Source organism: Zalophus californianus, chromosome 5, assembly GCF_009762305.2.
Source record: "Zalophus californianus isolate mZalCal1 chromosome 5, mZalCal1.pri.v2, whole genome shotgun sequence".
Classification (NCBI taxonomy): Eukaryota; Metazoa; Chordata; class Mammalia; order Carnivora; family Otariidae; genus Zalophus; species Zalophus californianus.
The window spans coordinates 106,339,102-106,391,236 of NC_045599.1; the positions used below are offsets into that span (position 1 = coordinate 106,339,102).

The 52,135-nt window shown below is 39.2% G+C and overlaps 1 protein-coding gene across 4 annotated transcripts; it reads left to right on the forward strand.

Moving 5' to 3' along the window:
* Nucleotides 1-4,929: 4,929 nt before the first annotated feature.
* Nucleotides 4,930-24,879, forward strand: HAVCR1 (hepatitis A virus cellular receptor 1). 4 transcript variants are annotated; one of them, XM_027607098.1, is made up of 9 exons: nucleotides 4,930-5,063; nucleotides 5,413-5,470; nucleotides 7,827-8,165; nucleotides 11,317-11,400; nucleotides 14,411-14,521; nucleotides 17,057-17,112; nucleotides 20,444-20,555; nucleotides 21,522-21,558; nucleotides 23,745-24,879. In XM_027607098.1, exons 2-9 carry the CDS (start codon nucleotides 5,416-5,418, stop codon nucleotides 23,857-23,859), a joined length of 909 nt encoding a protein of 302 aa, XP_027462899.1. In that variant the 5' UTR covers nucleotides 4,930-5,063; nucleotides 5,413-5,415; the 3' UTR covers nucleotides 23,860-24,879. The 4 variants fall into 4 exon arrangements, with proteins under 4 accessions (XP_027462899.1, XP_027462900.1, XP_027462901.1 ...); XM_027607099.1 differs by having other exon boundaries at nucleotides 14,414-14,521; XM_027607100.1 differs by lacking the exon at nucleotides 11,317-11,400.
* Nucleotides 24,880-52,135: the final 27,256 nt, after the last annotated feature.

Consider the following 52,135-nt stretch of genomic DNA (forward strand, 5'->3'; position numbering starts at 1 on the left):
AGACTGGAGAAGCTTAACTTTCAAAGATACAGGTGTGGCAAAGAGATAAAGAATGGAATGCTGGGAGAAGGTTGTCTTTCTCCATAAAATCTTTTGAGGGAGGATCAGTGACAGACCACCAGAGGAGCAGGAAAACTACCTCCTAGCTTGGCTGTACGTAAGTCCTCCGGAAACCAGAAGCTTTGCCGCTTGACCTTTTTCAGTATTATGTGGGATCTTAGGACAGTGATGATGGAGCCAAGAACTAGGGGAAATTTGCATAAAATTGGATAAATCTTTGCATTTCTTGGGAGGTAGATGTCTCAAATAGATAGAATCATGGACTTACACAGTTGGAGTTATTTATGCTTTTCCTGGGCAACATCAGTGAGAGGAATAGTGTCACTTTGGAGGCAGCCATATTCATTTAGGCTTACTTGAGGGCTGTGTGGCCTTAGAGTCAACACATACCTTTGTTGAGCCTCTCCTCATCTGTGAAGTGGGTATTATATAATATTATGGAAATGGGAATATGTGCGTCTACAGCATAGCTACATTAGCAGTTTGGCTTATTGACTTTTGTGATTTGTAAAGTAAAAATATTTGTGATTTGTAAAAGATAATTAGTTGTATAAAGTGTAATGATCAGTCAAGGAGGAGGCTCGTATTGGCTTCTGACTTTCACAGGTTTCATCGTAGTCTCTTCTGTGTCAGAAACTACTGGGCTTACAAAACTTAGCAGATACTGATGGTTTAGTTTGGTGGGAGTTTTGTGAGGCTCTGGGTGGACCGGTGTGGTCAGCTTGGGAAGGTAGGCTGCTTTCAGAGTTTGGACTTTGGCATTGGGAAATCATTGAATGCTTTTAAGGTGGGGGCACTGGATTAGATTAGAGAGAGAGAGAGAGAGACTGGAGAAGATTAAAAAAAAAAAAGCTGTACTCCGATGTGGAGTCTCCCACCCCTCTGCCATCGCATGTGCCTACGGGTAGCTGGAGAGCACCGCCAGCCTCTTGGGCTGCTCTCATGTTCACGCCCCTACCTCCAGGGGCACTTTCCTGCTGCCAGATGGTCCTACATTAGTTCCTCGTCCATTTGTTCTTATGAGGTGCTGCCCTGGTCATGTCCAAGTGAAATCCTATACTCGGACACTGGATCTCATCCCTTCATTACTCCACACATTTTTCCTCTCCTAGGTCAATTTTTCTTCCTCCTCTTGATCATCACCAGATCATAAAAACTGCTGCTATTTTTTATCATTTTCAAAATTTTTCTCAACCCTTCTCCCCAACTCCCTTTTCCATTTTTTTTCCCTGTAAAACTCCTTGAAAGAGTTCCCTGTCACCAATTCTCTCTCATTTTCCCTTTCCTTGTGAACGTCTTTCTCCAAGGGGTAACATCCATGGGGAAAGTGAATGGTCACTCAGCTGTTTTCACCACAGCTGCTTTTGTCAAGGTCATTGGTGATTCCCAGGTGGCACCGCCCGTGGAAAAATCTCATCCCTTTCCTTTGTAACATGTGCTGCATGATAATTGCCTCTTCATTGGATGCATTTGTTTCACTTGACTTCCAGGATCCCATTTACCTTTTGCTTTTCTTCCTACCTCCTTGCTCTGCTTCTCTGTGTGTGCTGGTGCCTCTCCCACTCCAGCCTTCTGGGGGAATGCCCCCGGGCCTAGTCCTTGGCCTCAAGCATTCCCTTGAGTGTCTCGTCCAGGTTCATGACTTTGAAATACCATTTCTGTACCCATGACTCCCAGATATGTATCTTTGTCCAAGACCTGTCTCCTGAACTCCCAACAGCCTCCCCCTGAAACTCAGCACTTTCAAAATCCAGACTGTTCCTTCCCAAACCCAGGTCACATGCAGCTTTCCCTGTGTCAGTTGGTGGCACTTCCAGTTCGTCCAGTTGCTCAGGCCAAAATCCCTTGGAGACATGTTTAAGCTCTTACACCTCATATCCTGTAAGAAATTCTGTTTGCTCTACTTTGTAAACATCTAGAGCCTGCACTATCCACTCTCATCCTTTCCTCTCTCCTGACATGCTGCAAAAGTCTCCTGACAGGTCTTCATGCTTCTCAACTTAGCAGCTACAGAGCCCTTCTCAAAGGTAAGCCTGATGTTGTCACTTCTGTGCTCCTTCTCAGGTAGAGTAAATCCCCCGGAAATTCGTGTTTGGTGCCTGAGCATTGCCACCCACTGAGCCTTACCCCTTAACTCGGGATGTAACCTTCAAGAGTAAAGAGTAGTGATTCATGGAGGTTGTTTAGTTCAAATTAAAAACAAAACAGAACCACACTATGCTGTTGGGGAGACTTTGGGACACAATAGAGGTTGTCATGGATGATGGACTTGCCAGAAAATTCAGTCCTACAAAATTGTACAGTCAATGGACATCTTGGAGCCCTGGTTCTGTGTCCCTGTTGTGGCTTTTGCTCGTTATTACTTCCACTTAAAACACCTTCTGCCCTTCCCCTATTTTCTGATGATGAACCTCACAGGTCACTTTTTTAAGGGATTTTTCTGCCACTCCCTCCCTTCCCCCCCGACCCAGTCAATGAATGATCTCCCCCCATGCCTTCATGCTTCTATTAGTTTATTTAATCAATACTAATTGGATCCCTTACAATGTTTCAGGAATACAGCAGGAATACTGTCTTAGAGGAGACTATGGTCTAGAATTGAGTACTTTCTAAGACTGTTGGCATGCATGGCTATTTAAGTTAATTAAAATTAAATTAATTTTTTTTAACTTCTCAGTTGTGCTAGTTACATATCCAGTGCTCAATAATCAGATGTGCCTAGCAGCTACTATGTTACACAATACCCATGTGCTGGATTAACCCCATCTTCATGGAAAGTTCTAACAGTACAAGAGAGGGGGGATGAACAACACACACACACACACACACACACACACACACACACACACAGAGTCAAGGGAATAAATGCTGCGTAGAGAACTGAAATAGTGTCGTAGAGTGACTGGTTGGCTATTTTAGACAGAGGGACCCAAGGGATGTCTGAGAAGGTGGCATTTAAGCAGGGGTTGAGAAGAAAAGGAGCAATCTGAAATTGGTGGGGTGAAGGAATGGAGATCAAGGCAGAGGGCACCACTAGGGGAGAAGTCCTAATGTGGGGACACATTTGAAAGAACCCCAAATGGCTGGAGCCCTGTGGGAGGGGAGAGAGACACAGAAGAAATCTGAGAGGTGGGCCGGGGCCAGATCACTGTGAGGGACTTTGTGAATTTGGGTAGGAAGTGAGTGCTTTTTTTTGTTTGTTTGTTTGTTTGTTTTCTGAGACAGCCATGGGAGTGTTCTAAGGGGAAGAGTAACACAGTCTGATTATATATTTACCATTTACATCATTCTACCCAATTTTATTAGTTGCTTACTTACCAGTCTCTCCACCTGATTGCACAATCCTGGGTTTTTTTCATTCTTAGTTTGTTGAGTCATGTCCTGTTAGCCTCCATATATGGATAATAACTGTGGTAGGATTGAATTAAATTAGAAAAGTCCTTATCACTGACCTGCTGGGCTATGGCTGAGTCTCAGAGTATAACAAAACTAGTCATGACATATTTTGCTTCCCAAATAAATATAAGGTATGACCTACTTCCTTGTGAGGCATTTCAGAATTTGTCCCCTCACTTTTGGTGGTGGTCAAGGTGGGGGTAAATATTTTTCCCTTCAAGTATATAAAGGTGGAGAATAAGAGCAAAATGGGTGTCCAGAAATGAGCGTTTCCCTTGTGAGAACTCATCTTGTTGCCTAATTGAATTCAAGTGTGTGGCATTGAAAAGCCAGGAGGGCTATTACAGATCATACAGTACAACTGTTTTATAGAAGAGGTGAATTTCAGCAACTAGGCCAGGGGATATCTTGTGTGAAGTCCCAGTGTCAGGAAGGAACTTGTGTTCATGGAGGTGGAGCAGAGTCTAAAGCAAGGGCTTCCTCTAGTCAAGGCCTTCTTCGGACATGGCTGGACCAGTGTAGTGGCAGGCTTGAGAGGGCACACTCTAAGGGCACTGGGTGGTACGGGCCATGTATGGCCGTCTAATTATATCTCATAACAAAGCTGAAAAGCTGAGTTCTCACACGGGCTCTCTAGATTTCTAAATCTTGGCCATTAATTAAGAAATGAATTTGTAAACACTGTGGTACAAAGTACTTCTGTGGGCCAAGTATAGTCTTCGGGCCACCAGTTTGTAGCATCAGGCTCTAGGTCTTTCTCCAAGTGCGGAGACTGCTGGAGTCCAGGGTTTGTGTTCCCGGGCAGCACAGGACCTAGTGCCAGAGTATATCCAGCCCATCATCCACGTCTCCATGAAGCCTGTGATGGGCTGCAAGCAGCCTAGAAATGGAGCATCAGTGCTTCCTTGGGAGGAAATTACTGAATCTTTAGACCAGAAGGGCAGTTAATGAAGTACTAGGCAGGCTTACACATACTTGTATGGCTTAATAATTAAGAGCAAAAGTCAGAAGACCTGGGCTGGAACCTTAGCTCACTTAACCTCCCTAAGCCTCAGTTTCCTCCTCCATGAATGAGGTTAGTAGCAACACCTGCCTAAGGGGGTCTGTGAGGATTTAGTGCATGTGGGTGCTTGGCATAGAACCTGCTACACAGTTCTCCAAAAATCTTGCTTAGCATTAATGCGCATTTAGGTTTCATTTTCAAACGTCTCCCACATCACTTTTGCTCACTATAACAATCCCTTGAGGGAGACAGAGCAAGTATTTTTAATGCTATTTTTACAAATGAGGAAATCAAGGCTTGAAGGCACTCAGTAACTGGCAGGTCTACCCAGCTTCGCAGGTGGCAGAGCTGGGATCTGAACCCAAGTGTGATCCAGAATCTGCTTCCTGAAACATTCTCCTGTCATCACTCAGTAAGATGTGGTCTGAGTCATCACTTCCGTAACACGAATGGTTGGGCACAGTGATTCATGTTCTTGATTAATTCTTGCTACCGGCAGACTTGACAGTATGACAAAGACTAGGGACTGATCATTGTAGCCACAGAGCCCAGGGTACCCTGCACTCACCAACGGGCCAGTTGATGCTCCTCTCAGAGGCCAAGGGTAGGTGAAGACTAGCTTTTGCTGTGATGTTCCCCTCATCGAACCTGCCTCTGGTTTCTTTCCCGTTTGCTCCCTTATTCCTTGTGTCGACATCAGGCGTCAGTTTGGACTCTGTGGGGAAGGAGCTGAACCTGAGGGGCTGCTCTATGTTGCAAGGTGCAGATCCGTCAGCCACCCCGGAGCTAACTGCGACCTGCAGCTGTTGTGCTTGGTTTCTCATCGCTAACGGGACAGGCTTATGTGATTCACCCAATTAGGGAGAAAGGAGAAGTTGTGAACAGAATTGAGAAATGTTCTAAGACCATCTGGTAAGAGGAACACTTACCCGTCTGCTTTCTTTTTCTTTCAGGCCATGACCATCATGCAACCTTGGGTAGCCATCTCCAGCTTCATACTACTTCTGACAGGTAAGCAAATAGGTGGGCTGGGGTCTGGAAGTCCTGAGGATGGGAGACTGTAGGAGATGTGTGAGTGTACTATAGGAAGATGGACGTGCTTGGGCTTTGGTGGAAGCTAGTGGGTCAGCTAGTGAGCAAAGAACCAGGCTAAATCTTACTCAAATAAATTGCTTAAATGCTATGAATTGCAAAATCCATGGGTAAATGAACGAGGCACAATGCAGAACAGTGTATCATATCTTGCCATTTGTGTTTGAACGAACAAACAAAAAGGGGTGGGTAGATAGTCCTGTGAGCATGGACTACTCAAGTCTATATAAAACATAGTAACAGTGTTAGCATAGGTGGGAGGGGATGGGGAGAAGAAACTGGACTAAGATGGAAAGAAGATCAGTCCTTCACCGTCCTTTGATTTTTAAAAAATGATGTGCAACTATCTCTTTTAAAAATATTTTAGTTCAAGCATTCCATGAGATAGAGGGGAAAGTTAGGAATAGATGTAATCTGAAATTTTAAAAACAATAATCTCTAGAAGTCAGATTATGGGGGAAAGTTCATTTCTTATTATAACTCTTATATTGATTTTTATGATTAGCATATATTATATTTGTAATCCAAAAATGATGTTAGGCAAAATGAAATATTATAAGAATCCAGTGAAAAAGTTATTTTCTTATTTTATGTAACAATGAGCATTTTTATTCCCAAAGCATTTCCCAAAGTCATAGCATTATTAAATATGGGTGATTGGTGAATTTCCAACTTCTTTTAAGGGCTACCTTGACTGCATTTGGCACTATAGGGTTTTCATGCCACTGTTCCAGAAGAGACTTCTTTTTTTATTTTTTAAGTGGCATAATTTAATACATGATTGAGTATTTTCCAATTCTCTCTTTTCACGGGGAAAGTGGGCCTCACTCAATTGTGGGGCTGTTATCAACTTATGAGAAGCGGTCCCTATTGGATTTTTTTGGACTGATCCTAAAGCCCCTGGTAAACCTCAGCTCCTCCTAGAAGTATTAGAAACACATTTTCTTTTCTTTTTTAAAAAAGATGTTATTTATTTATTTATTTTAGAGAGAGAGAGAGTGTGAGCAGGGGGAGGGGCAGAGGGAGAGGGAGAGAGAGAATCTCAAGCCAACTCCTCACTGAGTGCAGAGCCTGATGCAGGGCTCGATCTCATGACCCTGAGATGATGACTGGAGCAGAAACCAAGAGTCGGACACTTAACCTATTGAGCCACCCAGGTGCCCCTATTGAGCTTGTCTTTCCATCTTCCTTTGATCACTTCATATGGGTGAACTGAGATGTTTCCTGTTTGGAAACCCATTTTCTAAAAGTTGATTTCTGAAGAGTTTACTGGACTTCTGCCTTTAAACCAATAATACTTTTTTAAATTAAGTTTTTTATTTTAATTCCAGTATAGTTAACATAGTGTTTATATTAGTTTTGGGTGTACAATATAGTGATTCAGCAATTCTATACATTACACAGTGCTCATCACGATAAGTGTACTCTTAATCCCCATCACATATTTCATCCATCCCTTCACTCACCTTCCCTCTGGTAGCCATCAGCTTGTTCTCTGTAGTTAAGAGTCTGTTTCTTGGTTCATCTCTCTTGCTCTCTCACTCTCTCTTTTTTTCCTTTGTTCATGTATTTTGTTTCTTAAATTCCATATATGAGTAAAATCGTATGGTATTTATCTTCCTCTGTCTTATTTTGCTTAGCATTATATATACTCTCTAGCTCCATCCATGTTCTTGCAAATGAAAGCCAATAATACTTTAAACAAAGCATTAGCTCTGCTTTTCTGATAAGAGAGGTGTGAGGTGACTTCACTTGCAATAGCAGTTTAAAAAGTTGCAATAAAAATTAAAACTTTAAATGCAATAGAATTTTTCAAACATATTTTAATTGAGACAGTGACTGAATCTGGGGGGGGGAAAGCCACATGTGTGTATTACCTATTTAATAAGCATATATATAACTGTCAGACACAGAATGAAATACACACTCATGTATTATTGGAGTGTCATTTGGTTCAAACCTTTTAGAAAGAAATTTGGCCATGTTCATCAAGAGACTGAAAATATTGCTGCCCTTTGTCTTGGTAATTTCTCTCTTAGATGTCTGTGCTATTCCTAAATACAGAAAAAAAGTTTAAATTATATTTTATCTACAAATATCAAATAAATAATGCTTTTAAAGAACATGTTAATGTAAAAATGCTTATAATTTTTTAAATTGAAGATATAAAGTCCTATCATTACAAATGAAATAAACTATGTAAAAAGAAAAAAGTGAAAATACATGTAAAATTAAAAGACTGAGGCCTCATGCTCTGTTTTCTCTTTATTTATAGATGCTGTAGTTTCTTACACTCAAGTGATTGGAGTGGTGGGTCATTCCGCCATGCTACCCTGCACCTACTCAACAGCTAATGGAGTCACAACCATGTGCTGGGGCCGGGGGCCGTGTCCCATGTCCCATTGCTCAGATGAACTGGTCTGGACTGACGGATCCCATGTTACTGTTCAGAAGCACCCGCGTTATAAGCTAAAGGGAAACATTTTAGGAGGGAACGTGTCTTTGACCATAGAGAACGTGGCCCAGACTGATAGAGGTCTGTACTGTTGCCGTGTTGAGCACAAGGGGTGGTTCAATGATATGAAACTCACCATCTCATTGGAGATAATGCCAGGTGAGCTTGTCTTTCCATCTTCCTTTGATCACTTCATATGGGTGAACTGAGATGTTTCCTGTTTGGTAGTAACTTTCTCTTCCTTTAATAGGGAAAGGGGAGGTTCCTCCAGTCTTGTTTTTCAGTAAGTGTTGGAAAATAGAATAATTTCTATTGGTATAAAATGAAGTGATCAGACCAATCTTGAGCAAGACTATAGGTGAGAGGATCTTCCCAGTCAGCAAACTATCTCCTAAAGCAGGGCTTCAAAAGTGCTAGTTGGTTCAGGGGCACCTGGATGGCTCAGTTGGTTGGGCGTCTGCCTTTGGCTCAGGTCATGATCCCAGGGTCCTGGGATCGAGCCCCAAGTCAGGCTCCCTGCTCAGCCAGGAGCCTGCTTTTCCCTCTCCTCCCACTTGTACTATCTCTGTTGCTATCTCTGTTTTTCTGTCTCAAATAAATAAATTAAAAAAAATGCTAGTTGGTTCATGAAAAAGCATTCAGTGTTCCATTGTGAAATAGAGTGAACATTCCTATCAAGCTGAATTTGCTCAACTTAAAGAACTGCCCTTTTTTTTCTCTGAGATTATGTTTTAGAATTTTTAAATGTCCTTAACATTTTAAAACTGTTTTGGAGAATTTCAAACATATAAAGTAGGTAATATAATATAAGTTCTTATCAAGTAGGGATATCACCCAGCTCTAACAGTTGTCAACTCGATCTAGTTGCATATACATCGTAAAGGGATATATAGTTTCATCCTTCCCTCTGCCCTGCCTGAGATTTTTTGAAGCATATTTCATATCATATCACAAAATTGCTTGTTTAAAAATTAAAGTGACCTATTGCAATATGAAAACATTTATATCCCAACAACTATTCAACAGTTGCTTTTAAGAATTTGATGAAATTGAAAAATCTGTCTTGATGTGAACATCCTTATTTTTGTTACCTTGGATGAATGGAGTGGATTCTTCAGGATTTCCTGGTTTCTGGTGTTCCTTCCTAATGAATTTCCTTCCACTAAGCTCTGATATTGATCACAGAACCCAATACCTGTGGCCTTAATAAACTGTGTCTCTCTCTCTCTTTCTTTCCTTCTTTCTTTTCTTTCTTTCTTTCTTCTTTCTTTCTTTTCTTTTCTTTTCTTTCTTTCTTTTTCTTTCTTTTTTCTTTTTTCTTCTTTCTATTTCTTTTTTCTTCTTTCTCTTTCTTTCTTTCTTTCTTTCTTTCTTTCTTTCTTTCTTTCTTTCTTTCTTAATTAAGAGGAACTTGGTTTTGCAATTGGTTTTGCAATTGGTTTTGCAGTCTCCCAACTTTTGGACTTGGTTTGTTTCTTTTGTGAAGACTAGTGACATAAGGTCAGTTCTGATGGAGAAAATAGCTGACCGTGGGGAAAATCATCTGTGGGAAGCAATTTAGGGAAGCCAAAAGAGGCTGGTGATAATTGTGTGCTCTGGACAGATGCAAGGAAGCAGCATGTGGAGAAAAGATTATGATTGCAACTTTTTTGGATTTGTGAAATTTATTATTGTTTTGGCTGAATGTTAAGAATTGACATAGCCGGGAAATTAGTAGGACACTTGTGAAGTGCTCCGAAATTTTTTAATAGGTGGGCACTTCCAAGGGCGGTGCTCTTGTCAAGTGGGAAGAGGGTCCTTAACTGAGCCAAGGAGACTGCCTCCGATAACCAATTCTTTGCTTAAGTTTGCTTGCATTTTTCACCAGCTGAGCTTACTCTTCAAGCTTCTGTTCAGGCTTTTTTTCACCAGCATCTACAGTTACAGTTTCCTTGCTTCCGCCGGGGAAAATATTTGCCACTGAAGATACCAAGTTCATTAGACAATTTGATTAGGTTACCTCCTCTATTGTTTCCCTTACTCTCCTTTGATCAGATTTTCTGCATATGTGCTTTTTCCCCTGTAGATTAGATTTTTTAAACTGGAAGGAGGGAATTGGATTGTACTCTTTTTGAAAGTAGCTAACTACACCTTAGATCAGGGTCAGCAGACCGAAGCCCCAGGGCTAGATCAGATTACAAAACAGGCCTGCTGTTTTATATGTTTTTATCTGAGCAGCCATACCCATTTGATATATACATTGTCCACCGTGGCTTCCCCATAGGCAGAGTGGAGCAAGTGCCCCGGAAGCTTAAAGCATTTACTGTCTGGACCTTTCCAGAAACTTTGCTGATTTCTGCTTTGGACTAATGCTTTGCATATAATAGACAAATATTTGTTGAAAACAAATTTTTCCTCTTCTGATTCTAAATTAAATTGGATCTTTCAGAAAGAAAAGTTTTCAAAGCAACTGTCCCCTATTTACGTGACATGGGTTTTCTTTTGTAGTAAGTCAAGTCGAAATTTAAGGAAACTTCTTACAGAGAAAAAAGGTGCCTAGTGAGATCAAGAGTATACATTCTTGATTCAGTCCTTCATTGGTTTGCTTTTGTTTGGGCTAACTTCTGGTTTTAGCTCCGTCTGGGTAGCCCTGACACATTCACTAAGTGATTTGGAATCCCGCTGCCGAATTGGAAAGAGCGAGTCAACGTTACTAGCTGTTGTTACCTCTTAGGTGGGAAGGAACGCAAAAGGTCTAGTTTACCTTCTAACCAAATGTATAAATCATCTGTGTGATTTATCTAGCATATGCTAATGGGTGTGAGTTAGTCCTCATTTAGGATGCAGGTCCTTCTTTCGGTATGCCTCCCTCAGGCCTGACTGGACTGAATGCTATTTATTTGGTAAGCATTCTAGGCCTGGGAACTACTGTTGAAGTCTTAGTCATTCACCACGGAGAGGATAAAGGCAGCTCCAGGCTCTAGACATTTTCCTTATCTCACAAATGTTTATGAAGATACAGAAATCTGATATGCATGACCGGTCTTTCAAAGTGCTTCAGTGCAAATCCCAGGTGACATTTTTCACCTCTGAACCTCCCCAAATATATCCTTTTAATGCAGCTGTTTCCTTTTTGCAAGTATGTCTTCAGAGCCCTCTGTCACAGATTCTAGTTGACCAGTGACAAGAACTCTGCTTTCAGGGAAGATCAGTGCCTAATTCTGTCTGGGGACAGTCTCTCATTGGTTGCATTAGTACATGGGTCCAGCACAAGGCTCTTGTTTCTTGCTGCTTGATTAATCCTTGCTTTCATGTTGGTTTCTAACTCCAGCTGAGGTCACCAGTGTTCCAACGTCACCTAGGGTCTTTACCTCTACTTCTTCAACGCCAGCACCCATGCAGAACCTCAAGTCAGGTAAACAAATGTGTTTCTTGAGCCCGGAGATCATCTAATGAGATGTCGACCATCCAAGGCATTGTATTAAGGCAGAAGTACAGTCTAGGCTAAGAGTTCTTACCTGGGTTCCAAACATGGGCTTCACAGGGTCTGTCCCAGATTATATGCACCCTTCTACATATAATCATTTTTAGAGCAAGGGAACTCATAGCTTTTGGTCAGATTCTCCAAGGCATTCATTATTAACAACACCCCCCAAAAAGCCAGACCATTGATCTTAGACATCTAACGAGGGTGGAGTGGATTTAGCCCAATTGAGCACAGGTTTTTGAGACAAAAATAGGAATACCAGAGAATAGGGGTCAGGTTAATGAGATTCTGTCCTTACAAGGAGCTCTGAGTAGAGATCAGTTAGTCCATTTTCAAGTGAGACCTCCACTTGAGGATGAGATTTCAGTGAAGTTAACATTTACTATTTCCTGTGTGACGGGACCCATGCTAAGTGCTTTACAAGTATTATATTGCTTAATTCTTATGACAACCCCTATGCACTATAGGTGTGATTCAGTTCCATTTTATAGTTGTGAGAACTAAGGCACAGAGTCTGAGTTCATGGTGGAAAGTTATATGGATAGAAACTACTCGAAATAGGATTCCTTCTCCATGTGTTTGAATTTTGGGCCTGTGCTTTTAACGACTTGACTGTGCCTTCTGCCATGAGCACTGAGCTTATGTTCCGGTGAATTTGTCTCGATCTGACATCCTCACTGAAAAATACTTTATACAATTACCCTGTCTTCTCTGGGCAGTTAATCTACTTACACAGTTTTGCTTCCAGCCTCCTTTAATTTATTTATGTAGCATGGAAATAGCAAAAGATGCTATTTATACTGATGAAAAAGTAAACATCAGATTAAAGACTTCAGGGATTTAGAATTTACACATCTTTTTTTTTTTTATTCAGGCCACATGGTTCATACTTCAAACTTCTGATAAATAAGAGCTTAGATTTAATACGAGTGGAGAATAATTTGACCTAAAGGTATAGAAATAGCTTGCCATTCTGAGGACAAGGTTAGGTTCAAACCTTCTATCTCTAGGGTTAAAAAGATAACTTTTAGTGAAGATTCTTAAAGCCTCCGAAACTCTTTGACCCCTTGGGGTAACGCTGGATTCTGAGGAATAATAGAGATGTCACAACCTCTTAGCCAGAAAAATATGATGAAACATACTGATTTCCCCTGACTCCTATTGAACCATGTGTATACTTAATCAGGAGGCATCTGAAGGATTGGGCTTTGAGCTGAGTTTGGAAGAGAGGGCTTTAGGTTAAAACTGGGATTTTAGAGCCATAAAAGTTTGTAAGAAAAACAGCTCTGTTCATTCTAGGCAGCTGAACACACTAGAGAATCTGTTGACTTTCTCAATATTGATTTAGCTTTGTAATACTTAGTTTGTGCCTGCAAATGTGGGTGGATTAGTAGACTTGGTTTGGTGAATATGCATGTTTAAAGCAAAGATTCAGAAGAAAGGTGTTGGCTTATATGTCCGTGTGACCTCCTCAGGGATAGTATTAATTGAGCCTTATCCTTGTCTTGATGGTTTTCTCATGAGTTTGAGTTGAGTTGAACAGGAAGGAGGTGCACGCTGGAGCAGATCCAATGTAGGGACATTTATCTTTACATCCACGCTCTTCCTGTGCTCAGTGCCTCTTGTGTATACTAGTTGCCTAAAATATTCATGGAATGGTTGGATGTAAGGTTGTAGAAATAGGGAGAAAAGAAAGATGCCTGCTAAGACCCAAACTTGGAAAAAAAAGTTAAGCCCAAGAGGTCTTTTGCACAGATCCAAGTTGAATAAAGTTTCTAATCACCTAACTTCATTGTATTGTCCTGTTCTTAGTTCTTAAACAGAGCTACATCCTGTTACGGATTTGAGCATTAGAGAGAAGCAGGAAAATAGTTCAGAACATGAAAAAGGGTGATGTTGAAATGTGGAGGCCACTGTGGGGAAGGGAAAACAGACCAATGAAAGGCAAGAAAAGCGCAGGTTTGGGAATTCTTGTCCAGCCGCACCACTAACTTGCTCTAAAACTTGTGGTGCTCTAGGAGTAAAGTGTATAAAAATAAAATATTTAAAATGTTAATAAAATACACAGAGGCAAGTGATCAGTGCTGCATGTAAGGTGAGATATCTGACAAAAAATACAGGAGTGATTTTAGAAAGGAAAGGGAAACCTAGCCCTGTACTGGAAGATTCTTAGTGAAGCTTTTTGGTGCAAAACTGAAGATAAGTCAGGTAACAGAGTAAATCAGTCTTACAAAAGGAGTGACCAGAATGCCAGTGCTAAAGGAACCAGGTTAAGGTCCACCGAGAACGAGGCTTTGAGAGTTATTAATTATCACCAAGGTTCAGACATTGGACAATGTTGTCACCTCAAAAGAGACCTCAGGGAATTAAATATTGTTGGGTATATGTTCTGCGCTGATCCATATGTGCGTCTCCCTGGAAAGATGTGTGGATGGATAATGGGGAACTTGAATAAGGCCAGGAAATCTAGATTGGGCTGTTGTGAAGGGGGACGGGCAAATTAGCACAAACTCCCATGCCCTGTTTCTTGCAAGTGAAATGTCACTTGTATGAATAAAAGCTTAATTGGATGTCCTATGTAAGGTGTGCTATTGTAGGCTTTGGACATTTAGAGGGATCCTAGGAGTAGAAAAAGTGTGAAATAACCCTAGATATTGAAACTCTGCAGATCGCTATCTAGATCAGATTTCTTCATGATAATGGTATGCCTAGATAGCAGTGTAGTTCCTCAAGGCCATCTTTCAATACACTTCTAAGATGAAGTTGGAAGGAGTAGAAGTGGGTGGGTGCAAGGCATGCCTTCAGGGGATGGTTGGGTGTGGGCACTGCGGGGGAAGTTGATGGTGATTCCTGATTTTAGTTTTTTTTTTTCTTTTTGTTGGGGGTGGGAATTTTCCTCTACAAAGAGAGCACAGTTCTTTCATTCTTTTCATTTCAGTAGCTACCTCGTCTTCTACAGTGCAGACAGCAGGAACCCAGCCCACTGTGCCACCACAGGAAACGAGCACAAGGCAATCCACCAATTTACCACTGTACTCCTGTCCAACAGGTAACTTCATTTTCTTTCCTGGATGCCTGGGCATACTCACTTTCGATAATCGTTGATGCATTGTTAAAAGACCACATTCTGAAAAAGGCAAATCTGACATGAATGCTCATACTGGCCACTCGAATCAGCCATGTGACTTGAGCAAGTGTCTTATTTAGAATCTGTTTTTATCATTTGTGAAATGGGTGGAATAACAATGATCTTGCTTTTGAGGATTAAATAAGGTGAAAAACCTAAGACATAGTTAAAAGGTGGTAAGTAATAGATAAAATAGCAACTGCGACTCTTACTTCCAAAGTCCAGAATCCATATACCTGACTGGCCCAGGGAGCTTGTATGATTTGGGAACATCCACGTGCATAATACCCACATGCAAAGCACTCTTTTTCTTATTCAAATGAGCTGCTCTTGACTCCAGACTTCTTAGTGGGCTTGCTCTCTTGGGCCAGAGCCATAAAATAGTTGAATCCAGCCCTCTATTATCCAGGCCCAACTGGTCAACTATATTCATGCTTCATTGAAGACCCAGACCCTAAGTACATCTAGGAAGTTCCCCTGCTGCCCTGTGAGGCTTGCACATGGACATTTTGAGATGGGCTGAGGACATCAGCACCAGCACCAAGAGGCATATCCGCTGAGAATGTTTATTGCTTTCTCCAATTTTTTCCCACTGTCCCCATTCTGGGCAGGTTTCATATAATCTTTGCTTTTTTGAAACCTAAGATTCACCTGTCTTTCCTGTGGTAGAGAAAGGTGATGCTAAATCCTCTCATTTGCCCCAGATAATTCTGTTACCCATAGTGGTTATTTTGGGGAGTGCCACAGACTGAACCCCTTTGTAATGTGGAGCTGGTTTATATGTGCTTGTGTCTGTGCTGAATCCAGACAAGGTCCAGCCTTGCAAGACTCCTCCTTGATGTCTATGACTCACTGTGCTCAGGAGTTGCCAATCTGTAGGGGGCCCCCCTGTATGGCTTACCTTTCGCCAATCATTCCTGGAAGCTGGTTAATTTAAAATGGACCTGCAGTGAGATTCACAGAGGGGCCTATTCAGCTGGAATGAGATAATGGTGACATTTGGTTTTGAAAGTGGAATCCTTAGTGTCAACTGTTTCTGGGCACAAAAACAGAGTGAAAATAAATAGAAACACAAGGTAGCAGCAGCAGTAGGAAGCAGACGTATTGCACACTTCTTGGGTTTGAGTGGGAAGCGCATCAGAGTAGGGAATCATAGGACTAAAACCTGGTCAAGGTAGAGCTTTCCAGAGTGGAACAGACATGGGAGCAGCTGTGTCCCCTATGACTTATGTGATCATTGCCACCTTGGCTGTGTACCTGAGGGTCTCAAGCCAAATCCTCACTGTGCCTGCATCAGCCTTCAGTGAACTGAAGACTCACAGGAGCAAAGAATGTTAGTTGGATCTGGAAGGGATTTTGGTGCTCATATGGCCCGCCACCCACATTGGATAGATGTATGTGCCAGGCGACTGTCATACGTTATCTCACTTAATTCTTTGAAGGCAGGTCTCATTGATTGCCATTGCTAGATTAGGGAGGCCCTATAGTTCTGCTTTAGAGACAGGCAGCTCCCAATTCAATGGCCAGCTACTAGCTGCATGCCCATGGGCAAGATGTGGCATTCGTCCCCGATGTTAACGATTATAGAAGGATATGATGTTTGGGAGGTGCATTACACAGTGTCTCTCTCCCCACTGCTCCCTCCAATGTAACATAATAATTAATAACAGCTAATATTTATCAAATATGATGTTCAGTCCTTTACTTACATGATCTAATTCGACAGCTTTATGAGAGGGGTACTGTTATAGCTTGTAGTTCTAGCTATATTTACAAAATCGATATTTCAAAACTCTAGTAAAGCTTGAACAATTGAAGCTTTAAGGTATAATATCCTTTTATATTAGGATTTTTGGCAGTATAAGATATATTAGTTTCACAGCTGATATAACAGATATTTTATAAAATACTTCTGGATCAAAGTCTGGGCATATTGGCATATAATGTAGGAGTTATATACCACTTGTTTTAGATCTCTTAGTACATTTTACTCATGTTCTGAATAAAGCCAATGTAATGTCCATTCGGAATAGAGTGGTCCTGATCTTTGGATGTACATGTGGCCTTTGGGGAACTCATTGACAGGTTCTTAGCTGGCATGAAAATATTGATTACCTATCATTAAGTGGCATTCTTAACCCAGTTCCAAAAATGGGCCTCTGTAATTCCCCTAAAACTGTAGGTAAAACTTTGTGTATACATGCATTTTTTTTCCATAAGGAAGACAGTGTCCATTTTTGAAGGGTCCAAGACAAAATGGTCAAGAAACACAACCTTACAGGATAAATTAATACAGCTTAGTAACTTGGTATGACTTTTGCAATGTCTGCAGCATTTGGCCATATTATTATTCAACTTTTTATTTACCACCAGAAGGCAATGTGAATATATTTAGTATCTACAGTGAAAATTCAATATTTTTTGTAATTATAACTAATTTTCTTTCTTGTTGAGCAGATGGGAATGGCACTGTGACACAGTCTTCAGATGGCCTTTGGCATAGCAATCAAACTGTAAGCATTTTTCTTCCTACTTTACTAGCCAGATTCACTTGTATATCTCCCTGGAAGCAAGTTACATTTAGAGATTATTTCTGTAAGACTAACCCAAAGATTGATTCTTTCTAGTTAAAATAAAAAAAGAGGAAAATAATTTGACTCAAATAGGGATACTTTAATTAATTTGAAAAGTTCATACGCGTAGACTGGTTTGTTAGAGTTTGCCTGATAAACAAGATATACACACAAAACATACTACAGACTTTCTCCTGGCCAAAAATTAGGAAGAAAGAGTGAACTAATTCAAGGAGAATGAGTTAACTAACCAAGGAAGACTTCAGTTATCATTAGGGAAATAACACACTTCGAGTCAGTGGAGTGGAGGCCACCCAGAACAAAAATACTATGTCAGTGAATGTGAGTTTGCTTAAGCAGATCCTGCCTCATATTCTTTTCTAACCCAATTGCCATCCTTTATAGAAATTTTGAGGCCACTGTTGAGTTTTTCTATACATAAACCTCCCCATATGATGACTTATTAAGGTATTAACATCTTAAATAAATTTGTGATTTTTTTAAAAAAAAGATTTTATTTGAGAGAAAGAGAAAGTGAGAGAGAGCATGAGCGGGGGGAGGGGCAGAGGGAGAAGCAGACTCCCCACTGAGCAGGGAGCCAAGCAGGGAGCCAAGCAGGGAGCCAGACATGGAGCTCAATTCCAGGACTCTGGGACCATGACCTGAGCCGAAGGCAGATGCTTAACCGACTGAGCCACCCGGGCACCCCATATAAATTTATGACTTTGAAAGATGTTCTTATACTTTTTCCACAGTGAGCTTGAGAAAAATCTTAGGGGTCTTAGTCTCATGATGCTCATCAAAGTCTCATCTTTGCAAATAAGTTAGACAAATTTATCAATAGGACTTTTTCTTTTGGTTCCTCTGGGAGAAATAAGTTTCCTTTTAGTATGTGCAAATAACTCTTAGAAACAGCAAACTAAAAGAGTTTGATGTATGAGAATAATCTTACTGGTCTCAAGTAGTGAGAAATGACAACACAGCCATGATAAGAGAAATTCAAGCTCAGGCATGGTGGGGTTATTTAGCATGGGGTCAAATGGCTTTATGTTGTATACATCAGTGACAATAAGAACACTACATAGGAGTGATATAAAAATTTTGAACAACTTATGTGGCATGGGCACTGACTGATCTAATGGATATGGGTTGAATTACTGAATGTTGGAACTGCCACTGTGTGAATGATTCTTCTGTTGCTATGTGGCCAGACCTATGCTGGATTAAAAAAAAAAAAAACAAAAAACCCTTCTGAGTGGGGAGATTGTTCTTGACCTCAGTTACCTGTAGATAGGTATGTTTAGCAGCAAGTAGAAACGATTTAGAAGCAAGTTCACAACAGGCAGCAGTGAAATCATGGGCCTTTTGTGTCTTGACTCTGAGGATGTGGAGAGGTAGCCCATGTATCTTGAAAACATGCTGCATATATTTTGACCCAATAGGTCAGCTTTCTGGACTCTATTTTAAGGAGAGAATTGAACAAGTACATGAAGATGTAGGAGAAAAGATGTTCATTGTTGCTATTTATAATCATGAAAATGTTAAAAACAACTTAAATGTTTAATAGTAAGGGATTAATTACTTAGTCAATTAAGTGTGCCCGCATACTGCCATTAAGAATGGAGTCACTGCAGTGCATTTACTGACATGGGAAGACAGTTACTACTGATTGTTAAGGGAAAAAAAAAAACTGTTAAAATAGTGTGTGTGTGTGTGTGTGTGTGTGTGTGTGTGTGTGTGTGTGTGTACATGTGTAGTAGCATATATTGAATATAGTAATTGTTTATGTTAAGAAAAACACTAGGAAGATAAAATTCTAGAAGAGTATATAATAAAAATGGTAATAGTGTTTGTTCTGGATGTTAGGATTATGGTTGTTTTTAGTTTTCCTTTTTTCATGCTTAGCTGCACATTCTAAAATGAACATGTAGTGTTTATATCATATTTTTAAAAACGAAAGCAAAGCCTCCCTCCTGCAGCTCCATGTTCCATCTAACCACTTTACCGCCCATTAGTAAGGTAATGACAGCACAAGCTCTTCTGTCCCAGACCCTGGCTGTTTCCCCTTTAAGCCCAAACACTAAGTATTTTCCCTTATCCCTATCTTCCTCATAGTATTATCAGGGGGTACCTAAAAGTACCTTTCCCAAGAACCCTGTTTAATCCATAGTTGATAGACACAAACACAGAGGTTCAGAGAGGCTGAATAACTTGTCCAGGGTCACACAGCAACTAAGTTGAAGAGAGGAGATCCTGACTCCAGAGATTAAACTTTTATACAGAAGAGACTTGATCCTTCTCTCTGATCTTTTCTCTTAAATACTTATCCTCTGGGATCTCTTTAGGATTAGAACTAAGCTATGTAAAAGGGCTGAGTGTGATGCTTGGCATATTTCAGGCTTATTCCAGAAGGTAGTGATCCTTTACAAACTGCACTAAGATGTTTAAACAAATTTCTGCATCTCCACCCAATTGACAGCATTTCAGGTTGGTTGTTAAAGAGGGCCATGTCTGTGAGCACCTACTTTCAAGTCCATTTATGTAGACAAAGAATCTTAAATTATAGCTTAAAAAAAAAAAAAGGACTATAATCAAGGACAAATTTCAATAACTGAGCATATTCAGGTAACATCACTAGGTCAACTTATATATGAACAAAAATTATGTTTTCTTTTTTAATATCAGGATATATTTATGGAACTAGCTTATTGATTTTTAAAAATATGTATAATTTACATACAATAAAGTGCACACATTTGAAGCATACAGTTTGAGTTTTGAGAAATGCATACACCTTTGTAAATACCACCCACTCAAGATACAAAACATTTTTACCATCCCCAAATACATTTTGAATTTTAAATGGTCTTTGAATTTCACCATATGGTTATAACCTCGGATCACTTGGTCTTAGCTTTCTTGAGCCAGAAATAGCCAAGGGCCAACAAAGATAAATGGGTCCAAGTACATTATTTTAGGGAATGTCTTTTTTTTTTTTTTTTTAGAGAGGGAGAGAGAGAGCATGGGGTGGCTGTGTGGAGTGGGGGAAGTGAAGGGGCAGAGGGAAAGGGAGAGAGAAAGAATCTTAAGCAGGCTCCAAGCCAAGCTCGGAGCCCAATGTGGGCTCAATCTCATAACCCTGAGATCATGACCTGAGCTGAAATCAAGAGTCACACACTTAACTGACTGAGCCACCCAGGTGCCCCTTAGGGAATATCTTCTATCCATAACTCTAACATGATGCTTTTCTGATCCACCAATGTTTCCTTAGCATGTGTTGCTGGCACAAAATCCATGGATGACCACCAGTAAGGGACTCTACATTGGCATCTGCATTACTGCTGCGGTATTGCTCTCTGTGCTGGTTGTCGTGATTACCAAAAGTAAGTTATTTCAGGATTGTACCTAAGGGAACAGAGCAAGGGGTCCTTGAGGCAAACTGCCATGTGATTGAGATTTCACCTAAATTTCTGTTTCCTAAACTATTTTCTTTTTTTAAATTATTGACCTACAAAGAGAAAGATGCAATATAAATTCTCCAGATGTGGAATTAAATATTAAAAAATGAGAATGTTTTGGGTAGACTGGGGATTTGGAAGACAACAAACCATATATGATTTGTTCACTCCTTTTCTACTCCCCTCAAGAACCAGTTTTTGTCCCCATGAGGGATGATGTTGTTGAGTTTTATAAGACCCATTTAACAGGAGAGGCAAATGAAACATTGGAAGGGAAACTGACTTCAGGGCTAGGGCTAGAAGCAGGACTTCAAGAGGTAGCCATCCAGCTGTTGTGTTTGGGTATATTGTGTGCGTACGTGTGTATGTGCACGTGATGTGTGTGGCATGTGTGGTGTGTGTATGGGTGTGTGTGTGTGTAATGTGTGTGTGGTGTGTGTGCTTGGTGTATGGTGTGTGTGATGTGTGTGTGTGTGTGTGTGTGTGTGTGCATATGTGGTGTGGTATGTGTGTGTGTAGCCTGTCTCCTATGAAAGAGCCACATTCATTTTTTTAAAAATGATATTAAATTATTAATAATTGCATTAAAAGTAAGCCTGGGCATATGGGTGAATACACTAAACCATTCATGAAAATGAAATACTTTATACTCAGAAATTTGTTTGGATCTTACTGATTCAAAAGGAGTTACCTGAGTAACTTGGGAATCGTCCAGTCTGGGTTTTTTTTTTTTTAAACATACTTTCTTCTAAATTTATTTTTTTAGGCTCTAGCTCTGTACAGATTTTGTTCATAGGAAAGTAATAAAAATAATATACTTGTTTGAAAAAAGATTTCATAAACTCTTTGGCCAATGTGTTTAATTTTCTCTTCAACTCCTCTCCAATTTAGAATACTTATGCATAAGAAACAAGCTGGAACAACTAAAGTAAGTTTGAAAGAGTTTTTGTCAGTACCTTTTGATATTTCTACTCTACCAAAAATAAAGAAAAATTTCTCTCTGTCCTCTTTTTCTCCTAAACTCTTCATTTTATACCCTAGATCCTGAAAAATCTAGCTTAATGAGCACCTCTATTGTTATCTACAACCTCTAGTGATATTTTTAGCTATCTATATTTCTCTGGAATTGTCCCCTAATGCTACAGAAGGAGCATCTCAGTCTTAACCTCTTAGAGCAAGAGATCACAAATTTTGTTTGATGGAACATTTGAATGAGTTGTTTGGTTTGTTCTTTAATTTCATTCAGTGCTTTGTTTATTGAATGTCTACTATATTTCAAAGAGATGAACAAAACAGAAAACACATAAGCAAATAAACAGAGTCCTTTTAATGCTTCTAGACAAATACCATGGGGGAAAACAGAGCAAGGTAATGGGCTATTTGAGGGAGTCTCAAAGGAACAGAAGGCAGCTCTGCAAAGATCTGGAAGAAGACAACTCCAGGCTGAAGAAGTGCAAAGGCACTGTGGTGGGGCAAATGCCTTCAGCTCTCCACAGTTCCTGTCTTCCCCTGCTGTTCCATTCCCAGCCTGTTCTGCTCATTGCATTGGTTTTCTGGGCTCATAGGCATTGGAATTTACAATTTTTGTAAATCCATCCTACTGCCCAATTAAAACTTAAATCCCCTTTACTTGCATATGGCCTGTGGTCATCTGCTAGAATAGTTACAATAGTAGGAAGCCACTACTTCCAAATCCAAGTAGCTTGCTTCATTTGGTACAGCTTGGGCTTTAAGCAAGGTCTTTGATTCAAAATCCATCCCTCTTAGATTGCCACACATTATTTCTAGTGCTCTTTCATTGGATGTTTGCACACAGTCTTGCCTAGATCTGTGTTAATTACATGAGCCAATCTGCTGAATGCACCTTGAAGAATGCCCACCACATTGTAAATGCTCCATAAATCCTGGTTTTCTCTTATTGCAGTTATGCCTGTTGCGGCAATACACCCAAGAGATAGGCGCTATTATTCTCAGCGTACAGACTGGAAAACAGGTTTAGAAGTGTTAAATGACATCCAAAGTCACACCATACAGCAGTTAAAAGACTCAGTCTTAGGTCTTTTAAAGTCCCATACCCATACTTATAGAAGTTTTTGACTATGTGCTTCCAAGAATGGAAGAAAGAAATTGCTCCGAACAGGCAGAAAAGCATGGAACGTAGCATCTGTTTAGCTGATCTCTGTTCTTTCACTGCTAACTTTTTCTAGAGGCTTTTTATCACCTAATCATAAAAGAAAATAGTTACTGTAGAAAATCTTATAAAATATATAAAAAAAACAAGAACAAAAAACCCTGAGCATTTCATCATAACTTTTTTTCGTTTTTTTTTTTTCATTTTTGCAGTTCACACTGACTCATTTCAAGCTACTGACACCTAACCTATTCTCACACATGCGTGAGTGGTCACTTAAAGATCAAAGCTGAGTGAAGCCTCAGCATGTTCCATTATCATTTCTGGGCAGGCTTAAGTAATAAAAACAGGCACTCTCTACCAATTAGAAAACAGCAGCTGTATCAAAATGGCACACATGCCCTTTCTGTACACTTACATATGAGTGTATGTGTTATGAACGTTGTCTAACCCGTGGCTTTCAAATTCGGATCCTTAAGACACTATGTTTTCTGTAAGATTTCTGACACCATGATCCAGTACACACTTATGTGAAGCAATACTATTTTGCTGTATCCAGTATGTTCTGATATATTTTGTATTCTGTATATATCCTAAATGCAGGTTGTAGACTGCTAAATAGACTTAATGACCCTCTCTGGAAGAGTACAATCCACAGTTAGAAAAACAGCAACCAAACCATTTCTTAGTTACCCTTGAGAATAGGCATCTTGATTTAGGACTTCAATTCGATGTCTGACACCAGTCTTCTTAGATTTTCAATTTTTGTATTCTATTGCATGAGTTTTCTCAAGGAGAATACTTAGGTTTTCTACCTGCTTATTAAACAGACTCCAGCAACTTAATATGGATCTCCTATTCACTATTTCATAGGGCTCTGGGAGTTGCAAATACTCAGCCTTGCCTGCATGTACATAAATGTGCTCATCATACTTTAGAAGTGGTCTGCTTTTCCTTAAAGACTCATATTATTCTTTCTGTAGCATGGTTTCGTTGAATGACCCTCGGACTGGAGCTTTGCAAAGTGCAGCTGAAGTGGGTGTCCGAGCAGAAGACAATATCTACATTATCGAGGACAATCTTTATGTCATGGATTAAGACCCAGTGGCCCTCTGAGGATTTATGTCCTTGACTGCAGAAGACAGTGACAAGATATCACCATGTCAGAGTTCTTTTAAGCTCTAGAATGCTTTTTCTGTCAATTTCCAATGATATTCTAACATGTCAGTTATGTTGGGTAGAGTGACTTGGTTTTATCTGTGTACAGTCAACCTCATTGGTCATAGAGTTTTAATTTTTTGTGCTAAAACTTGTTCAATCTTTCTCCCAAACATGAACACTGTAGAATTACATATTCTCACTGGTGAGACAGGAGAAGAACTACCACCTTGGTCACCAAAGCTGTCAAGAAGAGCAGAGTAGGAGTTAAAATCAGTAAATCTGATTTGGGACTTAAAGGACTTCACTTGGAAGCATTTCATGATAATCTCTTGTTTTTTACCTTGTAACTCCAAATGTTATATTTCTTAGGTTCCCCAAGGCTTTCAAATCACGGGGTTACACAGGTCTTTATTTCCCCATGGGGAAATAGAAGTGAATGTGATTTTGCCATTATAGGTCAATCTGATTTCTCATGGCTCTGGAAATATACCATATTAAGGCTTTCCCTGGACCCAAAGTGGGTATTTTAGCAGTTAGAAGAAACTAGGGTAGTAAGTGGACCAAGTAGATACCAGGGAAAGATAATCAGTTGCCATATGATTTATTGCATGCTATTTCTCCTACATCTGTTCCACAGTTTCAAGCACTTGTATAGACAATTGCCATGCTCTCTGAACTAATTTTTAGAATGAGGCAGGGCAGAAATAAATAGAAGAAAAAAAGGGAGAAGGCTAAAAGGCTTCCTGCTTTAGAAAAGTTTCTTTGCAAATATAATAGTGTTGTTTGAGAGTGTTACTAGTTTGAATCAAAATTCTAAGTTGTCCTCATACCACTGCAGTTTTTAAAATTGTTTTGGAAAGATGAAGGGTGGGTTTTTTTTTTTAAATCTTCTCTTTAAATTTTTATTATGTTAGTCACCATACATTACATCATTAGTTTGTGATGTAGTGTTCCATGATTCATTGTTTGTGCATAACACCCAGTGCTCCACGAAGAACGTGCCCTCTTTAATACCCATCACCAGGCTAGCCCATCCCCCCACCCTCCTTCCCTCTAGAACCCTCAGTTTGTTTTTCAGAGTCCATCGTCTCTCATGGTTTGTCTCCCCCTCCAATTTACCCCCCTTCATTCTTCCCCTCCTGCTATCTTCTTCTTTTTTTTTTCCTTAACATATATTGCATTATTTGTTTCAGAGGTACAGATCTGTGATTCATCAGTCTTGCACAATTCACAACACTCACCATAGCACATACCCTCCCCAATGTCTATCACCCAGGCACCCCATCCCTCCCACCCCCACCACTCCAGCAACCCTCAGTTTGTTTCCTGAGATTAAGAATTCCTCATATCAGTGAGGTCATATGATACATGTCTTTCTCTGATGGTTTTTTTTTTAATAGCAAACCAATTCCAATGCTATTCCTTTTTTCACAGTTCAATTAAATTTTTGGTTTTTCCAAGAGTTAAACAAAGGCTAATGGCGAGGATATCTGTGGTCACCAGAAGATTTGCTACGTGAACAGTTAAGGAGGCTGGGTATTAATTTCAGTCTGAGTACACACTGAAATAACTCCTGCTTAGGAGTAACTCCTCCATAGTGGTCTAAGAGGGCAGGATGTTAGTTTATTTCTGAAGACAACATCTTTGACATTGTTCTGCAGAGTCCTAGGAAATGGACAGGACCTCTGAATAAAGGTTATATGGGGCAAATAAGATTGTTAAACATGCTATACTGGGTTTCCTAATTGGGGCCAAGACCTGATCTGGCCCAGGACATTTTGTTTAAACTGTAGTGTTTTTCTTTTAAATTCAAGACAACATGCATAAACATGGAGATCTTGGGTTAAAGCCTGGATTTGTAGCTTCTCTGGAAAGACCTGGCAACATTCCTACATTGTCAGGGCCCCATTAAATGGTGCTACATCCCTTCTGCCCCTAGTCCTCACCTTGCCTGCACACACACACACACACACACACACACACACACACACACACACACACACACACACACACACACACACACACATTTGTTCCCTGCTTTGTGACTGGGACTTTGAATTTATGACAGCCCTATTCTCCATTCCCTTCCTGGAGATTTATGATGCCACATTAAAATTCTGGGAGTCTGGTTAATTCTGTTAATCCAGCATTTTCAAAATTTGCTTGAAACCCATGAACACGGTGACTACTGGCCTATCCAGGAGCATTCTGTGAAACAATATATAAGGACATGTGGAAAGGAGGTGGTACACAGAATCAGGACTAGGACCTGAGTTCTAGTCTTAACTCTTAACGGAAACACTGGATGACATTAGGGTAAATCTTTCTTGTTGCCTACATTTTCTAATCTATCAGGCATAATTATTTCCATAATTATATTGGTGTGTAGCAGTAATTCCAATGACATGTTACTTCAACTCTTTGGAAAGTAGAAAACACTACAGAAATACAAAGAGCTTTTTTGTTTTGTTTTTGGTTTTTGGTTGAGTTTGCAGTAATAGCAGATTTAGCCTTAGCACTGAGTAAATAATTTCAATGGTGTTGCATTCATATGTCTTTTGCTATATGGTACTTTTTTGGGGGTGGGTGGGTGGGAGTAATGTATCTTTTTTGGAAAAGTTGATATTGGGTAATTTGGCTAATTTTATACTGTAGAAAAATGTGTACTGTAGAGGATGAACAGGTGGGAAGAGAGGAAGGGGAGGTATTTAGTTAATACTTAATTCTTTTCTGTGACTATATCCATCTTGTAGAATGTATTGACATTTGTTTTCAATCCTTTGAGACAATTGAGGTTCCATTTTCTATAATCTATCTTGAGACATTGGGACCCTGGTGTAAGTAGGATATTTAAACCTGGGAAATTTTGCACGTCTTTAAGAAGTAGCAGAACCAAGCTTTCACTAATGGCTAATCACTAATCACTAAGATAATTTTGTGAGTACATGAAAGTATGAGGGACTCTTTGTGACTAGTTTCATTTATAGGTACACTCATTAATAAAAGAAATTTTTTTCATTTTGAAAAATTGACTTGTTGCTTTCTCAGTTTCATCTGTTAGTTGGAGCCTGGCATCTTCAACTTGCTGTGGGCTCCCAGGAAAAGGGCAAGTGGGGCAAGATTTAACTCCAGTTCCTGAGGAGCTCCAATTTAGTAGGGGAGAAACCCCCAAACTATCAATTCTGGTACTAATTAATATGGAGGGGAAAAAGAAGATAGTGGTAGCTGGGCTTCTCAACTATGGCATTGGGGCCAGATAACCCTTTGTTATGGAGGTGGTCCTGTGCATTGTAGGATATTTGGCAGCATCCCTGTCCTCTACCCACTGGAGGAGACAGTTGGGCCCCTCCAGTTGCAACAACTACAAATGTCTCCTGAGAGGTACTATCATCTCTGGTTGAAAGCCACTGTGAGAGAGAGACCTGGAGGATGTGGGTGTTGTGGGGACTGGTGTCACTTTACCTGGGTTGGTTGGTCAGGAGCTGCCTCTGAATAAGACGTGACATTTAAGTTGAAACCAAATGAATGCGTAGGCAGCAGTCTCTTCAGGGAGTCCACCAAATGCAAAGGCCCTACGTCAGGAGGAAGCTTGCATATTGAGAGAGTGAAAGCAGGGTGTGTTCTGAGGACTGAAAACCAGTATGGCTGCAGCAGTCACCCCCCAGAGGACTGGCAACAAACGGCGCTGGAGAAGTGGGCACAGTAACTGGCAAGATGCTGGGTGGAAAGGGCTCTACGAACACAACTATGGGAGGAGTCCCACTCTTGGAAAACAATTGCATATTTGGGATTAAACCTGCTATCCATCACCAAATTATATTGTAATGTGCCTTAATGTGCTTCAGTGACACTGTTCTCAGATTGGTCCTTACGAGTTAGTTTGGTTGGGGTAACAGAAGAAGGGGAAGGAGAAGGGAAGGGGGATGCATCCTGGAAGTGAGGGGCTTCCTACAGGGCTGTGTGAGGGCACTCAGGCCTAGCAAGAGGCGTCCCGGAGGAACGGGGATAGGGTGCCAGTTTGGCTCCTATCACCCTGGGCCCGGCAGCAGCTGGACCCACTCCTCCCAAACTTGCTGCTTTCAGTGGTAGGGTGGTGCAGGGGTGCCTTCAGCTGGCCCATAAGAAAATTTTAAAATAGTTAGGTTTTGATGTGTATTTTTAGAAAACAGTGCATTAAAATTGTGATGTAATGGATATTGTTTAGGATGACTACAATTTTACAGTTCATCTAAAACAACTTGAGTCAAACAGCCAAAGGGGCAATGTGAGGATAGCAAAGGTCCTGTGGATGCATGAAGTCAGGGAGGCAATAGGTTAGATCGGCTGGGAGGTTATTAAAATACGGACTCCTGGGCCCCATTCCTAGAGATTCAGTTTGTAAGACAGGTGGGACCTAGGTATTTATTTATTTTTAAAAGCTATATTTATTGATTTGAGGGAAGGTGGGGAGGGGCAGGGGGAGAGGGAGAGAGAATCTCAAACAGACTCTCCACTGAGCACAGAGCCCGATGTGGGGCTTGATTGCAGGACCCTGAGGTCATGACCTGAGCCAAAATCAAAAGTCGGAAGCTTAATCGACTGAGCCATTCAGGTGTGCCTAAGTATTTATTTTTTTGTTTATTTAAATTACAGAAGGCAAGCTACTACAAAGTATTTCACATTTCAACCAAAATACTCAGATTTCATGAAAGAGTATGTAGAAATAAGAGCATGTAATTGTCCTTCTTTTCTACCTATTTCAAAGGTGACTCTCAGGAAATGAATGCAGCAACTTGATAATTAGAATGGGTGGGTATTTTGATGCCAGTTTTGAGGATAAATAAAATTCCTCAGAGTCCCCCACATATAGGAAAACCATAAGAAATGTAGGGGAGGCATATCTACACTGCATTTCATAGCCTAGTTTGTGCAGAACTGTTTCTTCTGGGTTCATAGTGCTCTCTAGAAGGAAAGAAATAACTATTTGTCATTTGTTCTTCCTCTGATCAAGGTCTTTTGTCGGTTGATTGTGGGCTGCTTTAGATACACATCCTCCCAAGACCTGGTTTCTTCTTTGGCTCTTGATGGCATAACAGAAGGGCAGTCCTCCACCCACAGCAAAGGCAATGACAGACGACTACACCGAGTTGCTTTGATGTGACCTGTGAGCATGGTGTACAATGGGCTGTGGGAGAGTCTCATCATTAGGACTCCAGGGAATCTAACTGTAAAGTTCCCTTGGGCCTCTCGAGGGCCCTTCCAACTCTGACTTCTGAGTCTTTGGTTGCCATTAGTGTCTTTCCCCACTCCTTCCCGTCCTACCCCCACAGGGCCATCAGTATAGTCTAAAACACCGAGATCTGATTGTGCAGCATGTTAGCCGAAAAGCTCCCACTGCTCACCAGCGGGTAAAAGTTCCACTGTGTCATAAGCCCTTCCCAGCTTCCTTGTCTGCCTCGCGCAGCCCCTCTCTGCTGTGCTCCGGTGGATAGAAATGCCTCGGATACCCACTCTGTACTCTGTAGGTCAACTCATCTTCTGGGGACACTTGTCTCCTCCCTCTCCACTGGCTGTGTCATCCTTTAAGGCTCAGCTCAAGGGTTACCTCTTCAGCTTGTCTGGACCTCATCCTCCTCGACAGTTTTATGAATACTTCTGTTCGGCTCTTTTGCTCACTCGGGGAATATAGTGGAGTGCCTCGCCAATGCCAACCATGGTGCTGACGCCTAGCCCAGCACCTTATTCTGCATGATGCCAGGACCCTCCCTAGCATGTGTGGCATCTTTGAGTGAATTAGAAACAGGCTCCCTCCTCCTTCTGGCTGACACGGCTCTGAGCTAGGGCAGACACCTGTCAAATGGAGCCTGTACAAACTACAACCAAAAATAGTAACCCTATAACTCAGCCCTTTGTATTAAAGGTGTTTGGTTGATAATGCTTTTTATACTGAGTTCTTTGAGGGAAGTATTTAGTTTCTTAGCGCCTAGCATTCACATGTAGGTGCTTAATACATATCTGTGAACAGGAATGAATAAATTGTCTGAAAGAACATTTCCTAGAACCTTCCTGTATGTGCTGGGATGGGGTGGGGAAGGGAAGAGTGTTTTTAAAACTCGTTTATGAGATAGAAACAACTCTTTTCTTTCTTTTCTTTTTTTAAAGATTTTATTTTACTTATTTGACAGAGAGAGACAGCGAGAGAGGGAACACAAGCAGGGGGAGTGGAAGAGGGAGAAGCAAGGCTTCCCGCTGAGCAGGGAGCCTGACGCGGGGCTCGACCCCAGGACCCCGGGATCATGACCCGAGCCGAAGGCAGACGCTTAACGACTGAGCCACCCAGGTGCCCCACATCTCTTCATATGACTGGCTGGAACGTAGGAGTCTCTGTGAATCTCAAGGACTCTCTGAGACCAGTAATTTGCAATCTTGGCAATAAATTACAATCACCTGCGAAGCTTGGCCAACCTACCTGTGCCCCGACCAATTGAATCAGAATTTCAGGAGGCGGGGGCCCAGATGTTACAGGTCTTCAATTTCGCCAGGTGATTTCAATTTACAGCTGAGGTTGCAAACCACTGACCTAGAGAGAGGGGGAGGGAAAATGACAGCATGTTTTCTTGTTCTGTGTGACCAGTGCTCTGGCAAACATGACACAGTACAAACTGAAACAAGAAAATATCAACAATGGGCCGAGGCAGGTGAACAGCCAAGTGGGAAAGGGCATGCCACTGGGTTAACAGTAGACCTGTCCTACCTGGCTTCCATGGTAACAGCATTATATTGGCAGCCCTGGGAATGAGAAGTCTGGATGCTGCCATGCTTTTGTAAAGCTTCTCAGGAAGTTGGCCCATGGCTGTCTAGCTGACTGTCCCTGGGCCTCCTAAGAACTAAATGTTTTCTTTCACAAGTTGTAAAAATAAGCAAAGAAGAAAATCCCCTTTGGCCTGTGAGGAAATGCTCTAAGGTAACCTCCTTTGTTTTGTACTATGGATTGCTGAGATGGGGTTTGTTCTATCTGGCAGTTCCTGCACCTTGGATGATCGCCGATTCACACATTTCTCAATAGACTCTTTTTTTTTTTTTTTTTTAGAGCAGTTTTAGGCTCACAGCAAAATTGAGTGGAAAGTACAGAGTTTCCATATAAGCACCCTCCTCTCTCCTAAACATGCATTCTCCACCATCAACAGCTCTTCCCAGTGTGGGACATTTGGTACAACTGGTGAACCGACACCTCATTATCAACCGAAGCCCATAGTTTACATGAGGGTTCATGTTTTGCTTTGTACATTCTGTGGGTTTGGGAAAAGTTATAAGGATGTGTATCACTATCATAGTATCATAGAGAATAGTTGTACTGCCCTAAAAAGGCGCTTTATGTCCCACCTCTTCATCCCTCACTCCCTCCAAATCTGGAACAACCACTAACCTTTTTTTTGGTCTCACCTTTTCCAGTACGTTATGTGGTTGGAATTATATCGTATGTGGTCTTTTCAGATTCACTTCTTTCACTAAGCAGTATGCATTTAAGGTCCCTCTATTTCTTTTTGTGCCTTCACAGCTAATTTCTTTTATCGTGGAATAATAATTCATTGTTTTGATGTACCACAGCTTGTTTATTCATGGACCTGTTGAAGGACATCTTGGTTACTTTCAAGTTTGGGCAGCTATGAATAAAGCTGCTATTAACATTCACATGCAGGTTAAGGAACATATTTGATGGATTGCATGGGAAGAGTAGGTTTAGTTTTGTAGGAAACTATTAAACTGTCTTCCAAAGTGGCCATTTTGCAGTCCCATCAGCAGTGAATGAGAGTTCCTGAGGCTCCACATCCTTGCCAGCAGTTGGTGCTGAACTTTAGCCGTTCTAGTAGGTATGTAGTAACATCATTGTTTTAGTTAGCATTTCTAATAACATATGATGTTGAACATGTTTTTATATGTTTATTTGCCATCTATGTATCTTCTTTGGTGAGGTGTCTATTCAGATATTTTGACCATTTTTTAATCAGGTTGTTGATTTTCTTACTGTTGAGTTTTAAGAGTTATTTGCATATTTTGCATTTTGCATTGGGTCATATCAGATATGTCTTTTGCAAAAATTTTCTCCCAATATGTGGCTCGTTTTCCCATTCTCTTGACAGGGTCTTTTGCAGAGCAGAAGTTTTTAATTTTAATGTAGTCCAGCTTATCATTGTTTTCCTTACATGGATCATAACTTTGGTCTTGTATCTAAAAAGTCATTGCCATGCCTAAGGTCATCCAGATTTTTCCCTACATTATCTTCTAGGAGTTTTATAGTTTGCACTTTATATTTCAGGCTATGAGCCATTTTGAGGATTTTTTTGAGGGTGTAAGGTCTGTATCTAGATTTGCTTTTTTTGCCCACGAATATCCAGTTGTTTCAGCACCACTCGTTGAAAAAACATTCCTTTCTCCATTGAATTGCCTTTGCTCCTTTGTCAAAGAGCAGATGACTGTTATCTGTGTGGTTCTCTTTCTTGGCTCTCTATTTTGTCCATGTATTTCTTTTTCTAACCTCTGGTTAATAGAACACTGTCTTGATTGCTGCAGATTTATAATAAAGTTGAAATTGGGTAGTATCAATCCTCTGACTTTGTTCTTCAATGTTATGTTGACTACTCTGGGTCTTTTGCCTCTCTCTATACAGAGAGAATCAGTTTGTCAATATCCACAAAATACCTTTCTGGGATTTTGATGGGATTGTATTGAGTGTCTAGATCAAGTTGGGAGGGACTGACCTCTTGACAATACTGAGTCTTCTGATCCAGGAACATGGAATATCTGTACATTTATTTAATTCTTTGATTTCTTTCATCAATTTTGTAGCTTTCCTCATATATATCTTATACAAATTTTATTAGATTTATACCTAAGTATTTCATTTTTTTGGTACTAATATAGATGGTTTTATGTTTCTAATTTCAAGTTCCAATTTTTCATTGCTGATATAGAGGAAAGCAATAGACTTTGGATATTAATCTTGTATCTTTCAATCTTGCTGTGATGGCTTATTCCAGGAATTTTTTTGGGGGGGGGCAATTCTTTGGGATTTCCTATGTGGACGATTATGTCACATGTGAACAAAAGAGTTTTATTTCTTCCTTCACCATCTATATACCTTTTATTTCTTTTTCTTGTCTTTTTGCATTGGTTAAGACTGCCAGTATGATGTCAAAAAGGAGAGAGCATACCTTGCTTTGTTCCTGATCTTAGTGGAAAAGCATTTAGTTTGGGCTTTGAACAAGGACCATGACTATGAGAACTTTATAAGAGGTCTTGATATATGCACATTCCATTCTTATCTATATCTCTGGTCTTTTGCTTTCTTTTGGAGCCTTCCCCTCTGCCTGTGAGCATAACAAACAAAAGCCCCTAACAACTTTCCGTTGACCCCTTAGCAACCTCTGGCTACTCTTCTTTCTCTTTCCTTTACTTCTGAGCTAAACTTTTCTGTTCCAAATATCCATTTCTCTGCCTCCTATTTACTCCTTAAACTAATGCAATCTGGCTTCTGGCTCTGGTCCTCCAATGAAGCCATTAAGCAAAGGTTCAGTATAAGTGCAGTAGCTATTTCTTAATCTTTATCACACTTGACCTTTTGGTAGCATTTGACCCCACTATCTAAACCATACTTCTTAAAACTTTCTCTTCCTTTTGCTATCAGGGAGCAATACCATTTATACTGATTTTCTTCCTATTGTTCTGTGTTTGTTCTTAGTATCTGTGGCTGGATCCTCTTTTTCTATGTCCCTAAGTGTTAATGTGCCCCAGGACTCAACCTACCACTTGCTTCTTTTTTGACATCTATTCCCCATTTACTGGAGAGCCCCAAATCTCTATTACAGTCAGATTCTCTTTAGCTTCAGACCCAGTTGTGATCATTATATTATCAATGTTTTTTGAAGTGGAGTGTTGAGCAGATTACACACAATTTAGTAGCAGAAAATCCCTTTCCACAGATGAAGAAACTGAGTTCAGAGACTGACACTTAGAAAGTTCTAGAAACAGGATGTGATTCCATCCGTTTTGATTCTAGAATTGTGCTGTCCAATAAGTTAGCTGCTAGCCATATATGGTTGTTTAAAATTTAAATTAATTAAAATTAAATAAAAAATTCAGTTTCTTGGGGTGCCTGGCTGGCTCAGTCGGAAGAGTATCTGATTCTTGGGCTTGTGAGTTCATGCCCCACATTGGGTGTAGAGCCTACTTAAAAAAAAAAAATCAGTTTCTTAGTCACACTAGCCACATTTCAGCTGCTCAATTGCCACATGTGGCTAGCGGCTTCCCTACTGGAAAGCACAGTATAAAACATTTCCATCATCACTGAATGTTCTATTGAATATTGCTGCTCTAGAGACTTCCTCTCATCACATCTGGAAAAAGTACTTTCCTCGGTCTTTCTCATTCTGCAATGAAGAGGTAACCCTTATTCACAGTTTCCAGTATATCCCTCCAGACTTTCTCCAAACAAATGCAAATATAAATACCCATATAATACACATTTTGTTCTGTGTTGTGTGTTTTTTAAAACAGGATCAAATTATACATATTGTTCTATAACTTGCTTTGTTACTTAAAATAGATCTTGGACCTACTTCCTTGTCAGATATTTTAAAACTGCCAAACTGTTTTCCAGAGCAGATGTGCCATTTACATTTTCACCAGCAATTATAGGTTATCCAGTGTCTCTGGATACTTGTCAGCATTTGGTGTTGTCACCATGTTAAATTTTAGCCAATCTGATGGTTATGGTGGTATCTCATTATGGTCTTAATTTGTATTTCACTATTGACTAATCAGGTTGAACATCTTATCATGTGCTTCTTTGTCATCTGTATCTCCTCTTAAGTAAAATTTCAATTCATGTCTTTTGTTTATCTTGTGACTGGAATTTTTTGTTTTGTTTACTGTTGAGTTTTGAGAATTTTTCATACATTCTAGATACTAGTCTTTTGTTGGATATGTGGTTTGCAAATATATTCTCCTAGTCTGTAACTTATCTTATTTCCTCTTAACAGGATCTTTCACAGAGAAAATGTTTACAATTTTGATATAGTCCAATTTATCAACTCTTCCTTATGTGAAGCATGTTTTTAGTGTCTAGTCTGAAAAGCCTTTGCTGAGCCTTAGATCCAGAAGATTTTTCTCCTATAATTTTTCCTAAACACTTAATAGTTTTATGTTTTATATTTAAATTCATGACCCATTTTAAAGATTAATTTTTGTATAAGGTTTGAAGTTAGGTTGAGGTTCATTTTTTTTTTTGCCTATGGATTTCAGTTGTTCTAGCACCATTTGTTGAAAGGGTATCTTTTCTCCATTGAGTTGCATTCGTACCTTTGTCAAAAAATTTATTGGTCATATATATATATGGGTTTATTTCTGGGTTCTCTTTTTTGTATTGAGGTATAATTGACATTATATTATATTAATAATGACATTAATTTCAGGTACGCAATGTAATGGTTTGATATATGCATATATTGCAAAATGATCACCACAATAAATCTAGTTAACATCTGTCATCATACATAGTTACAAAATTTTCAAGGTTCTTTTAGCAGCTTTCAGGTTTGCCATACAGTATCATGAGCCACACCATCAATTGATGTGGTCGTATGATTTTTCAGTGGATTATATTGGTTGATTTTTTTGTTGTTGTTGAATCAGTCCTGTACCCTTGAAATAAATCCCATTTGGTCATAGTGTGTAATTCCATTTATATATTGCTGAATTCTACTTTCTAATATTTTGTTAAATATTTTTGTGTCTATATTCTTGAGGGATATTGGTACATAGTCTTCTTTTTTGTATGTCTTTGTCTGGTTTTGGTATCAGGGTAATACCAGCTTTATGAAATGAATTGGGAGTTTTCTCCTCTTCCATTTTCTTGAGAATATTGTGTAGAATTGATATTAATTCTTCTTTAAATGTTTGGCGAAATTCTCCAATGAATTGGAGATTTCTTCTCTTTTTTTTAAGATTTTTTTTTTTTTTTTAAGATTTACCTGTGTATGAGAGAGAGAGAGAGAGAGCACAGAGGAAGGGGCAGAGGGAGAGGGAAAGAGAGAATCCCGAGCTGATGCCCCACTGAGCATGGAGCCTGATGTGGGGCTTGATCCCAGGACCCTGAAATCATGACCTGAGCTGAAACCAAGAGTCAGACACTTAGCGGACTGAGCCACACAGGTGCCCTGAGATTTCTTTTGGGGAAAGTTTTAAGTTATGAATTCAGTTTGCTTTAATACTTAGAGAGCTATTCAAATTATCTATTTCATATTGGGTGACTTGTGAAATTTGTGTTTCCCAAGAAATTGGTCCATTTTAAATAAGTTGTCAAATTTATCTGGGTAGAGTTGCTCTTAGTATTTCCTTATTATGTTTTTGATATTGGCAGGGCCTTCAGTGGTTTCCTGTTTCTTTTGTGATATTGGTAGTTTGTGTTTTCTGTTTTTCTTTCCTTTTACATTTTTTTTGTCAATCTTGCTAGAGGTTTGTCAATTTTACTGTTCTTTCAAAGAATCAGCTCTTTGTTCCATTGATTTCCATTGTTGCTTTTCTGTTCTAAATTTCATAGATTTTTGCTCCTTTATTATTTTTTTCCTTCTTTTGGCTTAGGTTTCTTTTACTCATCTTTTTGCAAGTGTCTGGGGTAGAAGCTCAGATTACTGATTGAGATTTTTCTCCTTTCCTAATGTATGCCTTAGTGCTATAAATTTTCCTCTCCACATTGCTTTAGCTGTGTCCCACAAGTTCCAGCATGATTTTTATTCAGCTCAGCATATTTTTTTACTTCCTTGAGAGATCCTCTTTGATTCATGGACTATTTAGAAGTGTGTCGTTTAGTTCCCAAGTGTTTGGAGATTTTCTTGGTAGCTTTTTGTTACTGATTTCTAGTTTGATTTCACTGTGGACAGAGAATATACTCTAGATGATTTCAATTTTTAAACATTTGTTGAGTTTGTTTAATGACCCAAGATATTGTCTATCTTGGTATATGTTCTGTGATAACTTGAAGAAAATGTGTATTCTGCTATTGAGGGGCATTTATAAAGGTTGATTAGATCTTGGTGGCTGTAGTGTTGTGGAATTCTTCTATATCATTGCTGATTTTATGTCCAGTTACTCTTTCAGTTATTGAGAGAAGAGTCTTGAGGTCTCCAACTATAATTGTGAATTTTTCTACTTCTTTTAGTTCTGTCAGTTTTTGCTTCACATATTTTGCAGCTCTGTTTCATGCATATACATTTAGGATGCTATATCTGGCTAGATGGGTCATTGTCCCTTCCTGCCTCTGGTAATATTTTTTGGTCTGAAGTATACTTTATATGATGGTAATATAACAACTCATGCTTTCTGAGATTAATGTTTACGTTAGTGTTTGCATGGTAGTATTTGTATTAGTTTGCTAGAACTGCCATAACAAAATACCATAGACTGGGTGGTTTAAAAAATAAATTTTTGGGGTGCCTGGGTGGTTCAGTCAGTTAAGCTTCTGCCTTCATGGCTCAGGTCATGATCCCAGGGTCCTGGAATTGAACCGCATGTCAGGATCTCTGCTCAGTTGGGAGTCTGCTTCTCCCTCTCCCCCTGCCCCTCTCCCTGTTCATGCTTTCTCTCTCTCTCTCCATCTCAAATAAATAAATAAAATCTTTAAAAATATATACATGTATATTTTCTCACAATTCTGGAAGGTAGAAGTCTGAGATCAAGGTATCAGCAGGTTTGGTTTCTTCTGAGGTTGCTCTGGCTTAGAGATGGCTGCTAAGTCTTACTGTGTCTTCACTTTGTCATCCCTCTATTTTTGTGTCCTATTCTCTCTTCTTATAGGGACACTAATCATATTGGATTAGGATCAACCCCATGGCCCTTTTAACTTAGTTACCTCTTTAAAGGCCCTATTGCCAAATACTGTTACATTTTGCCTTACTGGAAGTTAATATATCAACATGAATTTGGGGGCAATACAATTCAGCGCATTATAGTATATTTCCATCCTTTTATTTTCAATCTGTTTATCTGTGTACATTTGAAGTGTAGACAGCTGATCATGCTTATAAACTGATCATGCTTTTTAATCCACTCTTCTAATCTCTCTTTTTAAGTGAGGTATTTAGACCATTTTCATTTAGTGAAATTATTGATACATTAAGACCTAAGTCTTCCATTTGATGTTTCATTTTTAAATTTATTCTGTTTTTCTTTCTCTTTTCTTTTTCTTGACTTCTTGTGGGTTACTTGAATGTTTTTTTAGAGTTCCAATCTGATTGTTCTGTCATGTTTTAAAGTGTGTCTCTTTGTACAGATTTTTAGTGGTTTCTCTCTGTATTGCATAATATATGCATAACTTGTCACAGTCTACTAGTGTCAATATTTTACCAGTTTGGATGAAGTATGGAAACTTAATCTCCCTTCACCTTCTCCCACTCATAATTGTTTTAAATAGTTCCTCTACATTAATTAAGAATTTCCTTCATTTGAGAATGTTTTTATTTCCCCTTTGTTCCTGAAGGTGTTTTTGCCAGATATAGAATTCATGTTTGACAGTTCTTTTCTTTATGACTTGAAAATGTGTCACTTCCTTTGACCTCTATGGTATCAAATGAGGAATCCACTGTCACTCAAATTAGTGTTTTCCCCCAAAACAATGAGTCATTTCTCTCTTCTGCTTTTAAGATTTTTTTCTTTGTCTTTAACTTCAGATATGTGACTATGATTTTTCTTGGTGTGGAATGATTTTTTGATTTCTCTTATTTGAGGTTTTCTCAGGTCCTTGAATATATGTTTCTTTCTTGCCAGTTGAAAAGTTTCTAGCCATTATTTCTCCCCATTATTTCACTTCCACTCTTTCTATCCTCTCCTTCTGGAACTCCAATGATATGAATGTTAGCTCTTTTGTTTTAGTAGTTCAGGTTGCTAAGACTCTGGGTTTGTTTTTTGTTGTTGTCGTTGCTGTTTTTGTCTTTTTTCTCTCTGTCATTCAGGTTGGGTAAATTCTATTAATCTGTCCTCAAGTTCTCTGCTTTTCTCCTCTATTACCTCCACTTTAGTATTGAGCCCATCTGTCAAGCTCTCATTTCAGTTATTGTATTTATTGTATTTTTCAGTTCCATGATTGCCATTTGCTTCATCTTTGTGTGTGTGTGTCTGTGTGTGTGTGTGTGTGTATGTATATGTATGTATACTGGTCCATATTTGAATTTCCTGATTTCCCCCAAGTGTCTGTTTATAATTGACTCATCCAAATTAGTATCCCAACAAGACCTATAGAATGTATTTTGTTTTTTTGTCTTTTAGTTTCTTCTCATCTTGAATAGTGACTACTCCCTTTTGTCCATGCCATTGACTTGTTGAAAAACTAGATGAATTGTTCTTTGAAATGTCCCAACTTGTGGACTTTTCAAATTGTTTCATTTCTGTAAACTGGAAGTTATACTAAGTGCTTGAGTAGATCCAGTTTCAATATTTTTGTGAAAAATACTTCATAAGAGGTATTATTAAATGCTGTTTCTAACAGTAAAACACTGAGGGGAAGAACTTAACTATCTAGTAAAGGAGACTTATTTAAATAAATTATGACATTCCCATAGTGGGCAACCAATACTGAAGACATTAAAAAATACACAGTAAAAAGAGCATTTGAATAAAAATATGAGAATATGGAGCATGTTCATATTGCAAGAAATGAAAAAAGCTGATCACCAAAGCTAAGATATGCCCTGTGTGATTATGAATGGCAGGATCTACATCATAACACTATCGATTAGTGGTGGGATCAATAAGCTGTTTGTCCTGTTTTTCCTTTGTAGGAAATAAAGAAAAGAGAGATACATAATTATGATTCATTACTTGGTGATAATACTAATATAAAACCAATGGATGTCATCTTATAATAAATATTTTAAATACTAATAAAAAATAATAAAATTTTAAAAATTAAAAACTTAAATAAATAATTTAAATTTGCACCCCAGAAATAAAATGCTGTAAAGTGGGTATAAACCTCTGTGGCTTCCTGCAGGTCCTCCAGTGCTTCCAGAGTGAAGCCAAGCAACACATGCCTGGCTTCAGGATCCTCTTACATCAGGAGCCCGGAACCCGGGAAAGGAGGTAGACAAGACAAATTAGAAACAAAATGTAAATGTCCCCCAGTTTAACAAGGAGGTTTGTTAGCTGCTCCTTTTCAACCCAGAGATTCAGGGAGCCTTCAGCACATGAATGTCCCACCCCGTGACTGAGACACACTGGGCAGTCACCCTAGGCACAGTCCAGGCTGTGTCATGTGGGCACCCCTCCCCCATGCCCACGGTAAGGGGCACCAGAGGCCAGCTAGGCCACAGCTGTGAAGGGAGGACCTGACTTCGGAGGCCTCACCATTTCCTCTCTGGGCTCCTTCTCCTTGTATACCCCCCAACCTTTCACACTTCTTATTTCCAAAAATCTTCCTCCTCCCAGACTCCCTCACCGGACCCACATTGATTCTTACTGTATATGTATTCTGCAGAAAGCTTCTCTTTGAGGCAGAGTAGGGTGGTGACCAGGTGTCCAGGCTCCGAGCACGTGGAAGCATCTGGCTTATCCCACTTGCTAGCAGGAGTCTTCAAGCAAGTAATTTACAGCTCTGAGTCCGTTTCTCTAAAGTGTCATTAGAAACAGAGAATGTGAGCATGAAGGTTTTTCAAATATGTGACATCCAATGGCAGTTTTGGAGGTTTCCAATGGCAGGTTTTGGAGTTGAAACTGAGGATGTTTATTCTCCTCTCTACTTTCCAACTAAGTATTTAGCAGAGAAAAGAATTAAAATAATTTAAAGGATATATATTTTTCCCCTGAACTGTTACATAAAATTTAACACTGTTGAAAAGAAAAAGGAACAGACAACAATTATTCTTTTTCTATTTGCTTACACCCACTCCCTCACTTATCAAAGGGAAATTGTCATTAGCTGGATATATTCCAAGGTAATTTCTTTGTGCTTTTTTTAGTTTTAAGAGAAATAAACTTAAGAAAAATTCCTTACATTTCCATAGGGCTTTACATTTTACAATGTAGTTTTACATACTTGCCTGGATAGTGTATTTTTTTCCCCTTAAGTTCTGCTGTGTGCTTTTATTTATTTATTTATTTATTTATTTATTTATTTATTTATTTATTATTATTTTTTTTTGCTGCTGTGTGCTTTTAAAAGCAGCTATATGAAGGTATAATTTACATATAATAAAATTCACTCATTTTAACCATATATCCTATTGGCAAATATGTACGTTTATGTAACCACCACCACATTCAAGATACAGAGCTTTCCATCACTCCCGCGAGGTCCCATGGACCTCTTCACAGGCAGTCCCCTCCCTTCCTCTCCAGCCCCAAGCACTACTGATCTGTTTCTTTATCTCTACAGTTTTCCCTTGTTTTAGAATCTCATACAGATGACACAGTATATAGTCTTTTGTGTGTAGATTTTTCACCTGACCTCATGTTTTTGAGTTTCATCGATGTTGTTGTATGTATCGGTAGTTTCCTCTTTTTTTATTGCCGACTAGCATTTTGTTGTGTGAATATTCCAGTTTTTGATTACTGGGAATATTACAGACACTTATGTACTTGTGTGGACAGATTTTTATTTCTCTTGGGTAAATATCTAAGAGTGGAATTGCTGTGTCTTTGGCAAGTGTACATTTAACTTAGTGCTAATTTTTTGCAGGAAGATGTTTTGCAGGAAGATTTGACGCATAACAAAAACTCTGTACCAGAGGAAGGCAGTTTTTCCTACTTTACAGATAAGAAACTAAGGCACAAGGAAATTTCGGTGCTTTACTCAAACTTCTCTGCCATTAAACTTTGGACTTGCTAAGACTAAGACATAGATATCTGGAGTTCATTGCCTTTTCATTTTTTTCTGTTTTCTTTCTCTTTGGATCTTTTGTTTTAATGTGAGAATATAAATTAATTGTTACACAGAATTTAAAAATATAGATATGTAAAGAAAAAGGAGCCCAAAATTGCCTGTTTCCTCTGCTCAGAGGGGACCATTGTTCATGATTTTTATATCATTGTGCAGGCTTCTATCTCTGTGTGTGTTTTTTTCCTACAAAGACAGTTAAGATTGTATGTAATCTTTTGTGTCTTGATTACCACATTCAATCATGAAGATCATTTTCCTCACTTCTATCCTGAAGATCTTTTCACAACAATAAATATACACCTCCAACATTCTTTTCAGAGGTTGCTGAATCTTTATATTGATGATGCAGTATGAATTTTTATATTGATGGCACATGACAATCAGTTATATTCAATTTTGTGCTATTATTAGCAATAATCTTTTATTCATTTTTAAGAATTTATTTGTATCTCCACCTATTTGCAAAATGTACTTTTGCATTTTGAGATAAATTGTTTGATTTTCAGATTTGCCGTTCTTCAAAAGCATGACTTTGATTTCTATCCATGTTACCCTAGAGATGTTGGTGAGGGGACTGGGCTCACTGTGGAAATGAGAAACAGAACACATCTGAGTGAAGAAATAGCTGTTATGTAAGACACGCAGGTGGTAGGTTTTGTACGTTGTCTCAAATATTTTTTTTGAATATGAAAAAAATCCCTCCTGCCTCACAAAAGAGGAACTTGGAGTAAAAATTTGGCAGCAAAGAGTCTGAGAAGAACAAGTTTTCTTTAACAATGCAACTCCAGAAGTTTCACTTCTCCCACTTCCTCTTCTCTGCCCAAGTGAGAAAAACCTTTAAAATGCACGGAGCCAGTTGAAAAGAGCTTCAACTTTTTGAGGAACCTCCATACTGTTTTCCAGAGCTACCGTACAACCCAGCAATTGCACTACTGGTAATTTACCCCAAAGATACAAATGCAGTGATCCGAAGGGGTACATGCACCCCAATGTTTATAGCAGCAATGTCCACAATAGCCAGACTATGGAAAGAGCCAAGATGTCCATCAACAGATGAGTGGATAAAGAAGATGTGATATATATACAATGGAATATTATGCAGCCATCAAAAAAACCCCCGAAATCTTGCCATTTGCAATGACGTGGATGGAATTAGAGGGTATTATGCTAAGCGAAATAAGTCAATCAGAGAAAGATATGTATCATATGATCTCACTGATATGAGGAATTCTTAATCTCAGGAAACAAACTGAGGGTTGCTGGAGTGGTGGGGGGTGGGAGGGATGGGGTGGCTGGGTGATAGACACTGGGGAGGGTATGTGCTATGGTGAGTGCTGTGAATTGTGTAAGACTGATGAATCACCCACCTGTACCTCTGAAACAAATAATACATTTTATGTTAAAAAAAAAAAGATAGCAGGAAGGGAAAAATGAAGGGGGGGAAATCAGATGGGGAGACGAACCATGAGAGACTATGGACTCTGAGAAATAAACTGAGGGTTCTAGAGGGGAGGGGGTGGGGGGGTGAGTTAGCCTGGTGATGGGTATTAAAGAGGGCATGTAGTGAATGGAGCACTGGGTGTTATACGCAAACAATGAATCATGGAACACTACATCAAAAACTAATGATGTAATGTATGGTGACTAACATAACATAATAAAAAAAAGAAAAGAGTTTCAATATTAGAGTGGGGGTAGAGCTGATGGCAGGGAAGAGACAATTCAGTAACCCGCCAAAATGACAGTGATAAAAATAATCCAGTTCCTCTTTAAAAGCAGCCATTCCCAAATTGTCTCTGTTCAGTCACATGAACTACACTTACTCCCCTTGAGTTCCCACAGAGAATAATTCTTCTCAAAATTCTCTTTGCCAGAGAAAACGGTAGAAGAGGAGAGGCAGTAGAGGAGATTAATTCACACTTAAAATTATTTTTCCGCTCCCACTGCTTCATTTTCTAAAAGGAATATTTTCAGAGACTTGAGGTAGAAGGAAGTTTAGATACCATTTAGTTCAGTCTCCTCGTTTTATAGATGGGGAAGTAGGTGGAGAATATAATGTTTAGATTTCATTTTGATCTTGTTTTCTTTTCCTCTGAAGGTCTAGTTCTTCAATTTTGGGCTTCTGTAAGTCTTTTTGAAAAGAGTTGTTTCCCTACTAACTCCTTGATCACCATGACTGGACTGGGTTTTCTAACATAAAAATATTTTCTTTCTTTAGGGGATGTGGTTTAAACCTCTCAGGACTATTTCAATTCATGAAATGATCTGTTCAACTCCCTTCACTTAATCCATTACATTTTTCTTTATCTTTAACCTTTCTTGTTTCCTTCTTTCCTGTTTTAGAGGAAAAAATAGCATTTTTCCTACAAAGGCAAACTTTTCATATTACTCTTTTTCCCTCTTTTTGTTTCATTTTTTTAAAAGTAATCCATGTTAATTGAATACAAAGTGGAAAGTAGCTGTCAACAGCAATCTCTATCTCAGCAATAATTGTCTGGAAAATATAAAAATAAGGTATAAATCACATTAGCAAGAAAAAGCATATAGTATGTAGTAATTAAAGATGCACAAGACCCTTATGAAAAAAAATTAAAACTCTATTAAGGAACACAAGACAACCTGATGTGCTAAATTAATGAATGGAATGATTTAACATTTGTAAAGATAGCAATTCTTTTTTAAAAAATCATTTAAAAAAGTCATTTAAGCCAATTCCAATAAAAATTCAAGAGGGTCTTTTTTCCCAGTTTTATTGAGATATAACTGACATATAAGATTGTATTAGTTTTAGGTTTATAACACGATAAGTTGGTATGTGTATATATTGCAAAATGATGACCATAAGTTTTGTCAACATCCATCACGTCATGTAGCTACATTTTTTTTCTTTTGATGAGAACTTTTAAGATCTACTCTTTCAGCAATTTTCAGATATACAATATAGTATTATTAGCTTCAGTGACCATGCTGTACATTACATCCCAGAACTTATTTATCTTATAACTGGAAGTTTGTGCCTTCTGACTACCTTCACTGCACCCTCCCCATCCTCTTAATGGGATCTTTTTAAGCACTCAACAACTGATTCTAGAATTTTCATGGAAGTATAAAATAAAAAATAGCAAATAATAATAATAAATAAAAATAAAACCGAAGTAACGGGAGTGTTCAAAACCACTCTTATTAATATTAAATCCTGTTACCAAGCCATCATACCAAATAATGTGATAAGGGCACAAGAACAAGAACCCCATCAAAAAGCACAAATGCAACAGAATAAATAACAAAGAACACACACATATACACATACATTTATCTACCTAATATTCTACATGGCATATGATAGAGATAGCATCACCAACCAGTGAAGAAAGGCTGGAGTTTTAGGAGAAAGTAATGAGAAAACAAGCTTATTACCTAGAAAAAATAAAGTTAGATTTCTACCTCATATCATATATAATGGTGAAATCCAGAGGGAGACCATTTAGAGACCAATTGCAAAACCAAACTATAAAATTAGTGGTAAAGCTATACGCAAATATTGTAGTAATCTTGGAGTGGAAAAAAAAAAAGCTCTCAAATAAGAGTCCCCCTAAGTAGAAGTCATAAAGATAAGCTTGATATATTTTAGTAAATCATTATTAAGGATTTCAGTTCAGTGAAGTATTCAATGGACAAAGTTGGTAGAGGGATGATGGAGCAGAAAAAATGGCTTTTAATGTTTAGAGATGATGTCACACACACACACACACACACACACACACACACACGAAAAATAGGCAAAGATAAGAGAAGTCCGTTTACTAAAGGAGAAATATAAACAGTTAACCAGTATGTGAAGAGATGACTAAACTCATAGTAGTAAAAGAAATCTAAAGAGAACAAAGTAGCACATTACATTCATCAGCTTGGCAAAAATTATAAAGAGGGATATGGTTATTCTCCCCTTGCTGAAGCCAGCTGCTTCTGAGCAGGGCCCAGAGCTGCCCAGATGTTTACCTGGATGTGCAAATCTTGGTTCTTTAGCTCAGGTTATGGGAGGTTCAGAATTTGTTTCTGTTGTGGAGGAGAAAAAGTCTCCCTTTGTTGGTGGCACCTTTGTTTTTCTCCAGATTTCCATTTTATTTCTTCTGGTTAGACCATTAATAAACGACTCTCTAGTGTGGATCTGTGACCTGCTTTAAAAAAAGAAAAGGAGGGATATTGTTAGCAAGGATGTGGGGAAACAAACAAGACTCTCATGCACAACTGGTAGGAGTAAAACTGGTCAGGTGTTTTAGAGAGATATTTGGCAGTACTTATGAAAATTAAGTGTGTGGCTAGCCTATGGTTTAATCCCTTTCCTGGATATCTACCCCTAAGAAATCCTTTCTCTGGTTCATGTAGGGATATGTAAGAGATTGTTCATTGAAATATTTGTGTGTGTGTGTGTGTGTGTGTGTGTGTGTGTGTGTGTGTGTTAGTGAAGAGTTGGAGGCAAATTAGGTAGTCATCATTAAGAGAATATATGAGTATAACAGGGGATATGCCTACAAGGGTATATTCACCAATTAGAAACTATAAGATTAATGTACATATAGTAACAGATCTTAAGAACATAGGGTTAAGTAAAAAAAAAAAAAGAGAGAGAAGCAGAATGAGATCTATAGCAAAATGTTTTGTAAAAAAATAACATACAAAGCATTACTCTGCATCTTTCAAGGATACTTACATATGCAGTGACATTTATTCAGTATATTAAAGAAAGGCTGGCATAGTTATGCAGATATCAGAGAAAATAGGAGGAGGTATAACAGACCATGAAGATGTTTTGTCTTAAACTGTATGTTGAACTCCACTCTGCACCGGTGAAGCAATGCACACGGTCACTCACACAAAGAGAATTTATTCATTGAACAAATACTTATTGAGCCTGCTGGAAATGAAAGAAAACATCCCACCTAGATCTCAGCATATAGAAATAACCACTCTTGACATTTTGTACACTGGTGCTTTCCCCCCAACTCCTTCTTCTATTTCTGAATCTTTGACTAACAAAAATTAAACTATTCTGCGGAAACACATTTCCCCCTTTGAATGGTATCTTTCCCAATGCTATAAAACCTGCTTTTTGCCCATCCTAAAAATAACCCATTCTCTTGACCACCATCATTTGTCTTTCTATTTCTTGTGTCAAGACAACATCCTCAAATAGATAACCAAACTTACCTTCACATCCACTTCTCAATGTAGAATGATTACTTATTTCTCCCACCTTCTCTTAGAGCTGTTTTCTCAAGGACAACCAATGGTTTCTTAATTTTCATCAAGTGGTCTTTTCTCTGCTTAAATAAATAATCATTTATTGGGTACATACTTTGATACATAGTATGACATGAGATGCCAGCACAAGAAGATTCTAGTACAGTCCCTGTGTTCTAGGAGATCTAACACTCCATTTAGAAAGTACATCTGGACATGGATAACCTTACTACAATGTTCTAATTACAGAGATAAGGTGTGCCCAACTTGCCACCAAAGCTCAAGTGAGACCTTTGAATTGAGGAAGACTTTTTGTAGAAGATTCAGTCTGAGTGTTGAAAGATGAACCAGTTAGGTAAAATTAAGGAAGCCTAGACAAGTGGTTCTCAAACCTAGCTGCACATTTGAGCTTAAAAAATATTAATGTCTAGGTTCCACCTAAGACCAATAAAATCGCAATGTTTGGGGTAGAACTTGGGCATATTTTTCAGAAGTTTCTGTGGGGCACCTGGGTGGCTAAATCAGTTAAGTGTCTGCCTATGGCTCAGGGCATTTTCCCAGGGTCCTGGGATCGAGCCCCATGTTGGGCTCCCTGCTCAGTGGGGACTCTGCTTCTCCCTCTCCCTCTGCCCCTCCCCCCCTCCCTGCTCATGCTCTCTTGCTCTCACTTTCTCAAATAAATAAATAAAAATATAGGGGCGCCTGGGTGGCTTAGTCATTGGGCATCTGCTTTGGCTCAGGTCATGATCCCAGGGTCCTGGGATTGAGCCCCGCATCGGGCTCCCTGCTCTGTGGAAAGCCTGCTTCTCCCTCTCCCTCTCCCCCTGCTTGTGTTTCTTCTCTTGCTGTGTCTCTCCCTGCCAAATAAATAAATAAAATCTAAAAAAAAAAAAAAAGAAAATGTTTAAAAAAATAAAATATTATTTATTTATTTATTTAAGAAAAGTTTCTCTTGTGATTTTAAGTGCAGCCAAATCTGAGAACCACAGATCTAGACTGATACAGGAACAAGAGCAAGGCTACAGAGGATTAAATGGTAGCCATGCAGCTAGTAAGTGTCAGAGCCTCTGATTGTGGACTGTGTCACTTGAATGTTTTTTACCATTCTTCATTGCTGTTTCCATAGAGCTCAGGTGATATTAGGATATATTACATGATGCTGCAGTTAGACAAATAATTTAGTGGTTTAGAACGATAAAAATTTGTTTTTTTTTTTGTTGGCTCTCAGTGAATGTCATTGGGGGAGGGGTTCTGATTGACGTCATTCTCACTCAGGGGCCCAGGATTGTGGAACTTACACTATTTAGAGCCAGTTGCTCTGTCAGGGGGAAGGGAAAATAGTGAATTGTATGGAAATTCATACAGACTCCCACCTACAAATGACCCATGACACTTCTGCCCACAGGCACTGGCCAAATCCAGTCATGTGGCCATATCTAGCATTCTGAGGGTGGACATGCTACTCCACCATAGGCCTGTAAGATAACTGGAATATCTGTAGCAAAAACTATCACTAAGCTATATGAAATCAAATTGAACTCAACTGTCCAAGGCCACCAGTTATATTTATCTGAGGTTCTGCAATATAATGTGACTTGGAAATAATGATTTCTTTATATTTGAGCCAACTAGGATAGCTCCAGGGAAATTGAATGATGTACTTTTTCATTTTTTTACATCTAATTCTTCCACTTTCAATGTCTTAATCCAAGTTTTGGTTTTACCAGGAAAACAAGAGTTGGGTTTCCAAGATTTCAGCACTTTCCATATTATTCATATAGAAACTCTCTTTTATCTTTAGAGGGTAAAATCCATGTAACAGTGACTTCTTGAACCAGTCAGAACATGTATCCACCCAGGCACCATTTCTCCTTTTCTATTTGTGAGGATGACTTCAAAGGCCAGTTGACTCATGCCAGCTTCCTCCTATCTTTGTTTCCATAGCTTATAAATCAAACCAATATCTTCCTAATTCTTTATGATTCCAAAGTACTTGCCCATAGGTGGTCTCATTTAATCCCCAAATCAACTTTATGGTGAAGAGATTATTCAATCCTATTTTACAGATGAAGAAATTGAGATTCAGAGAGGTAAGACAAAGTTCTCATGGAGATTTCTGAAATATTTGCATTTCTGGACAGCCACCCTAGTCTTCTTTCTTTTTTGTTATTAGTTTATCCCTTTAATGAGTCAAAATAGTAATTTATTCATTCATTCACTCAACAAGAACTAGCTATATGTCAGATGCCTGGCATGGGTCCAGCTGCAAGGTGTGTGTATACATGGTCCCTTGTCCTGGAGGAATGCTCTGTTAAAGAAGATACTGTCTGTTGCTCAACCAACAGCCTTTCCTTCTCTTAATATCCTTCTTTAATTTTTTCAGGAAACCAGCATATTCCATCTCTTGATCTCAGAGACCCCAGGTCCCTGCCCCAAGCTCAGCACATGGACCTAATTGTTCTAAACTGGTCATAAATATGTCATAGGATGGATTTGAGAGTTGACTGGTGGCCTCATTCTAGATAATAAGTTATTAGGGGAAATTTGCTTAGAAGGGCTTCCCTTCCCAAATAAAAATCAAGGAATAATGATGTGAAAGCCTCTATGATTCTCTTTTCCTCTTCCCAAAGATGAATTTGATGTTTGGAAGTATATCAGCCCTCTGGTGTTCATGTTGTGACAAACCAAGCTGGGCCCAAGTCCTTGATGATATTTTTGAATCCCTGGGTTACCTGCATCCAAACTTCTTGTTATGAGAGGGAAAAAAAAATACCCTTAAATGCTAAGTCTTCTGTGAATTGGATTTTCTGTTACTCACAGTTGAATGGATTCCCAAGTGATTCAATGGACTATTTTGGTGACCGAATCATATGCACATTCTTATTCTTATTTGTATTAGAGTTCTTATTTATTGCCTGTCTACCTCAGTCACTTCTGAGGGACTGTACCTCATCCATAGCTCCCATTTTCCAAATTGCAAATGGGATGATTGAGTTCTGCACAGGATCTTTCTCCCCATGGACAAGGCTGATCCTAGGTAGCCAATTACAGATCTGCCAATGAACTATAGCTTGGGCCTACCATGGAAAATGAGAACTGGAGGGACTGGAGTTCTCTTTCAGAAATCTGGAATTTAGAATTGAGAGAATGAGTCAGTGAGCTCAGAGAGCTGACTTGAGGGTCACAGAGAGGATTTGGGGTTGGAGTATATGATATAGACCATGAGCGAGTTGAAATCATGAGGAAGCTAGTCATGGGGAGATGTTCAGAGAGAGGCAGAGGTACCCAAGAGAGGAGTAGAGCAAGTGATGCCTTGGAGATTCCTGATGGGGTACTGATTCCAGGCCATGTGCGCCCGTGTCATGAGTCAGCTCTTCTTTGGGGCAATATTAGTGAACCTCTGTTCTTGTCCTCAAATAAGCTCTAACATACTAGAGAATAACAGCTATATTATAAGTTAAATTTTAAATATCTTCTAATCCCTCTTTCCTTGTATATGTAGTACAAAAGATAATTTTTTTTACAGATGTGTTGAGATTATATGTGAACACACCTAGCACAGTGCTTAACACATAGTTGCAATTTGGTGACTATTAATTCCTTTCTATTTTCCCTAACAACTGGGGCTACACAGAAGTAGAATGGACTACTTGGAAGGAAGTATGCAAGCAGAAGTGTGACCACATATATCAAGCTTTGTATTGATGGGTAAATTAGTGATCCTTTACTTGCCTTTTTTTCCCCTAAGATTCCAAGATTCCATAGTTCTCCATGTCTCTGATTGAACCAACTTCTCCAAGTAAACCAGTCTATTTTCTTTGCTTTGTATCAGTCCCCACAAGGGAATGGGTTAAAATGAATGGTTATACCTAAGGCATATGGCTACCCTACTATATGCCAGACTGGATCCATATAGATTGAAAAAGGGTTGGTTCCACAGAGGAAGGGATGCAGAGCAGGTAACTACAAGATATGTCCACTATAATAGGTCATTCTGTCTTTTGTGTTCTTCTAATTCTCCCTGAATAATACTACTTCAATAATAACTATTTGTTGGGGGTTCACTATTTGCATGGCACTCTGCTAAATGCTTCCCATAGACCATAACATTTAGTGTTCACGGCAATCCAAGATGTAGGTACTACTATCTCCATTTTATAGAAGGGTAATTAAGCACAGAGACATTTGAGTAATTTGCTTATAGCCACACAGCTGGTATGTGGTCAAGATGGAACCCAGGTAGTGCGATTTCTCATCCCATAGGAAGTCACAAAAAATAAAGAAGCTGATGCAGGGGTCATAGAGTGAGAGGAAGCTTGCTAAATGGACTCTCATGGTTGACAATAAGCAAGGGAGCCTACCCTTCTACCCCCAGTAAAAGAACTCAAAAAATAGCTTCCTCCCAGGTTGAAGTCATTTCCTGACCTAGAAGACTATGTAGTCATAACCTGCCAAAGCTGGAGGAGATTTAGAGATCTTACAACTAGTTAGTTCTAAGCACATTTTGATGAAAATGCTCTCAGTTGTGGAATTCTTTCTTTATGGATTTACTCTCAAGCTCAGTAATCATCCATAAAAGATGGATTCCTCTTTGCCCTCAGACAGTGCCCTCCTTCATGTGGCTTATCAGGCCCTTCATGATCTGCCCCTGGCCTGTGTTCCAGCCTTCTCACATGGCACTTCCATTTCTTCCCTCCTGATTTAAGGTCCAGCCATAGAGAAATTTACACACACACACACACACACACACACACACACACACACACACACACACATCATAATCCTCAGATCACTACATTGTCTCAGTGTTGGTCTACACATAGCCCTGTTTTTCTTCTTCTTTTTTAAAGATTTTATTTATTTATATTTGTGTGTGAGAGAGAGACAGAGAGAGAGAGAGAGAGAGAGAGAGCATGAGTGGGGGGGGGGGGCAGAGGGATAAGCAGACTCCCCACCAAGCTGGGAACCCGATGTGGGACTTGATCCCAGGATCCTGGGGTCATGACTTGAGCCGAAGGCAGCCGATTAACCAACTGAGCCACCCAGGCACCCCACATAGCACTGTTT

Coding starts and splice junctions, on each gene's coding strand:
- HAVCR1 (XM_027607098.1), top strand. CDS start 5,416: ATGACCATCATGCAACCTTGGGTAGCCATCTCCAGCTTCATACTACTT. Junction 17,113..20,443: donor TTTGGCATAGCAATCAAACT/GTAAGCATTTTT, acceptor ATGTTTCCTTAG/CATGTGTTGCTGGCACAAAA. Junction 20,556..21,521: donor GGTTGTCGTGATTACCAAAA/GTAAGTTATTTC, acceptor TCTCCAATTTAG/AATACTTATGCATAAGAAAC.